We start from the raw sequence: 72,089 nt of genomic DNA, 5'->3' as shown, positions 1-72,089 counted from the left end.
CTATCACTCCAGAATAGATGGAAGCCCTAATCATGACCAGATTGTACAAGATATTTAAATGCAAGGAGCTGATTGGGTATGAGATCCTCAGGGGAAACCCAAGTTCATCAAGAGAGGGGACCTCACCCCTGAAGCAAAGGGGTGGTTTGAAATTGTAAGGAGATCCATCCTTCCTGCCGGGAATAACTCAGAGGTGAATCTTAAGAGAGCAACAATGGTGCAATGTATATTTAAAGAAGGAGAGATCAAGGTCCATGAACTTATAGCCCAAGGTATTAGGAAGATAGCTGAAAAGAGCGATTCTGGAGGAAGGTTAGGCTACTCCAGCACTCTTTTTCGTCTGTGTGACAGGACTGGGGTGGTGTTCGAGGATGAGGACCCCGAGTGGATAAAAGTGGGCATCCCAATTACTGTTCGACGGATGCATGCGGTTGCATCTCCCCTACCTCAATGAAAGCCAAGAAAGAGGCCAGCCCATCAAGTAGTAGAAGGACAAAAATTAGAGGAGCAAGACCCTTTAGACATGCACCAGTTACAGGAAGTCATTGATGGCTTATCTAGACAATACTTGGAAAATCAAGGGGCACAGAAAGAGTTGCAACTACAGTTGGTAAGCCGTCAAGAAGAATTACTCTCTGGATGGATGAATCAACAGGGGGAATGGCAAAAGCAATTGATGGAGCAGCAACTGGAACAAGGGAAACATTGGGGTGAATCCTTCCACAGGATAGAGCAAAGGCAAGATCAACAACAAGAAGCCATCCAAAAGCTAATCAACATCCAAGCACATCAAGGTGCACACATACATGAAATGCATCGGAAACAACTAGAACAGGCAGAACTCTTTGACGAATACAGAGCGTTCGCAGAAGGAGTTTACATGAATGAGACTGGACATCATGTAAACACTCAAGCCAGGCTCGGGTACTTAGTTAGACAACTGCCTGTACTGCACCCGGGAATCACAAAATATGAAGAAGTAAAGGATGAATTAGCGTGAGAAGAAAGAGAAAGGGTAGAAAAGAGTCATGAATCAGTAAGGAAGGCACTTGAGGAGTGGAAAAAAGCCAGACTAGCACGAATATGAGGAAACACAAGTGGACACAAAGAGGACAAACAAGAGGGAGAGCATCAGCAACCCCATGAGTAAAAGGTGGTGGAGTTCCCCCTTTGTTCCATCTTTTTCAAGTTTTAAATAAGGAAAATCATGTATGAAATAGAACATGCTTCCATGGTAATTTAGGATTTTAAATTCTGCCTTTAAGTTTTTACTGCTTAGGTCTATGCTAGCTGTGCCAAATGATTTACTGCATTTTCACCTTGCTTACTTGTATGCTTGTCCTTTTGAATCAAATAAAAAGAGAATGTATGCTATGAAAGACCAGAGTGAGGTTCATATTATGGAGTAAGTTCCTAAGTTTGTGGTGTGGTAATAGATTAGCTAAGTTGGTTCACCAACAAGGTAGGAAGGCAACTATCTGTCCTGAATCATATGCTTGAAACATACCCCATGAGACTAGCTACATAACAAGATCCTAATGAGAAAAGGGGAAAGAAAAATGAAAGTTGAGAAATAAAGAAAAAGGGTAAGAAATAAGGCTAGGCACCGAGGGTTGAATCTTAAGGCATGTGTTTGTGGTGCTCCTGTGCAAGGGATATACTTGGATGAATAAGCTCTCAGAAGTGCCTTATCACTTGGTAACTTGTGTTAACTAACCCGGAATTATCAGCTGAAAGTCCACTATCAAGAGTAACCCTTGCTACGGAGCACTTAGTAACCCAAAGAGGTGCTAGACACCAAGGTCTCAAGAATAAAAATAACAAATCATGTGCCTGTGTTGTGAATGTACGGGGGAAAGAGACTTGAGGGAGTAAGTCCTTAGGGGTGTCTTAACACCCAGCACCTTGGACCAACTGGTTTGGGAGTGCTGGCTGAAAGCTTATCTTAAAGAGTCGCCCCCTTACAAAGCACCTAGTCTAAAGAACACAATCAAACCCTGAAAAGAAAAAAAAAGGGATCAATAAATAAAAGTCTCATAGGGTGCAATCAAGTGAGTATTCCAGGGCATGGTAAAGGTCTGAAAGCCATTAAAGGAATGAACCTAAGTTGCTATGCATGAAACCCCATAAAACCAAGGACATGACTTCCACAATAATGATTCATTTCTCTTGTCATTTCATTCATCATTCCCTTGTTCCAGTACTTGCTTAGGGACAAGCAAGCTTTAAGTTTGGTGTTGTGATGCCAGGGCATTTTGGCCAGTTTCATTGACCTTTTCTTTATTGTTTTAGGGTAGTTTCATGCACATTCTTAGGAAATAAGCAAGTTTTGGGTAAATAATCACTTACATTTTGATTCAAGCAAACATTGTGAATTTTATATGATTTTATGAGAATTATGCATGAATTGAATGATAAAATGAATGATGCATGATCTCATGGGTTAGAACCTAGCTTTGATGCACTTTATTTGCTTGATTTCAGGACAAAGGAAGCAAGGAAGAACCACGTTAGTAGTCACGTTAGTCTAACCCTAACGTGGAATGGGAGCTAGCTTGCAACGTTAATGAGAAAAGTGATCGCCAATAACGCCTTCGTGAGCCATCATAGCCCACATTAGTTGCCACGTTAACTACGTTAACATGGAAGCTAACGTGGAAGAGAAGTAAAGCTCCAACGTTAGTGGTAAAAGTGAATACCACTAACGTTGGAAAAAGGGGCACACCTAGCCACGTTAAGAGTCACGTTAAGTACATTAACGTGAGCTCTAACGTGGAAGGAACAAAGAAGTGCCAACGTTAGTGACACTCACCTTTGTCACTAACGTTGGACTAAGCCACTATTAGCCACGTTAGTTGCCACGTTAATTGCATTAACGTGGAAGCTAACGTGGAGGAAAGGAATGATGAGCCAACGTTAGTGACACTCACCTTTGACACTAACGTTGGAGATGACTATCACTACCACGTTAGAAGTCACGTTAACCTAAGTAACGTGAACTCTAATGGGGGAAGAAGGGGTGTTTGGAGCGTTAGTGACAAAGGTAAGTGTCACTAACGCTCTCGAGGCTAAGGCATGCCCACATTAAGAGCCACGTTAGTTATACTAACGTGGACTCTAACGTGAGAAATGGGGGCTGAGAGCAACGTTATTGAAAAAGGTAAACCCCAATAACATTCACGAAGGATCAAGGGGCAACGTTAGTGGTCACGTTAGTGCCACTAACGTTGAAGTTAACGTGAACCATCTTGGGCTAGAAACGTTAGTGAAAAAGGTGATTGTCACTAATGTTCTCGAACCCACATTTTCACTTAAACGTTAACACCACTAACGTCCTGGCTAAAATCCATGCCTACTTCACACTTTCTCTGCAAGTAAAGCTGAGCCCACTGAAGACTCCAAACTGCTTCAACTCAAGATCCAAAGGCCCATATCCAAGACTTAAAGTGCCAACTAGAAGAGCAGAAGAGTAGTATATATAGGAGTAGTTTTGAACTAGAGGGAGCTTTTGGGGGGATTGGGAGAACCACTCTTTGTATAATTTTACTTTCTCTGCAACTTCTAGTTTTACTTTCAGAATGCATTCTCCATCTTTGTTTTCCATTCCCAGAGCTATGAACAACTAAACCCCTTTCATTGGGTTAGGGAGCTCTGTTGTAATTTGATGGATCAATAATAGTTTTCATTATTCTTCTTCTTTCTTTTCTCTTGATTTTACTAGAAAGCTTTCAATCTTCATCCAATTGGGTAGTTGTCTTGGAAAAGAAGCTATTCATACTTGGATCTCTTCGGAACCTTAGAAGGGGAATGAAGAGATCATGCTTGAAATGCTTTTTCATGTTGGACCAAATTGGGGTTTGGATGGATATAGTGACATATTATCCTACCAACACTTTGATTTGGAAATACATGTAGTATAATCAGTGACCATACTTCATCTCTTCTCATGAGCAATTGGACCAAGGAATTGGCTATTGATCAAGATTTGAGAGATTGAATTACCAAGGAATTGGAATTCAATCACTTAAGATTGCCAAGGAGATTAATGAATGCATTGATTGAGGAAGAGATGAAAATGAACGTGATCCGAAGAATGTAACATCTCCTAAACCCAATGACTTCCCCATTTCTGATCTCACCCATTCTCTTTAATTTTTGCAATTTACTTTTATGATCATCTTTCCAAATCCCTATTTAAAATTTTGCAATTTACTTTCCGCCATTTACATTCAGCTCTTTATTTCCAGTATTTACATTTTCTGCTATTTACTTTCCTGCCATTTAATTTCCTGCAACTCTCACATCAAATTATGCTTAGCTCAACTAGAACATTCCTCTAATTAAAGTTGATTGACCAATCAATCCCTGTGGGATTCGACCTCACTCTATTGTGAGTTTTTACTTGACAACAATTCGGTATACTTGCTGAGGGAAATTGTTGAGAGACAAGTTTCTGTGCATCAACTATTCTGAGAGCATGTCAGGAAAACACCTCTTCATCAGTTGCTTGTATCTTTCCCAAGCTTCATAGAGGGATTCACCCTCTTTTTGTCTAAAGGTTTGTACTTTCACCCTAAGCTTGCTCATTTTCTGAGGTGGAAAGAACTTGGCTTTCCTTAGGTTGGGAGTCTACCCATATCCTAGCTCTGTCTCTAATAGAAAAAGTGAAAAGCATAAGTCTGTAGACGTCAGGATCCACTCCATTGGTCATAACAGTGTCAAAGATTTACAAGAATTTAGATAAGAACTGATGTGGGTCTTCCAGTTGAAGTCCATGGTACTTGCAATTCTGTTGCATTAGAGAGACTAACTGAGGCTTAAGCTCAATGTTATTAGCTCTAATGGCGGGTATAGAGATACTTCTGCCATAGAGGTCAAAAGTTGGTGCAGTGAAGTAATTGAAAGGAAAATTTTTTGTTTGGTATAGAATTTTACAAAGGAAATCTTGTTGCAAGTATAGTTCTAAACCAACAAACAATCCTCAATTCCCGTTTAAAAAGGTTTACACCAGTGGAAAGCACCAATTTATTACAAATGTAAGAACCTTAATCAAAATAGGATATGTTTAATTCAAATGGTAAATAGTGGACATAGCTTCATTGGTTAAATAAGGTAAAAATTGAATTTGAACCAAGAAGCTGTAAAGATTTTGATTTAAACCTGAAATACTGAAAACACAAAGGAGATTCATATTGACATTGATAATCAAGGTTCTATTTGACACAGAAATCTGTCAAACATTTCCTTGATTCCGTCAATCACAAATACACATAAAAGGGAACCAAAATGAACATGGAAATGCTGACCAGTCAACTTATGAATTGAGTTTGGTGTAAGTCAAAAAGAGTTTTAGGTTAAAGAGTGCCAAGTTCAATTTATAAGTTGCAAGATAACAATAGGGTAATTTCCAAAAATTTTGGCAACATTTCGGCAGTAATTTGGACGTTCCCAGATAACAAACAGCAGCCAAAACAACTCATTTGAATCCAATATATGTCAACAATATGAAGAGTAAGAGAATCATATGAATCGGGCATCATTAAGCAAAATAAAACAACTCAACTTAGCATGGCAGCAGTCACACAGCATACCAACAAGCAAGAAGTGTCTAATACACAGGCAGGTTAAATTCTAACACTCAAGTACAGAAATAAAAGATCAATTCAGCAACCATCAATCTTGAAACAACAACAAAATGGAGATTGAAATGGAGCAATTGATAGTTTATTTTAAATTCCAGAAGAAACAGCAACAAGAACTATTCAATATCTAGCAATTTCAACTCAAACATGTTAAACCAAACTGATTAAAACAGCAACATATGCATTAGAAATAATATGTGCATATTAGCAAAAGCAAACACCATCATCCTAATAAACCTAGAGCAGTGCACCAATTCAAACAGCAACAAACAGCAAAAATCAAACCTAAATCCACTAACCAAACATTGAAACTATCTAACCATATGCAATCTAAGCTAACTTAACTAAAAAGCAATTAAACTAAGCTACTGTATTAACAAAATTGAAGAAAAAGAACAGGGGGGAACCTAGGAGAGGTTCAGTAAGCGGACCTAGAAATTGGAAATAGAAACTGGAGAAGTGAAAAAGGACAGTGACTAGGAGGGATGCGCTAGCTCACTAGCGGTGCTACCACGGTGGTCAGTAGCGACAGAGAAGAACGCTGAATGGAGAGAGCATGGGAGATGGTGCAGAGCAGGGCACCAGACACTGTTCTGGCAAGGAGATGGGAGAAAGAAGTGAAATAGAGGAAGAAAAGAGTTGGTAGTGGTGGTTGGTGGCGGGAAGAAGAAACAACCGAACAGAGAAAGAAAAGAGGGGTAAAGAGGAAGGAGAGAAGGGAGAAGAGAGAGGACAATCGGCAGTGGCTTGGTGTCACCGGGATGGTAGTCGGCAGTGGCGGTTGCAGAAGCTTGAGTGGTGGTTATGGTGTTTAGAGGGAGACGAAGAGAAAGAGTCGTTGGAAAGAAGGGGTGAGCGACGCGATTGGCTAGGGCTCACGCGTCTGGGGTATTGGTGAGTTTGAATCCACGCGTACACGTCTATGACGCGTGCGCGTGGGTGAAGAGAAATGGAATTGACGCGGAGGCGTAAATCACGCTTGAGCGTGGAAGGGTCAAAAGAAGTATCGACGCGTATGTGGCCTCGACGCTTACGCGTGAAGGGAGAGTGCAAGGTGACGCATACGCGGGAGGTACGCGTATGCGTGGGCTGAAGTTATGCTAAACGCACAGTCCCAGCGCCAGTTTCGCATAACTCTTTGGAAAATGTATGGGGCTTGCACTGACGCATCGACGCGTACGCGTCGGTCACGCATACGCGTGACTGCCTTTTTTTTTTTTTTTGAAAATAGGGCTTAAAAATTGAAATTCTCCCTACACTATATACAACTCTAAACCAACTAAAATAAAAATTAACAAAATTTTTGAGTTTTTGAGGACTTTTCACAAAATTTGAGAAAACTTGCAACTCAAGCAAAAACTCAAATTCCAAGAATCATCCGTATTCCAAGTATAAAACCAACAAACAACCTAGAAACCAAAACAAAACTTACAAAAGAGTAAAAGAAAAAGAATATAAGCAGTTTGAAGTAACTAAAATTTAAATATAACACAAATTTTTTGGTTTTTGAAAAATTTTCAACACAAAACAAAAACAACTTACACTCCAAGCAAAACACAATTCAACAACAAGTAACGTACAACTAAAGGCACAAATTTAATCAAACAAACTAACAACTGAAACACTAAAACAAGAATATGCAAGGAAGAAAAAACTACCTAACAATGGCAACCCAATTCATTCATTGATTATATATACAAGAGAATGGAAAGAGTTTACCATGGTGGGGTGTCTCCCACCTAGCACTTTTAGTTTAAGTCCTTAAGTTGGACTATTGGGAGGCTCCTTGTCAAGGTAACTTGTGCTTGAATTCTTCTTGGAACTCCCACCAATGCTTGGTCCTCCATTATGCTCTAAGATTTCCAATGAGTTGTACCAAGTCTTGATAGAGTCCTTCACAAGCTTGGAGCTCCCAAAGTTGATCCTCATTGTGCGATTCGGGATCCCAAACCTTATTTTCACACCCATCTTCTAATTGATCATCATGATTCCACTTAGGTGGTTCAGCCTTGAAATTCTTAAAGAAGCCTCCAAACAACTTCCTAGACCTATACAATTTAGCTCCACACCAAACCTTGCAATCAAACTTTGAACATACCATAATGAACTTAGGATGATGTTTCCAACCATTAGCCAGCTCTTAAAGCCACAAAGAGCTCTAGTTGCCCATCCGTCTCAAGCAAACCATATTCAAGTGGGATAATAAAGCATAGAGATGAAAGATTTACCCATTTGAATGAAAGAATGGATGGTGACTTAGTAAGGGGGACTTCCCCACACTTTAACAATGCAAGGTCTTCTCCCCTGTGCTCTTCTTTAAATTCCTCCACCTCTTGACAAGCATCTTCAGTTTCAATTCCTTGTTTACCAACCTCTCTTTCACATTCCTCATTGCTTAAGTCACATGTTGGAGGTCGTGCATTAGTCCCCTTAACATCAAATTCACAACACAATGAGGATAATTCAACAATCTTCAATAACACGTCGGTTGGTGCGGAATTATCTTCAATAACAAGACTTGTCACTTACTCCATTTCTTCAAATCCTTCATTACTTAACATTTGCCTTGGAGGTTGCACATCCTCCTTAACATCGCTTTCTAGTCTAATGGAAGAAAGCCCAACAAGATCATCAAGGGGATTGATCAATGTGGACAAAAAATCACTAATAATGGAATCCACTTCTTGATCAATTTTTCTCAACTCTTCATCCACTTCCTTAACATCAATAATTTCAACTTCCTCCTCTTGACGCAAATTATGCTTTAGTTCCTCTTCTTTCCCTTGAAGCACTAAGCTCACTCCCTCTCTATGCTCCTTGGTTGCTTCTCCACATTCAACAATGGGAGTGCCTTGATTGTTTAAGCTTAGGCAGGAGGAGACCATGTTGCTAACGGTTTCTACTATGGTAGCAATCACGGCTTCTATCTTCTTAAACTCCTTTTGTGTCTCTTCTTGCCGTTGGAGGTAAGAGCTAATATCTCCTTGTTGTGCTAGCTTGAAGGTATAGAGAGATTCATCTATTGGAGATGATGTAGAAAGAGAGGGTTCATTGTCTGGGAGAAAGGGTTCATAGTTGGAAGGTGGTTATCCTTGGTAAGGGTATGGAGGTGGTGTATATTGAGGTGGTTCTTGGGAGTATCGGTGTTGGAATTGTGATGGTTCCATGTATGGTTCATATGGATGATAAGGTGGTTGGTATGGTGGATAAGAATTAGGGTCATATGAAGGTGTTTGGTGATAGAGGGCTTGTGAGTATGGTGGTTCAAAACTAGGATGAAGGGTGGTTCATAGGCATGTGTCGGTGGTTGTTGACAACCACAATGAGGGTCACAACATCCATTAGGTTGGTATGCATTAAGATTGGAATTATACCTATAAGGAACTGATAAACCCCAATTTTAGGGTTTATCATGTGTTGAATTTAGAGCATTCTATCAACCTTTTCTCACATTTACTCAATAAAATAGCGTGGTTTCGTGATTCTCCCTTGAATTGTGCTTAAATATGAAAACATGCTTTTAGACCTTTAATTTGATGATTTTTATTCACCTTTGATTCCACTAGATGCCTTGATGTGTTTGCTAGTGATTTTAGGATTGAAAAGGCTAGGAATGGATCAAAGGAGTGAAGAGAAAAGCATGCAAAGTGGAGAACACATGAAAAAGCCAAAGATTTGGATATATTCATCCACGCGCACGTGCACTGCACGTGCACGCGTGGATCGCAAAACCTCAAGGGACACGCACGCGTGCTGTACGCGTACGCGTCGGTGGCCACACGTGATTTTTAAATAGAAAATGTGCCCAGCGAATTCTGAGGAGCTGTGGGGCCCAGTTTGCAACCAACTTTGGCGCCAAAGTGCTTTAAAGGACCAAGGATGGAAGGGAATTAACATCTTTTGCTCATTCATACACATTAGGATTAGTTTAGGGTTAGTTTTAGAGAGAGAAGCTCTCACTTCTCTCTAGGATTAGGATTAGGTTTAGGTCAATAATCTTAGATCTAGGTTTCCATTAATGCTTTCATCTACTTCTACCTTTCAATTCTTTGTTGTTACATTCATCATTTTTCTATTCTTTTGTTGTAATTTCTTCTACTTTGTTTCCATACTTTGTTGTAGATCTACTCCTGTCCCTTCTATTCTCTTTCAATTCAATTTGAGGTAATTTATAATAATTGTGTTCTTTTTGATTGTTGTTGTTAATTCTTTGTAATAATTGTTGTTAGATTCTATTCTTGTTGTCAATTTACTATGTTTCCCTCTTATGCCTTCTAAGTGTTTGATGAAATGATTAGTTGGATTTTAGTATAGATTTTATTTCTCTTGGCCTAGGTGGAGTAATTAGTGACTCTTGAATTATCTAACCCCTTTATTGATTGATAATTAGAAGTTGCTAATTGATTTGAATGCCACTAAAGCTAGTCTTTCATCTAGTTTTGGCTAGGACTTGAGGACTTAAGTTAATCCATCCACTTGACTTTCCTCCATGGTTAGAGGTTAACTAAGTGGGAGCAATGGACAATTTGTTGTCACAATTGAGGAGGATAACTAGGATAGGACTTCTAGTTCTCATATCTTGCCAAGAGCTTTGTTAGTTGTTAGTTTATTTCCTTTGCCATTTATATTTCTTTCCTATTATCCCCAAAACCCCAAAATATACCTCATAACCAATAACAAGAATACTTTATTGTAATTCCTAGGGAGAACGACCCGGGATTTAAATACTTTGGTTTATAATTTTAGGGGTATGTATTTGTGACAAACAATCTTTTGTATGAAAGGATTATTTGTTGGTTTAGAAACTATACTTGCAACGAGAATTCATTTGTGAAATTCTATACCATCAAAAAAATTCATTCATCAAAATGGCGCCATTGTTGGGGAGTTGCAATGGTGTTATGTTATTGGTTATTGTATATATGTGAATATTGTGAATAGCTTGAACTTTGGATTGCTTGTTATTTTTTGCTAATTTTAGGACTTTGTTTCATTATTTCATATTAGCTTTTGTTTCTTATTTTCTCTTTTCATTATGAATTCTCACTTTGGCTATGAGTTTGGTTCTAACTATGTTGTAGGAAATGAGGGCTACAATGAGGATGTGTATCAAGGATGGGACAATCAAAGGTGGGAGGAGCCATATGCATATGATCAATCTTCATGGCAACAACCTCCACCAATACACTATGAACAAGAGCCATTCTATGATGCATATCAATCCAATGGTTATGGTGAATCCCCTTGTGACTTTCATGAACCACCACCAGATACCTATGATCCATACCCTCAACAAAACCCTCAACTATACTCACAAGCCCCTTTTCAGCAACCATCTTCATATGACTGATGAGCGGATATTTTATACGCTTTTTGGGGTTAATTTCATATAGTTTTTAGTATGTTTTAGTTAGTTTTTAGTTTATTTTCATTAGTTTCTAGGAAAAATTCATATTTCTGGACTTTACTATGAGTTTGTGTGTTTTTCTATAATTTTAGGTATTTTCTGGCTGAAATTGAGGGAGCTGAGCAAAAATCTGATTCAGGCTGAAAAAGGACTGCTGATGCTGTTGGATCCTGACCTCTCTGCACTCGGAATAGAATTTCTGGAGCTACAGAAGTCCAATTGATGCGCTTCCAATTTCGTTAGAAAGTAGACATCCAGGGCTTTCCAGCAATATATAATAGTCCATACTTTGCTTAAGGATAGACGACGTAAACTGGCGTTCAACGTCAGTTCCATGTTGCAGTCTGGCGTCCAGCGCCAGAAACACGTTACAAGTTGGAGTTCAACGCCGGAAACAGGTTACAGCCTGGTGTTGAACGCCCAAAACAGCCTAGGCACGTGAGAAGCTTTAGTCTCAGCCCCAGCACACACCAAGTGGGCCCCAGAAGTGGATTTCTGTACTATCTATCATAGTTTACTCATTTTCTGTAAACCTAGGTTACTAGTTTAGTATTTAAACAACTTTTAGAGATTTATTTTGCATCTCATGACATTTTAGATCTGAACTTTGTACTCTTTGACAGCATGAGTTTCTAAAGTCCATTGTTGGGGGTGATGAGCTCTACTGTGTCTCGATGAATTAATGCAAGTATTTCTGTTTTCCATTCAAACATGCGTGTTCCTATCTAAGATATCCATTCGCACTTCAACATGAATGTGATGAACGTGACAATCATCATCATTCCCCCACAAACGCGTGCCTGACAACCACTTCCTTTCCACCGTAGAATGAATGAATATCTCTTGGATCTCTTAATCAGAATCTTTGTGATATAAGCTAGATTGATGGCAGCATTCAAGAGAATCCAGAAAGTCTAAACCTTGTCTGTGGTATTCCGAGTAGGATTCAGGGATTGAATGACTGTGACGAGCTTCAAACTCGCGAGTGCTGGGCGTAGTGACAGACGCAAAAGGATAGTAAATCCTATTCCAGTACGATTGAGAACCTGCAGATGATTAGCCGTGCGGTGACAGCGCACCTGGACCCTTTTCACTGGAAGCATGGATGGTAGCCATTGACAACGGTGATCCACCAACACACAGCTTGCCATAGGAGGACTTGCGTGCATGAATCAGAAAACAGAGGAAAGCAGAATTTCAGAAGACAAAGCATCTCCAAAACTCCAACATATTCTCCATCATTGCACAATAAGTATTTATATTTATGCCCTCTCACTTTTTACAATTGAACTTAAAAAACACTGTTGTTGGCATCCTGACTAAGAATAATAAGATAACCATAGCTTGCTTCAAACCAACAATCTCCGTGGGATTCGACCCTTACTCACGTAAGGTATTACTTGGACGACCCAGTGCACTTGCTGGTTAGTTGTGCGAAGTTGTAAGAGAGTAATGTGAACATTGACATTACAATTTCGTGCTCCAAGTTTTTGGCGCCGTTGCTAGGAATTGTTTGAGTTTGAACAACTGACGGTGAATCCTGTTGCTTAGATTAGGAAAATTTTGTCTTTTGGGTCAGAGTCTTTTATATTCTTTTCAAAAAAATTTTTCAAAAAAATATTTTTTCTTAGTTATTAAAAATACTTCTTCAAAACAAGTGTTACATTTACAGCTCAATTGGCTAGAGCATTGGTCTATGTTCTTGATGATTGGGCACCAATTTCATTAAAAATCTTTTTCAAAAATAATTTTTCTTGATCTTGTGCCAAACTTTAAGTTTGGTGTTTTCTTGTTAATCTTTCTATAATTTTCAAAAATTTTAATTTGGTTTTCTAAAAATTTGAAGTTTGGTGTTCCTTCTTCATGTTCTTGTTGTTCTTGTTAGTCTTCAAGGCGTTCTTGAGTTTTCCTTGTGTCTTGATCTTAAAATTTTTATGTTTGGTGTTCCTTGGTGTTTTCCCTCCAAAACTTTCAAAAACAAGGAGCATTAGATCTAAAAAATTTTAGATCTTGTGTTATTTTATTGTTTTTCTCTTTTCTCATTAAATTCAAAAATATCTTTTCCCTCTATTTTAAAGTAATTTTTTGAAAATCAATTTTAAAAATTCAGATTTTTTCTATTTCAAAATTTAAAACCTTTTTCAAAAAAAAAATATTCATATCTTTTTCAAAACTTCCTAACTACTTTCTCTCTCCTCATTTTTTTTGAAAATCTTCACCCATTTTTATTTATTTTATTTTAATTTATTTTATTTTCGAAATAAATAAATAATTAAATAAATAAAAATATTTCTTCTCTATTTTACATCATCTCCCTTTCTCCATCATGGATCTAAGCGGAAATGAACAGTCCATAAGGACTCTGGGGTCATATGCTAACCCCTCTACTGCTTCATATGGGAGTAGTATCTGCATACCCTCCATTGGAGTCAGTAGCTTTGAGTTGAATCCTCAGCTCATTATCATGGTGCAGCAATGCTGCCAGTATTCCGGTCTTCCACAGAAAGAACCTACAGAGTTTCTGGCATAGTTTTTACAAATTGCTGACACAGTACATGATAAGGAAGTAGATCAGGATGTCTACAGATTATTACTGTTTCCATTTGCTGTAAAAGACCAAGCCAAGAGGTGGTTAAATAACCAACCTAAGGCTAGCATAAGGACATGAAAACAGCTGACAGAAAAATTCCTGAATCAATACTTTCCTCCAAAACGGATGACACAGCTAAGGCTGGACATCCAAGGCTTTAAACAAGGAGATAATGAATCTCTTTATGATGCCTGGGAGAGATACAGAGAGATGCTACGAAAATGCCCCTCTGAAATGTTTTCAGAGTGGGTTCAGTTAGACATCTTCTATTATGGGCTTACAGAAAGGGCTCAGATTTCTCTAGATCACTCAGCTGGTGGATCTATCCACATGAGAAAGACAATTGAAGAAGCTCAAGAGCTCATTGATACAGTTGCCAAAAATCAGTATCTGTACTTAAGCAGTGACCCTTCCATGAAAGAAGAGGCTAAAACAGTAACTGCTGAACTCAGTCCTGTAGAACAAGCTGCTGAATTCAATCAGCAATTGGACTTTCTAACACAGCAGTTAGCCGAATTCAAAGATAGACTACAAGAGACAAGGATGGCTAATATAAATATGGAAGAACAATTGAAGCAAACAAAACAGCAGCTGTAAAAACAAATAACAGAAGAATGCCAAGCAGTTCAATTAAGAAGTGGGAAAACATTAAATACCCCACCTCAAGGCAGCAGGAAGCCAAGAAATGAGAAAACCACCCAAAATCCATCTGAGGACAGTAAGAGCCCAGGAAAAAATAATTCTGGCGTTAAAACGCCAAAAATTGGGTGGAAGGCTGGCGCTGAACGCCCAGACCATGCTCAGGACTGGCGTTAAACGCCAGAAACAAGCAAGGAACTGGCGTTGAATGCCCAAAAGAAGCACAGTTCTGGCGTTCAGACACCAGGAACAGATGAGGAATTGGCGTCTAACGTCACTCCAGCTTCTAACTCTGGCACTCAAATGCCAGAGAGGGATCAGACACACACAAGTGCTGATGACAACCCCTCTAAAAAAGCTTCTTCAACTATTTCTGTAGGAAATAAACCTGCAGCAACCAAGGTTGAGGAATATAAAGCCAAGATACCTTATCCTCAAAAACTCCGCCAAGAGGAGCAGGATAAGCAATTTGCTCTCTTTGCAGATTATCTCAGGACTCTTGAAATTAAGATTTTGTTTGCAGAGGCACTTGAGCAAATACCTTCTTATGCCAAGTTCATGAAAGAGATCTTGAGTCATAAGAAGGATTGGAGAGAAACTGAAAGAGTTCTCCTCACTGAAGAATACAGTGCAGTCATTCTGAAAAGCTTTCCTGAAAAGCTTAAAGATCCCGAAAGCTTTCTGATACCATGCACAGTAGAGGGAAATTACACCAGGACAGCTTTATGCGATCTTGGGGCAAGCATCAACCTAATACCTGCATCTACTATCAGAAAGCTTGGTTTAACTGAAGAAGTTAAACCAACCCGGATATGTCTCCAACTTGCTGATGGCTCCATTAAATACCCATCAGGCGTGATTGAGGACATGATTGTCAGGGTTGGGCCATTCGCCTTTCCCACTGACTTTGTAGTGCTGGAGATGGAGGAGCACAAGAGTGCTACTCTTATTCTAGGAAGACCTTTCCTAGCAACTGGACGAACTCTCATTGACGTCCAACAGGGGGAAATAACCCTGAGAGTCAATGAGGATGAGTTTAAGTTGAATGCTGTCAATGCCATGCAGCATCCAGACACACCAAAAAACTGCATGAAAGTTGATCTCATTGACTCTCTGGTGGAGGAGATCAACATGGCTGAGAGTCTCGAATCAGAGCTGGAAAACATCTTTAAAGATGTTTTACCTGACCTAGAGGATTTAGAGGAATTGAAAGAGCCTCTGAAATTTCCACAGGGAGAGGAAAAACCTCCTAAACCTGAGCTCAAACCATTACCACCATCCTTGAAATATGCATTTCTGGGAGAAGGTGATACTTTTCCAGTGATCATAAGCTCCGCTTTAAATCTACAGGAAGAGGAAGCACTAATTCAAGTGCTAAGGACACACAAGACAGCTCTTGGGTGGTCCATAAGTGACCTTAAGGGCATAAGCCCAGCTAGATGCATGCACAATATCTTATTGGAGGACAATGCTAAGCCAGTGGTTCAACCACAGAGGCGGCTAAATCCTACAATGAAGGAAGTGGTGCAGAAAGAGGTCACCAAATTACTGGAGGTTGGGATTATTTATCCTATTTCTGATAGCCCCTGGGTGAGTCCTGTTCAAGTTGTCCATAAAAAGGGAGGCATGACAGTGGTTCATAATGAAAAAAATGAACTGGTTCCTACAAGAACAGTTACAGGGTTGCGCATGTGTATTGATTACAGAAGGCTCAATACAGCCACCAGAAAGGATCATTTTCCTTTACTATTCATAGACCAGATGCTAGAATGACTAGCAGGTCATAATTATTACTGCTTTTTGGATGGCTATTCAGGCTACAACCAAATTGTAGTAGATCCCCAGGATCAAGAGAAAACAGCATTCACATGTCCATCGGGAGTATTTGCTTACAGAAGGATGCCTTTTGGGCTGTGTAATGCGCCTGTAACCTTTCAGAGATGCATGCTCTCTATTTTCTCTGATATGGTGGAAAAATTTCTGGAAGTCTTCATGGATGACTTCTCAGTATATGGAGACTCATTCAGCTCCTGTCTTGATCACCTGACACTGGTTTTGAAAAGATGCCAAGAGACCAACCTGGTTTTAAACTGGGAAAAATGTCACTTTATGGTGACTGAAGGGATTGTCTTTGGGCATAAAATTTCAAACAAGGGAGTAGAGGTGGATCAGGCTAAAATAGAGGTAATTGAAAAATTACCACCACCTGCCAATGTTAAGGCAATCAGAAGCTTTCTGGGGCATGTAGGGTTCTATAGGAGGTTTATAAAGGATTTTTCAAAAATTGCAAAACCTCTAAGCAACCTGCTAGCTGCTGACACGCCATTTGTGTTTGACACAGAGTGCCTGCAAGCGTTTGAAACTCTAAAAGCTAAACTGGTCACAGCACCAGTTATCTCTGCACCAGATTGGACATTACCATTCGAATTAATCTGTGATGCCAGTGATCACGCCATTGGTGCAGTACTGGGGCAGAGGCATGACAAGCTTCTACATGTCATTTATTATGCTAGCCATGTTTTGAATGATGCCCAAAAAAATTACACAACCACAGAAAAAGAATTGGTTGCAGTGGTTTATGCCATTGACAAGTTTAGATCATACTTAGTAGGATCAAAGGTGATTGTGTACACAGATCAAGCTGCTCTTAAATATCTACTCACAAAGCAGGATTCAAAACCCAGACTCATAAGATGGGTGTTGCTTCTGCAAGAGTTTGATATAGAAATAAGAGACAGAAAAGGGACAGAAAACCAAGTGGCCGACCATCTGTCCCGGATAGAACTAGTGGAAGGGGCATCCTCCCCCTCTATTGAGATCTCTGAAACCTTTCCGGATGAGCATTTGTTCGCCATTCAGGAATTACCATGGTTTGTAGACATTGCAAACTACAAAGCTGCAAGGTTCATTCCCAAGGAGTACAGCAGGCAACAAAAGAAAAAATTAATTACTGATGCAAAGTACTACTTGTGGGATGAACCCTATCTCTTTAAGAGATATGCAGACGGCATAATCCGTAGGTGTGTGCCTAAGGAAGAAGCACAAAGGATCTTATGGCATTGCCATGGGTCACAATATGGAGGTCATTTCGGAGGTGAGCGAACAGCCACCAAGGTCCTCCAATGTGGTTTCTACTGGCCTACACTTTACAGAGATTCTCGAGAGTTTGTATGTAACTGTGACAGTTGCCAGAGAGCTGGTAATTTACCTCACAGTTACGCCATGCCTCAACAAGGAATCTTGGAGATTGAGTTGTTTGATGTATGGGGTATTGATTTCATGGACCCTTTTCCACCATCATACTCAAACACTTATATTCTGGTGGCAGTTGACTATGTATCAAAATGGGTAGAGGCCATTGCCACACCCACCAATGATACTAAAACAGAACTAAAGTTCCTCCAGAAACATATATTCAGCAGATTTGGTGTCCCTAGGGTACTAATCAGTGACGGGGCACTCACTTCTGCAACAAACAACTTTACTCTGCCATGGTCCGGTATGGGATTCGCCATAAGGTGGCAACTCCATATCATCCGCAGACAAATGGACAAGCTGAAGTTTCTAACAGAGAACTAAAAAGAATCCTGGAATGGACTGTAAGTACCCGTAGAAAGGATTGGGCACGAAGCTTGGATGATGCTCTGTGGGCTTACAGAACAGCATTCAAGACTCCTATAGGGACCTCTCTGTACCAACTTGTGTATGGTAAGGCATGCCACCTGCCCGTGGAACTGGAACATAAAGCCTACTGGGCAACCAGATTCCTAAACTTTGATGCCAAATTAGCTGGAGAAAAAAGATTGCTCCAGCTGAATGAGCTCGAGGAATTCAGATTCACTGCTTTTGAAAATCCCAAGCTTTATAAAGAAAAATAAAAAATGTGGCATGACAGAAAGCTGTCATCTAGAATCTTTGAACCAGGACAAAAGGTTCTGTTGTTTAACTCTAGGCTTAGGCTATTCCCCGGGAAACTGAAGTCTCAGTGGAAGGGACCATATGTGATTACAAGTGTATCACCATATGGTTATGTGGAGCTTCAAGATATTGATTCTGATAAGAAGTTCATTATTAATGGACAGAGAATCAAGCACTATCTTGAAGGCAATGTTGAGCAAGAGTGCTCAAGGCTGAGGCTAGATTAAAAACTCAGCAAGGTCCAGCTAAAGACAATAAAGAAGCGCTTGCTAGGAGGCAACCCAGCCATGGGGCATCACTTCCTCTAAGCATTTTGCCCTATTCTTGATTTTAGTTGTTTATATAAAGTTCATTGATACTAAGGTAAAGAGTCAATTGTATAAGTTTACAAGGTTACAGAAGGGTTCTGCACACAAAACAGAGAAAAAAGAGCTCACTGGCAAGAAAACGCCAGTAAAAGTCTGTTTTGGGCGTTCAACGCCCAAAAGAAGCATCCACTGGGCGTTAAACGCCAGTAAGGATAGCCATCTGGGCGTTAAACGCCAGAAAGAAGCATCTTCTGGGCGTTGAACGCCAGAAAGAAGCTCCTTCTGGGCGTTTAACGCCAGATTTACAGCGTCCTGGGCGTTCAGAAAAAACGCCCAGTGACGAAGGAGTTCTTGGCGTTCAACACCAGAAAGAAGCAACAGCTGGGCGTTGAACGCCCAGGAGAAGCAGCAGTTGGGCGTTGAACGCCCAAAACATGCAGCGTTTGGGCGTTCAAACGCCAGGATGGTGGGGAGGAGGTAAATTCGTTTTTTTTTCTTCATATTTTTCTTTTTAATCTTAATTTTCATGTTTCAATTCATGATTTCTTGCATAAACATGTTACAAACCCTGATTTCTAAAATCCCTAATTTCTAAAAACCCTACTTTAAAAATATCAAATGTATCTTAATCCATAAGCACAAATCCTTTTTTTCAATCCAATTCAACTCTTTTTCAAATTTTCAAAACAAATCTATCTCTTTTCATTCTAAAATCTTTTCAACTAATCAATATCTTTTTTTTAAAATCTCCATATTATCTTTTTCAAAAATCCAAATTTATCTTTTTCAAATATCTTTCATATCTCTTCAATTTTAAATTATATATTTTCTTATCATACTTATTTCTTTTTAAATCATATCTTCTATCTTATCTTTCTCCCTATTTTCGAAAACCCACCCCCTCCCTTTTAAAAACACATTCGGCCTCCTTCCTCTCATCCACCATTCAACAATAGCTCTCCTTCTATCCCTCTCCTTTCTTTTCTTTTGCTTGAGGACAAGCAATCCTCTAAGTTTGGTGTGTTTATCCGTGATCACTAAACCATACCCACTAAGATCATGGCTCCTAAAGGAAAACAACCCACTCCAAGAGGCAAGAAAGAGAGCGTTCCAAAACCACTTTGGAATCAAGGAAGGTTCTTAACCAAAGAACATTCAGACCATTACTACAAAATAATGGGTCTAAGATCTGTGATCCCGGAAGTCAAGTTCGATCTGAAAGAAGATGAATATCCAGAGATCCAAGAGCAGATTCGAAACAGGAACTGGGAAGTCCTAGCTAATCCTGAAACGAAAGTGGGAAGGAATATGGTTCAGGAATTCTACGCTAATCTGTGGCAAACAAACAGGCAGAGAATATCTGGAGCTGCCCTCTATGACTATAGGACTGTGGTCAGAGGAAAGATTGTTCACATCCAACCTGACAAAATCAAGGAGATCTTTAAGCTACCTCAGCTGAAAGATGACCCAGACTCCTTCAATAGGAGAATGATGAGAACAAACAAGGACCTGGATAAGATTCTAGAGGATATATGCATCCTTGGAGCCAGGTGGACCACCAGCATGAGGGGTGTCCCAAATCAACTCAAGAGAGAAGATCTCAAACCAGTCGCCAGAGGATGGCTGGACTTCATTGGGCGTTCTATATTGCCCACCAGCAACCGTTCTGAAGTCAATATTAGAAGAGCAGTGATGCTCCATTGCATTATGTTGGGAAAAGAAGTAGAAGTTCATCAACTGATCCCATCTGAATTCTACATACTTGCCAACAAGAACTCCAAGGATGCCAGGTTGGCTTATCCAAGCCTAATCTCTATGCTCTGCAAAGATGCTGGAGTAAAGATGGGAATAACAGAGTATATCTCAGTGGAGCAACCAATCACTAAAATCACAATGGAAAAACAACAAATGCAGGATGACCACATCAAGAGGAGGGCGCAAGAATTCCTACCAGAACTCCCTCAATTTGAATACTGGGAGCATCTTGAGGCATCTGTCACTAAGTTGCAAGAAACCATGGACCAAATGAAGGAAGAACAGCAAAATCAAAACAGCATGCTTTGCAAACTGCTCAGAGAACAAGAAGTGCAAGGGCGTGAATTAAGAGAACTAAAGCGTCAGAAACTATCTCTTGAAGGGCCAAGCACTCCACAGACTAAAGAGGCATCCACTTCCCAAAGTCAAGGTTGTTGAGTTCTGATCTTAACCTTAACCCTGTGATAATTTTTTTTATTTGAGTTTTACCTTAGGAGTCATATAGTAGTAATTAGTATCTATATTTTGATTTTATCTCCAATTAAGCTATAATTTATTTTTCTCATCATCATTAAACATGAATAAAATAGAAGATTTTCTTTAGGATAAGGAGGCAATATTTCTCGAGTTTTTAATACAAGAAATTCTGATTAATTACATGTGGTGGCAATGCTTTCTGCCTTTTGAATGAATGCTTGAACAGTACATATGTCTTTGGAATTTGATGTTCTTGAATGTTAAATATGTTGGCTCTTGAAAGAATGATAAACATGAGACATGTTATTGGTAATCTGAAAAATCATAAAAATGATTCTTGAAGCAAGAAAAAGCAGTGAATACAAAGCTTGCAAAAAAAAAAAAAAAGCAAGCAGAAAAAGCCAATAACCCTTAAAACCAAAAGGCAAGGGTAATAAAAAGGATCCAAGGCTTTGAGCATCAGTGGATAGGAGGGCCTAAGGAAATCAAATCCTGGTCTAAGCGGCTAAACCAAGCTGTCCTTAACCATGTGCTTGTGGCGTGAAGGTGTCAAGTGAAAACTTGAGACTTAGCGGTTAAAGTCAAGGTCCAAAGCAAAGAGAAGAGTGTGCTTAAGAACCCTGGACACCTCTAATTGGGGGCTTTAGCAAAGATGAGTCACAATCTGAAAAGGTTCACCCAATTATGTATCTGTGGCATTTATGTATCCGGTGGTAATACTGGAAAACAAAGTGCTTAGGGCCACGGCCAAGACTCATAAAAGTAGCTCTGTTCAAGGATCAACATACTGAACTAGGAGAATCAATAACACTATCTGAATTTTAAGTTCCTATAGATGCCAATCATTCTGAGCTTCAATGGATAAAGTGAGATGCCAAAACTGTTCGGAAGCAAAAAGCTACTAGCCCCGCTCATTTAATTAGAATCTGAGCTTCACTCAAAAACTCTGAGATATTATTGTTTCTTGACTCATTTGTATTCTATTTTATTTATCTAGTTGCTTGAGGACAAGCAACAGTTTAAGTTTGGTGTTGTGATGAGCGGATATTTTATACGCTTTTTGGGGTTAATTTCATATAGTTTTTAGTATGTTTTAGTTAGTTTTTAGTTTATTTTCATTAGTTTCTAGGAAAAATTTATATTTCTGGACTTTACTATGAGTTTGTGTGTTTTTCTGTAATTTTAGGTATTTTCTGGCTGAAATTGAGGGAGCTGAGCAAAAATCTGATTCAGGCTGAAAAAGGACTGCTGATGCTGTTGGATCCTGACCTCTCTGCACTCGGAATGGAATTTCTGGAGCTACATGAGTCCAATTGACACGCTTCGAATTTCGTTAGAAAGTAGACATCCAGGGCTTTCCAGCAATATATAATAGTCCATACTTTGCTCAAGGATAGACGACGTAAACTGGCGTTCAACGCCAGTTCCATGTTGTAGTCTGGCGTCCAGCGCCAGAAACACGTTACAAGTTGGAGTTCAACGCCAGAAACAGGTTACAGCCTGGTGTTGAACGCCCAAAACAGCCCAGGTACGTGAGAAGCTTTAGTCTCAGCCCCAGCACACACCATGTGGGCCCCAGAAGTGGATTTCTGCACTATCTATCATAGTTTACTCATTTTCTGTAAACCTAGGTTTCTAGTTTAGTATTTAAACAATTTTAGAGATTTATTTTGCATCTCATGACATTTTAGATATGAAATTTGTACTCTTTTACAGCATGAGTTTCTAAACTCCATTGTTGGGGGTGAGGAGCTCTGCTGTGTCTCGATGAATTAATGCAAGTATTTCTGTTTTCCATTCAAACATGCGTGTTTCTATCTAAGATATCCATTCGCACTTTATCATGAATGTGATGAACGTGACAATCATCATCATTCCCCCACGAACGTGTGCCTGACAACCACTTCCGTTCCACCGTAGAATGAATGAATATCTCTTGGATCTCTTAATCAGAATCTTCGTGGTATAAGCTAGATTGATGGCAGCATTAAAGAGAATCCGGAAAGTCTAAACCTTGTCTGTGGTATTCTGAGTAGGATTCAGGGATTGAATGACTGTGATGAGCTTCAAACTCGCGAGTGCTAGGCGTAGTGACAGACGCAAAACGACAGTAAATCCTATTCCGGTACGATTGAGAACCTGCAGATGATTAGCCGTGCGGTGACAGCGCACCTGGACCCTTTTCACTGGAAGGATGGATGGTAGCCATTGACAACGGTGATCCACCAACACACAGCTTGCCATAGGAGGACTTGCGTGCGTGAATCAGAAAACAGAGGAAAGCAGAATTTCAGAAGACAAATCATCTACAAAACTCCAACATATTCTCCATCATTGCACAATAAGTATTTATATTTATGCCCTCTCACTTTTTACAATTGAACTTAAAAAACACTGTTGTTGGCATCCTGACTAAGAATAATAAGATAACCATAGCTTGCTTCAAACCAACAATCTCCGTGGGATTCGACCCTTACTCACGTAAGGTATTACTTGGACGACCTAATGTACTTGTTGGTTAGTTATGCGAAGTTGTAAGAGAGTAATGAGAACATTGACATTACAATTTCGTGCACCAATGACCCTACTCCTTACACACCATGCCAACCACCTTTTGAGCCATATGAGCTACATATAGAACCACTACCATTCCAACCTCAATACTTCCAAGAACTACCTCCTCCATACTATGACCAAGATGAGTCACCTCCAATGTACACAAATTTTCGACCTCAAGATGAATTCTATCTCCCACCACAACCCTCCATGGAAGAATATCTATGTCCATCTCTCAAGGAAACCATGGATCGGCTTCAAACAACTATCCGTCAAAAGTTAGATGCATGGGATTCATACCACATGTCCACAGATGATTGTGGAAAAGCAACCGAAGAGGGGAGTATGAAAGGGATTGTAGAATCTCAAATTGAGAACAATGGATTGGAGTGTGTTGGGGAACAAGTAGAATAAATGGAGAACATAGAACCACCACATCCTTAATATGAGGAACCACCTTCCTACTATGAACCCTTCCCCCAAGATAATGAACCCTTCCATCCACCCCAACCTCCAATGGATGACATCCTTGGTGTTCTTTTTCAAAGGCAAGAGGAGATGAAAAGGGATGTACAACAATTCACGGCTGCCTTGGATGAGGTGGTAAACCGGTTAGCATCCCAATCCTTGAATACTCAAAGTACTCCCATGGCTACATGTGAAGAATCCAAGGAAGAGCATAGCATGAAAGAGAGATTGGATGATGAGAAATATTGCTTTGTGTTAGAACAATTGGATGAAGCTATAATTGTTGAAGAAAAGGAAGAAGTGGTTGAAGACTTAGGAGATGTGGAGCCTCCATGGGAACATAGAGTTAAAGAAAACCCCTCCAAGACAATTGAATTTGATGCTAAGGAGAAAAGTGCACATCCACTATGGCATATTCCATATGAAGACTTGGATAGGATAGAGCAAGAATTGATTTCCCTTGGTGATGAAGATCAAGCATCAAGTCTTAGTGGTGACGAATCCTTTGAGCATGAAGAACCTTCTCCCGGTGGATTTGAAAGCGTTGTGGAGGTAAATTTTTCTCACCCTCCTATTTATGATTTGAGTAAGGGAAAAGGTTTAAATAAAATTGTTGAACAAAGGATTACATTTGAGAAAACTTGTGAAGAGGTGGAAGTCCTAAGAAAGAGAAGGACGGGAGTTGGATACGCTTTGTCAAGACCCTTGGAATCGTCTTTGCCTAGGTTGCCATCTACTCCCTCATGTAAATTTCGGTATGAATAGTTAGTCTGTCCCAAGTATAGGTTCATTAAGTCTATACTGAAACAGTTTAACTTTTCATATAATACTTAACCCTATTCACAATTCCAGGACTAACTATGTTGCCCTAGTTCGTTCACTAGTCTCTGTCTATTTTTCTGTCATTAAAACTTTACAGACTTTTTCTTCGATTTTTATCTTTTCTTCAACTTTTTATCTTTTATTTATCTTTGCCTCACTAATATTTTTTTACCACTCCCTAAGTGTTTTATGAAAGTAATTATGAGATTCTGTGCTTAAAGTTGTCTTTCTAAAACTTTTACAGAAAACTGCCTTTTTCGTATTATTTTATTATTTTTATTAAAATATTATTTTTAATTAAATATTATTATTTAATATTTTATTATTATTTATTATTTTATCATTAAATTTTCGAAAATTACCCCACTTTAACTTTTAACCTTTAAAATTCACTTTTTACCACCCGTTACTTTTAATATTTCTACTTTAACCACCCTAACTTTCAGAAATTACAAAATAACCCCTCAAACACCAAAATAATTACAACCTTGCCCTTTTTAAGATCTAAAAGGTGTTCTTCATTGTTCTTCACCACACTCAAAGTGTTCTTCATGTTCTTCGTAAATTCTTCAGATTCCTTCTCTGTTTTTACCCGTTTTTCAGTCTTTTCAGCAACCGATTTTTACTATAATTCATAATAAATTAGCAGCCACTAAAACCCCATCTTTTCTACATGATTTTAACACAAATTGATCCCCAATTTAGGGCCTAGGGTTTCTTTTTCCAGCTGCCCAAGAACATGAACTTTAAAGCTTGAATTTCATCAAATTTCATCAAAATTTCACCAAATTTTCACCAAGAATCAATCATATATGCAACCAATTTTTAGCACAGCCAATTTATACAACATTCACACAACTCAAACACAAATAATCAAGATTAATTTTGTGACACCCTACCTGGTTTTGCTGCTCCTAATTCGGTTAGACTTTCAGGTGGTCCTTAAGCACTTTTTCCTCCTAAATCACATCAAGAACAACTTTAAATCCAAAAACCCTCAAATAACCAAATCTCACTCAGCATGTTAGGAAGTGATTTCTAACCTTAGACTTTCTGGAAATCCACGTTTCTTGGCTCTCAAGTCAAGTTAAGCATGATTCCTAAGGAAAAACATCAAGAAAACACATATTTTGCATGGTTTTCCTTGAAAACCGAATTGAGAGGGAGGGAGACAGCCATCTCACCTTATTTCTAGCCTTGATAAGTCACATGGTTATGTAGAGGAAGAAGAGAGGATCATTTTGGTGAAATCGGAGTTTTGATTTGAGTTTTAGTTCAGAAGAAATCAAGCTTTGAAGATTAAGTGTTCATGAAAGTTTCTCTCTTTTCTCTCTTGTTATTTTCGTCCAAAATGATGAAATGAGACAGCCTTGGAGGTCTTGGGGGTGTAGGGTGAGTTGTGATTGGTTGGCTTGGAGGTGGTTTAAAATAATATTAAAATATCTCACGTGTATAACTACTAAAACTAGATGTATCGGAACACTCGTAAAAACATCTCTAAAAATTATTTTCTGAGCTACTAGTGTAACAACCCCGATTTTCGAGTACGTGAGATCGTTTCTGAATACACGGATTTCTCCGAAAGATCAGTAAAGGGAATACCTCTTCTGTATCATCAAGCATCTCAATCCTCATTGTCATTATATTATCTTTAACTCAGGACCTTAGTTGAGACAAGCTCGATAATGCGGTCACGAAGAACCTAGTTTTTGAACCGTATCGGTTAGGGGTTTTGATTCGGTTTTTCGTAAATAGTCTCAGTTTGACAAACCAGACTCGATTTATAAGAGGAGAGAGATAATAGTATAATATTATCATTATATTAGTATTAGAAAATGCTTGAATGATATTATAAGGTTACCTAGTCTGTTTTATTTAAAAACAGAAAATCGGTTTAACCGGGTTTACGGTTTACTGGTGCAGCTTAGCACCAGCACTCTCTGGTGACTTTAGCAATGCTAAGGCCTCATTATTCATGTTTTATTCTCATAATAAATATGTTACTAGTGTCATTTATGCTAGTAGCTCAGAAAATAATTTTTAGAGATGTTTTTACAAGTGTTCTGATACATCTAGTTTTAGTAGTTGTACACCTGAGATATTTTAATATTATTTTAACCCACCTCCAAGCCAACCAATCACAACTCACCTTACACCCCCAAGACCTCCAAGGCTGTCTCATTTCATCATTTTGGCCGAAATTGAAAGGAGAGAAAAGAGAGAAAACTTCATGAACACTTAATCTTCAAATCTTGATTTCTTCTGAACCAAAACTCAAATCAAAACTCCGACTTCACCAAAATGATCCTCTCTTCTTCCTCTACATAACCATGTAACTTATCAAGGCTGGAAATAAGGTTAGATGGCTGTACCTTTCCCATTTAAATTCGGTTTTCAAGGAAAACCATGCCAAACATGTGTTTTCTTGATGTTCTTCCTTAGGAATCATGCTTAACTTGACTTGAGGGCCAAGAAACATTAATTTTCAGCAAGTCTAAGGTGAGATATCTCTTCCTAACGTGCTGAGGGAGATTTGGTCAGTTGAGAGTTTGTGGATTTAAAGTTATTCTTGATGTGTTTTTGGAGGAAAAAGTGCTTAAGGACCACCTGAAAGTCTAACCGAATTTGGAGCAGCAAATCAAGGTAGGGTGTGACGAATATAATCTTGATTGATTGTGTTTGAGATGTGTGATTATGATATGGTTTGGTTATGCTTGAAATTGATTGCTTATATGAGTTATTCTTGATGAAAGTTTGTTGAAATTTTGATGAAATTTGATGATATTCAAGCTATGAATGTTGTTCTTGAGGGCTGCTGGAAAAACGAACCCTAGGCCTTAAATTGGGGTTCAATTTGTGTTAAAATCATGTAGAAAAGATGGGGTTTTAGTGGCTGGGAATTTATTATGAATTATAGTAAAAATCGGTTGCTGAAAAGACTGAAAAACAGGTAAAAACAGAGAAAGAATCTGAGGAATATACGAAGAACATGAAGAACACTTTGAGTGTGGTGAAGAACATTGAAGAACACCTTTTAGATCTTAAAAAGGGCAAGGAAGTAAAATTTTTGGTGTTTAAGGGGTTATATGGTAATTTCTGAAAGTTCGGGTGGTAAAAGTAGAAATATTAAAAGTTACGGGTGGTAAAAAGTGAATTTTAAAGGTTAAAAGTTAAAAAGGGTTAATTTTCGAAAATATATTAATAAAATAATAAATAATAATAAAATATTAAATAATAATAATTAATTAAAAATAATATTTTAATAAAAATAATAAAATAATTCGGAAAAGGTAGTTTTCTGTAAAAGCTTTAGAAAGACAACTTTAAGTGCAGAATCTCATAATTACCTTCATAAAACACTTAGGGAGTGGTAAGAACATATTAGTGAGGTAAAGATAAAGAAAGATAAAAAGTTGAAGAAAAGATAAAAAAATCGAAGAAAAAGTCTGTAAAGTTTTAATGACAGAAAAACAGACAGAGACTAGTAAACGAACTAGGGCAACTTAGTTAGTACTTGAGTTGCGACTAGGGTTAGGTATTATATGAAAAGTTAAACTGTTTCAGTATAGACTTAATGAACCTATACTTGGGACAGACTAACTATTCATACCGAAATTTACATAAGCTTTAAATACATACGTTAAACAGAGAAATCAGAGCAGAGTAAAGAAAACACAGAGAACAGAGTAACCAGAAAAAAGTAAAGAGATACAGAGAAAAGAGTAATCAAAGCAGAGTAAAAAGACAAAGTGAAAAGAGTAATATGATAAAGAGAAATGGTTTGAGGCAAGATATTGTGAAATTGAAAGATGTAAAGTTTGTATAGTATGATTGAACAGAGAAAGAAAGAAGTACTGCATAAGAATGTGAAAGTAATGATGAACAATGAGAATGATATTGAATGATGATAATGAGAAAAGAGTAATATAACAAAGAGAATAGAGGAGAAGAGTATAAAGATAAAGAGTTAAGCCTTGTGGCATGATATTCTATTATATGTTCATCTGATGCTTTTCTATTGGCCCTAGAGGTCCTGTAGGCCCAAGTTCACCTACAGTAAGTTGTTATTCCTGTAGGCCGAAGTTCATCTGCAGTGAATATCAATTGTGTATCTCAGGGTGTTGCTCCTGTAGGCCGAAGTTCACCTACAGAGAGTTGTGATACCTGTAAGCCGAAGTTCACTTACAGGGGCGCTATTTCTGTAAGCCGAAGTTCACTTACAGAGGTGCTATTTCTGTAGGCCAAAGTTCACCTACAGAAAGTTGTTGTGATTAAACCATTTCTGTAAGCCGAAGTTCACTTACAGAGGTGTTATTTCTATAGGCCGAAGTTCACCTATAGAAAGTTGTTGTGTTGTGTTTAGACTATTCCTGTAAGCCGAAGTTCACTTACGGGAGTGCTATTTCTGTAGGCCGAAGTTCACCTACAGAAAATAAGCCATATCTAGGACTAGTTCCTAGGTAATGTCGGGCTGCAGGGTGTAAACCGACACGTGAGCTCATGGCCTGCATAGGACAGACATGCATCATACTTGGTTGCGCATTTCCTCTGTTATGATTGTTATTTGAATGTATGCTTTCTTTGTTTTCATTCTATTCTCTGTGTCTGTGTTTTGTTTTCTTGTATTCTTTTGTTTGTGTTTTGCTTTCTATTTTCTCTATTTATCTGTTTCTTCTGTCTACTGCTTCTCGATATTCTGCTATTTATCTGCTAAACAACACGGAATTAATGAACTTAACTAATAATCCCGACCCTACTAAGAACTCCCCAGTTCTTACCCCTTCTCTCTCCCTTCCCCCTTCAGATGGAAGTAAGAGTACCTTACCATAGTTCGCTGATGACCGTTCGCAAGAAGAGGATTCTGCTCTAGATAGTCTTATGAGTCTAGGGTGAATATCGTTCTCTGATTATATGTAAATACTGTGAGACCAGCCAACGTTTGCACCCCTTCGTATGCGCACTTTAACCTAAATCCTGTGTACGAGATTTCTATTTTGTGGATACTTCATGAGGTACCAGAGAGACGTCCTGTGGAAAAGTCTGATCGTGCAGAGGAGTAGCAGATGATGTTCTATCTTTTGATGACGTTCCACCTGACTTGAGTTGTGAAGACTTAGAACGTACTTTCCCTCGCTTTAGTAGTTTAGAGGGACTAGGTGAGTATAGAGTCTAGGCTAGCCTGGGCGCCAGCTTAGGGACTTCTTGAACAGGTCAGGACCTGGGATGTTGTATGTTTATATATGTATATAGATATTATTTAGCTATATCTAGGGGTGTTCTAACTAAAAGGCTATACTCTAATAAAGGCTGGATCACGGAATGATATCAACTGCTTGTGATATATTTATGTATGGTTGTTTATAACTGTTTTATCTGTTATCAGTTGTGAATTGCTTATGAATGATTTCGTCTATTAATCCAAATGTTTTCAAAAAAAGAAGTACCTCGCAAATTAACTACGTTTTTAACAACGAATCAGGCTCATATGATAAATAATAGATAATAATTAGGAAGACAAGTTGGTAGCGCTCAGTTTCTAGTATGATCATGACGTACCAGAAATTGGGTCGTTACAATTTGGTATCAGAGCAGTTCGTTCCCAATAGAGCCTGGGGAGTGGACTGACTATGCTTCATTGCATACTCTGCTTGTGTGTCCCATGCTGTTAGGGTATCTCCAAGATACATTTGGCATGAATGTCTATGAGTGCTCATTTTGGGAATGTTCGTGCCTAACTTAAGATATTAAGACTGATCACCTTAATATTGATTGTTTGGTGCGGATAAGACCTCAATGACTATGAATAGGCATGGTTTAATCGAGTTCCGAACGACAAATTCGTGAGAGGCACAACTATTCTTATAGCTGTTATGATCTCCAAGGCCATGGCTATGTGATATTTAGATGCTGTAAGGAACGGACCGATCTCTTCATCAGGATGGCTTGAAGGAAATAGACCGCTTGAAGAAGGATTCTTGCACATGGCTGAAATTTTGAGGGCAAAATTTCTTTTAGGAGGGTAGAATGTAACAACCCCGATTTTCGAGTACGCGAGATCGTTTCTGAATACACGGATTTCTCCGAAAGATCAGTAAAGGGAATACCTCTTCTGTATCATCAAGCATCTCAATCCTCATTGTCATTATATTATCTTTAACTCAGGACCTTAGTTGAGACAAGCTCGATAACGCGGTCACGAAGAACCTAGTTTTTGAACCGTATCGGTTAGGGGTTTTGATTCGGTTTTTCGTAAATAGTCTCAGTTTGACAAACCAGACTCGATTTATAAGAGGAGAGAGATAATAGTATAATATTATAATTATATTAGTATTAGAAAATGCTTGAATGATATTATAAGGTTACCTAGTCTGTTTTATTTAAAAACAGAAAATCGGTTTAACCGGGTTTACGGTTTACTGGTGCAGCTTAGCACCAGCACTCTCTGGTGACTTTAGCAATGCTAAGGCCTCATTATTCATGTTTTATTCTCATAATAAATATGTTACTAGTGTCATTTATGCTAGTAGCTCAGAAAATAATTTTTAGAGATGTTTTTACAAGTGTTCTGATACATCTAGTTTTAGTAGTTGTACACCTGAGATATTTTAATATTATTTTAACCCACCTCCAAGCCAACCAATCACAACTCACCTTACACCCCCAAGACCTCCAAGGCTGTCTCATTTCATCATTTTGGCCGAAATTGAAAGGAGAGAAAAGAGAGAAAACTTCATGAACACTTAATCTTCAAATCTTGATTTCTTCTGAACCAAAACTCAAATCAAAACTCCGACTTCACCAAAATGATCCTCTCTTCTTCCTCTACATAACCATGTAACTTATCAAGGCTGGAAATAAGGTTAGATGGCTGTACCTTTCCCATTTAAATTCGGTTTTCAAGGAAAACCATGCCAAACATGTGTTTTCTTGATGTTCTTCCTTAGGAATCATGCTTAACTTGACTTGAGGGCCAAGAAACATTAATTTTCAGCAAGTCTAAGGTGAGATATCTCTTCCTAACGTGCTGAGGGAGATTTGGTCAGTTGAGAGTTTGTGGATTTAAAGTTATTCTTGATGTGTTTTTGGAGGAAAAAGTGCTTAAGGACCACCTGAAAGTCTAACCGAATTTGGAGCAGCAAATCAAGGTAGGGTGTGACGAATATAATCTTGATTGATTGTGTTTGAGATGTGTGATTATGATATGGTTTGGTTATGCTTGAAATTGATTGCTTATATGAGTTATTCTTGATGAAAGTTTGTTGAAATTTTGATGAAATTTGATGATATTCAAGCTATGAATGTTGTTCTTGAGGGCTGCTGGAAAAACGAACCCTAGGCCTTAAATTGGGGTTCAATTTGTGTTAAAATCATGTAGAAAAGATGGGGTTTTAGTGGCTGGGAATTTATTATGAATTATAGTAAAAATCGGTTGCTGAAAAGACTGAAAAACAGGTAAAAACAGAGAAAGAATCTGAGGAATATACGAAGAACATGAAGAACACTTTGAGTGTGGTGAAGAACATTGAAGAACACCTTTTAGATCTTAAAAAGGGCAAGGAAGTAAAATTTTTGGTGTTTAAGGGGTTATATGGTAATTTCTGGAAGTTAGGGTGGTAAAAGTAGAAATATTAAAAGTTACGGGTGGTAAAAAGTGAATTTTAAAGGTTAAAAGTTAAAAAGGGTTAATTTTCGAAAATATATTAATAAAATAATAAATAATAGTAAAATATTAAATAATAATATTTAATTAAAAATAATATTTTAATAAAAATAATAAAATAATGCGGAAAAGGCAGTTTTCTGTAAAAGCTATAGAAAGACAACTTTAAGCGCAGAATCTCATAATTACCTTCATAAAACACTTAGGGAGTGGTAAGAACATATTAGTGAGGTAAAGATAAAAGAAAGATAAAAAGTTGAAGAAAAGATAAAAAAATCGAAGAAAAAGTCTGTAAAGTTTTAATGACAGAAAAACAGACAGAGACTAGTAAACGAACTAGGGCAACTTAGTTAGTACTTGAGTTGCGACTAGGGTTAGGTATTATATGAAAAGTTAAACTGTTTCAGTATAGACTTAATGAACCTATACTTGGGACAGACTAACTATTCATACCGAAATTTACATAAGCTTTAAATACATACGTTAAACAGAGAAATCAGAGCAGAGTAAAGAAAACACAGAGAACAGAGTAACCAGAAAAAAGTAAAGAGATACAGAGAAAAGAGTAATCAAAGCAGAGTAAAAAGACAAAGTGAAAAGAGTAATATGATAAAGAGAAATGGTTTGAGGCAAGATATTGTGAAATTGAAAGATGTAAAGTTTGTATAGTATGATTGAACAGAGAAAGAAAGAAGTACTGCATAAGAATGTGAAAGTAATGATGAACAATGAGAATGATATTGAATGATGATAATGAGAAAAGAGTAATATAACAAAGAGAATAGAGGAGAAGAGTATAAAGATAAAGAGTTAAGCCTTGTGGCATGATATTCTATTATATGTTCATCTGATGCTTTTCTATTGGCCCTAGAGGTCCTGTAGGCCCAAGTTCACCTACAGTAAGTTGTTATTCCTGTAGGCCGAAGTTCATCTGCAGTGAATATCAATTGTGTATCTCAGGGTGTTGCTCCTGTAGGCCGAAGTTCACCTACAGAGAGTTGTGATACCTGTAAGCCGAAGTTCACTTACAGGGGCGCTATTTCTGTAAGCCGAAGTTCACTTACAGAGGTGCTATTTCTGTAGGCCAAAGTTCACCTACAGAAAGTTGTTGTGATTAAACCATTTCTGTAAGCCGAAGTTCACTTACAGAGGTGTTATTTCTATAGGCCGAAGTTCACCTATAGAAAGTTGTTGTGTTGTGTTTAGACTATTCCTGTAAGCCGAAGTTCACTTACGGGAGTGCTATTTCTGTAGGCCGAAGTTCACCTACAGAAAATAAGCCATATCTAGGACTAGTTCCTAGGTAATGTCGGGCTGCAGGGTGTAAACCGACACGTGAGCTCATGGCCTGCATAGGACAGACATGCATCATACTTGGTTGCGCATTTCCTCTGTTATGATTGTTATTTGAATGTATGCTTTCTTTGTTTTCATTCTATTCTCTGTGTCTGTGTTTTGTTTTCTTGTATTCTTTTGTTTGTGTTTTGCTTTCTATTTTCTCTATTTATCTGTTTCTTCTGTCTACTGCTTCTCGATATTCTGCTATTTATCTGCTAAACAACACGGAATTAATGAACTTAACTAATAATCCCGACCCTACTAAGAACTCCCCAGTTCTTACCCCTTCTCTCTCCCTTCCCCCTTCAGATGGAAGTAAGAGTACCTTACCATAGTTCGCTGATGACCGTTCGCAAGAAGAGGATTCTGCTCTAGATAGTCTTATGAGTCTAGGGTGAATATCGTTCTCTGATTATATGTAAATACTGTGAGACCAGCCAACGTTTGCACCCCTTCGTATGCGCACTTTAACCTAAATCCTGTGTACGAGATTTCTATTTTGTGGATACTTCATGAGGTACCAGAGAGACGTCCTGTGGAAAAGTCTGATCGTGCAGAGGAGTAGCAGATGATGTTCTATCTTTTGATGACGTTCCACCTGACTTGAGTTGTGAAGACTTAGAACGTACTTTCCCTCGCTTTAGTAGTTTAGAGGGACTAGGTGAGTATAGAGTCTAGGCTAGCCTGGGCGCCAGCTTAGGGACTTCTTGAACAGGTCAGGACCTGGGATGTTGTATGTTTATATATGTATATAGATATTATTTAGCTATATCTAGGGGTGTTCTAACTAAAAGGCTATACTCTAATAAAGGCTGGATCACGGAATGATATCAACTGCTTGTGATATATTTATGTATGGTTGTTTATAACTGTTTTATCTGTTATCAGTTGTGAATTGCTTATGAATGATTTCGTCTATTAATCCAAATGTTTTCAAAAAAAGAAGTACCTCGCAAATTAACTACGTTTTTAACAACGAATCAGGCTCATATGATAAATAATAGATAATAATTAGGAAGACAAGTTGGTAGCGCTCAGTTTCTAGTATGATCATGACGTACCAGAAATTGGGTCGTTACAATTTGGTATCAGAGCAGTTCGTTCCCAATAGAGCCTGGGGAGTGGACTGACTATGCTTCATTGCATACTCTGCTTGTGTGTCCCATGCTGTTAGGGTATCTCCAAGATACATTTGGCATGAATGTCTATGAGTGCTCATTTTGGGAATGTTCGTGCCTAACTTAAGATATTAAGACTGATCACCTTAATATTGATTGTTTGGTGCGGATAAGACCTCAATGACTATGAATAGGCATGGTTTAATCGAGTTCCGAACGACAAATTCGTGAGAGGCACAACTATTCTTATAGCTGTTATGATCTCCAAGGCCATGGCTATGTGATATTTAGATGCTGTAAGGAACGGACCGATCTCTTCATCAGGATGGCTTGAAGGAAATAGACCGCTTGAAGAAGGATTCTTGCACATGGCTGAAATTTTGAGGGCAAAATTTCTTTTAGGAGGGTAGAATGTAACAACCCCGATTTTCGAGTACGCGAGATCGTTTCTGAATACACGGATTTCTCCGAAAGATCAGTAAAGGGAATACCTCTTCTGTATCATCAAGCATCTCAATCCTCATTGTCATTATATTATCTTTAACTCAGGACCTTAGTTGAGACAAGCTCGATAACGCGGTCACGAAGAACCTAGTTTTTGAACCGTATCGGTTAGGGGTTTTGATTCGGTTTTTCGTAAATAGTCTCAGTTTGACAAACCAGACTCGATTTATAAGAGGAGAGAGATAATAGTATAATATTATAATTATATTAGTATTAGAAAATGCTTGAATGATATTATAAGGTTACCTAGTCTGTTTTATTTAAAAACAGAAAATCGGTTTAACCGGGTTTACGGTTTACTGGTGCAGCTTAGCACCAGCACTCTCTGGTGACTTTAGCAATGCTAAGGCCTCATTATTCATGTTTTATTCTCATAATAAATATGTTACTAGTGTCATTTATGCTAGTAGCTCAGAAAATAATTTTTAGAGATGTTTTTACAAGTGTTCTGATACATCTAGTTTTAGTAGTTGTACACCTGAGATATTTTAATATTATTTTAACCCACCTCCAAGCCAACCAATCACAACTCACCTTACACCCCCAAGACCTCCAAGGCTGTCTCATTTCATCATTTTGGCCGAAATTGAAAGGAGAGAAAAGAGAGAAAACTTCATGAACACTTAATCTTCAAATCTTGATTTCTTCTGAACCAAAACTCAAATCAAAACTCCGACTTCACCAAAATGATCCTCTCTTCTTCCTCTACATAACCATGTAACTTATCAAGGCTGGAAATAAGGTTAGATGGCTGTACCTTTCCCATTTAAATTCGGTTTTCAAGGAAAACCATGCCAAACATGTGTTTTCTTGATGTTCTTCCTTAGGAATCATGCTTAACTTGACTTGAGGGCCAAGAAACATTAATTTTCAGCAAGTCTAAGGTGAGATATCTCTTCCTAACGTGCTGAGGGAGATTTGGTCAGTTGAGAGTTTGTGGATTTAAAGTTATTCTTGATGTGTTTTTGGAGGAAAAAGTGCTTAAGGACCACCTGAAAGTCTAACCGAATTTGGAGCAGCAAATCAAGGTAGGGTGTGACGAATATAATCTTGATTGATTGTGTTTGAGATGTGTGATTATGATATGGTTTGGTTATGCTTGAAATTGATTGCTTATATGAGTTATTCTTGATGAAAGTTTGTTGAAATTTTGATGAAATTTGATGATATTCAAGCTATGAATGTTGTTCTTGAGGGCTGCTGGAAAAACGAACCCTAGGCCTTAAATTGGGGTTCAATTTGTGTTAAAATCATGTAGAAAAGATGGGGTTTTAGTGGCTGGGAATTTATTATGAATTATAGTAAAAATCGGTTGCTGAAAAGACTGAAAAACAGGTAAAAACAGAGAAAGAATCTGAGGAATATACGAAGAACATGAAGAACACTTTGAGTGTGGTGAAGAACATTGAAGAACACCTTTTAGATCTTAAAAAGGGCAAGGAAGTAAAATTTTTGGTGTTTAAGGGGTTATATGGTAATTTCTGGAAGTTAGGGTGGTAAAAGTAGAAATATTAAAAGTTACGGGTGGTAAAAAGTGAATTTTAAAGGTTAAAAGTTAAAAAGGGTTAATTTTCGAAAATATATTAATAAAATAATAAATAATAGTAAAATATTAAATAATAATATTTAATTAAAAATAATATTTTAATAAAAATAATAAAATAATGCGGAAAAGGCAGTTTTCTGTAAAAGCTATAGAAAGACAACTTTAAGCGCAGAATCTAATAATTACCTTCATAAAACACTTAGGGAGTGGTAAGAACATATTAGTGAGGTAAAGATAAAAGAAAGATAAAAAGTTGAAGAAAAGATAAAAAAATCGAAGAAAAAGTCTGTAAAGTTTTAATGACAGAAAAACAGACAGAGACTAGTAAACGAACTAGGGCAACTTAGTTAGTACTTGAGTCGCGACTAGGGTTAGGTATTATATGAAAAGTTAAACTGTTTCAGTATAGACTTAATGAACCTATACTTGGGACAGACTAACTATTCATACCGAAATTTACATAAGCTTTAAATACATACGTTAAACAGAGAAATCAGAGCAGAGTAAAGAAAACACAGAGAACAGAGTAACCAGAGAAAAGTAAAGAGATACAGAGAAAAGAGTAATCAAAGCAGAGTAAAAAGAGAAAGTGAAAAGAGTAATATGATAAAGAGAAATGGTTTGAGGCAAGATATTGTGAAATTGAAAGATGTAAAGTTTGTATAGTATGATTGAACAGAGAAAGAAAGAAGTACTGCATAAGAATGTGAAAGTAATGATGAACAATGAGAATGATATTGAATGATGATAATGAGAAAAGAGTAATATAACAAAGAGAATAGAGGAGAAGAGTATAAAGATAAAGAGTTAAGCCTTGTGTCATGATATTCTATTATATGTTCATCTGATGCTTTTCTATTTGCCCTAGAGGTCCTGTAGGCCCAAGTTCACCTACAGTAAGTTGTTATTCCTGTAGGCCGAAGTTCACCTGCAGTGAATATCAATTGTGTATCTCAGGGTGTTGCTCCTGTAGGCCGAAGTTCACCTACAGAGAGTTGTGATACCTGTAAGCCGAAGTTCACTTACAGGGGCGCTATTTCTGTAAGCCGAAGTTCACTTACAGAGGTGCTATTTCTGTAGGCCGAAGTTTACCTACAGAAAGTTGTTGTGATTAAACCATTTCTGTAAGCCGAAGTTCACTTACAGAGGTGTTATTTCTATAGGCCGAAGTTCACCTATAGAAAGTTGTTGTGTTGTGTTTAGACTATTCCTGTAAGCCGAAGTTCACTTACGGGAGTGCTATTTCTGTAGGCCGAAGTTCACCTACAGAAAATAAGCCATATCTAGGACTAGTTCCTAGGTAATGTCGGGCTGCAGGGTGTAAACCGACACGTGAGCTCATGGCCTGCATAGGACAGACATGCATCATACTTGGTTGCGCATTTCCTCTGTTATGATTGTTATTTGAATGTATGCTTTCTTTGTTTTCATTCTATTCTCTGTGTCTGTGTTTTGTTTTCTTGTATTCTTTTGTTTGTATTTTGCTTTCTATTTTCTCTATTTATCTGTTTCTTCTGTCTACTGCTTCTCGATATTCTGCTATTTATCTGCTAAACAACACGGAATTAATGAACTTAACTAATAATCCCGACCCTACTAAGAACTCCCCAGTTCTTACCCCTTCTCTCTCCCTTCCCCCTTCAGATGGAAGTAAGAGTACCTTACCATAGTTCGCTGATGACCGTTCGCAAGAAGAGAATTCTGCTCTAGATAGTCTTATGAGTCTAGGGTGAATATCGTTCTCTGATTATATGTAAATACTGTGAGACCAGCCAACGTTTGCACCCCTTCGTATGCGCACTTTAACCTAAATCCTGTGTACGAGATTTCTATTTTGTGGATACTTCATGAGGTACCAGAGAGACGTCCTGTGGAAAAGTCTGATCGTGCAGAGGAGTAGCAGATGATGTTCTATCTTTTGATGACGTTCCACCTGACTTGAGTTGTGAAGACTTAGAACGTACTTTCCCTCGCTTTAGTAGTTTAGAGGGACTAGGTGAGTATAGAGTCTAGGCTAGCCTGGGCGCCAGCTTAGGGACTTCTTGAACAGGTCAGGACCTGGGATGTTGTATGTTTATATATGTATATAGATATTATTTAGCTATATCTAGGGGTGTTCTAACTAAAAGGCTATACTCTAATAAAGGCTGGATCACGGAATGATATCAACTGCTTGTGATATATTTATGTATGGTTGTTTATAACTGTTTTATCTGTTATCAGTTGTGAATTGCTTATGAATGATTTCGTCTATTAATCCAAATGTTTTCAAAAAAAAAAGTACCTCGCAAATTAACTACGTTTTTAACAACGAATCAGGCTCATATGATAAATAATAGATAATAATTAGGAAGACAAGTTGGTAGCGCTCAGTTTCTAGTATGATCATGACGTACCAGAAATTGGGTCGTTACAACTAGCATAAATGACACTAGTAACATATTTATTATGAGAATAAAACATGTATAATGAGGCCTTAGCATTGCTAAATTCATCAGAGAGTGCTGGTGCTAAGCTGCACCAGTAAACCGTAAACTCGGTTAAACCAATTTTCCTGTTTTTAACTAAAACAGACCAGGTAACCTTATAATATCATTCAAGCATTTTCTTATACTAATATAATGATAATATTATACTATTATCTCTCTCCTCTCATGAATCAAGTCCGGTTCGTCAAACAGAGACTATTTACGAAAATCAGAATCAAAACTGCCAACCGATACGGTTCAAAGACTAGGTTCTTCGTGACTGCGTTATCGAGCTTGCCTCGGAAAAGGTTCTAGCTTAAGGATGACATAATGACAATGAGGATTGAGATACTTGATAATATAGAAGAGGTGTTCCCTTTACTGATCTTTTGGCGAAATCCGTGCCTTCGGAAAAGATCTCGCATACTCGAAAATCAGGGTTGTTACATTCTACCCTCCTAAAAGAAAATTTTGCCCTTAAAATTTCAGCCACGTGCAAGAATCCTTCTTCAAGCATTCTATTTCCTTCAAGCCATCCTGACGAAGAGATCAGTCCGTTGCTGATAGCATCCAAATCTCACACATCCATAGCCATTAAGATCATAACAGCTATGAAGATAGCTGTGGCTCACGTCGATTCATCGTTCGGAGCTCGATTAAACCATGCCTATTCACAGTCATTGAGGTCTTATTCGCACCAAACAATCAACATTAAGGTGATCAGTCTTAATATCTCAAGCTAAGCACGAACATTCCCAAAATGAGTACTCATAGACATTCATGCCAAATGTATCTTGAAGATACCCTAACAGCATGAGACACACAAGAAGAGTATGCAATGAAGCATAGTCAGTCCACTCCCTAAGCTCTACTGGGAACGAACTGCTCTTATACCGAATTGTAACGACCCAATTTTTAATATGTCTAGATCATACCGGAAACTGAGCGCTACCAATTTGTCTTCCTAATTATTATCTATTATTTATCATATGAGCCTGATTCGTTGTTAAAAGCGTAGTTAATTTGCGAGGTGTATTTTTTTTAAAAAAACGTTTGGATTAGCAAACAGTATCATTCATAATCAATTCACAAATAATAACAGATAAAACAGTTATAAACAACCACACATAAATACATCACAAGTACTTGACAACATTCAGTGATTCAGCCTTTATTAGAATATAGACTGTTAGTTAGAACACCCCTAGATATAGCTAAATAATATCTATATACATGTATATACATACAACATCCCAGGTCCTGACCTGTTCAAGAGGTCCCTAAGCTGGCACCTAGGCTAGCCTAGACTATATACTCACCTAGTCCCTCTAAACTACTAAAGCGAGGGAAAGTACGTTTTAAGTCTTCACAACTCAAGTCAGGTGGAACGTCATCCAAAGATAGAACATCATCTGCTACTTCCCTGCATGATCAGACTTTTCCACAGGATGTCTCTCTGGTACCTCATGAAGTAGCCACACAACAGGAGTCTCGTATACAGGATTTAAGTTGAAGTTCAAGAACAAACGGGGTGTAGACATTGGCTGGTCTCACAGTATATACATATAAATAGAGAACGATATTCACCCTAGACTCAGAAGACTACCTAGAGAGGAATCCTCTTTGCAGAACAGTCATCAGCAAACTACGGAAGGGTACTCATGCTTCCATCTGAAGGGGGAAGGGAGAGAGAAGGGGTAAGAACTTGGGAGTTCTTAGTAGGGTCGGGGTTATTAATTTAAGTTCATTAATTCCGTGTTGTTTAGCAGACAAATAGCAGAATACAAGAAACAGTAAATAGAAGATACATATAAATAAAGGAAATAGAGAAAATAGAAAAACAGAACACAAACAGAAAAATACAAGAAAATACAACACAGACACAGAGAATAGAATACAAACAAGGAAAGCATACATTCATACAACAATCATAATAAAGGAAAATGCACAGCCAAGTATGATGCATGTCTAGCCCTAGCGCAGGTAATGAGCTCATCTGTCGGTTACATACCCGCTCCCGATGTTACCCAGCAACCTCTGTCTGGATAAGGCTTTCCTGTTGGCAATATCCACTGCAAGCAACCTTTGTCTTGCAGGGCGGCACTTATTAGCCGATATACGCCCAACAGACTCACTGTAAGCAACCTCTGTCTTACAGGAGCAACAACATACTCACTGTAAGCAACCTCTATCTTACAGGAGCAACAACACACTCACTGTAAGCAACCTCTGTCTTACAGGAGCAACAACACACTCACTCTAAGCAACCTCTGTCTTACAGGAGCACACTCATCTCGATACCTCTGTAAGCAACCTGTGTCTTACAGCAAAGCATTATAGCAAGGTATCCCAGGAAAGCGTTCTCAGTGGTCCTACCACCATCTATCTGACTGCCTCTCTGCAGCAGATTCTTACATAATCATTCTCATTATCATCATTCATTAACATTCTCATTATTCATCATCACTTTCACATTCTTATGTAGTACTTCTTTCTTTCTCTGTTCAATCATGCTATACAAACTCTACAGCTTTTACTTTTACAACATCTTAATTCAAACCATTTCTCTTTATCACATTACTCTTTTCTCTTTGTCTTTTTACTTTGCTCTGATTACTCTTTTCTCTGTATCCCTTTATTCTGCTTTAGTTACTCTGTTCTCTGTGTTTCTTTACTCTGGTCTGATTTCTCTGTTTAACGTATGTATTTAAAGCTTATGTAAATTTTGGTATGAATAGTTAGTCTGTCCCAAGTATAGGTTCATTAAGTCTATACTGAAACAGTTTAACTTTTCATATAATACTTAACCCTATTCGCAATTCCAGGACTAACTATGTTTCCCTAGTTCGTTCACTAGTCTCTGTCTATTTTTCTGTCATTAAAACTTTACAGACTTTTTCTTCGATTTTTATCTTTTCTTCAACTTTTTATCTTTTATTTATCTTTGCCTCACTAATATGTTTTTACCACTCCCTAAGTGTTTTATGAAAGTAATTATGAGATTCTGTGCTTAAAGTTGTCTTTCTAAAGCTTTTACAGAAAACTGCCTTTTCCGCATTATTTTATTATTTTTATTAAAATATTATTTTTAATTAAATATTATTATTTAATATTTTATTATTATTTATTATTTTATCATTAAATTTTCGAAAATTACCTCACTTTAACTTTTAACCTTTAAAATTCACTTTTTACCACCCGTAACTTTTAATATTTCTACTTTAACCACCCTAACTTTCAGAAATTACAAAATAACCCCTCAAACACCAAAATAATTACAACCTTGCCCTTTTTAAGATCTAAAAGGTGTTCTTCATTGTTCTTCACCACACTCAAAGTGTTCTTCATGTTCTCCGTAAATTCTTCAGATTCCTTCTCTGTTTTTACCAGTTTTTCAGTCTTTTCAGCAACCGATTTTTACTATAATTCATAATAAATTAGCAGCCACTAAAACCCCATCTTTTTTACATGATTTTAACACAAATTGATCCCCAATTTAGGGCCTAGGGTTTCATTTTCCAGCTGCCCAAGAACATGAACTTTAAAGCTTGAATTTCATCAAATTTCATCAAAATTTCACCAAATTTTCACCAAGAATCAATCATATATGCAACCAATTTTTAGCACAGCCAATTTATACAACATTCACACAACTCAAACACAAATAATCAAGATTAATTTTGTGACACCCTACCTGGTTTTGCTGCTCCTAATTCGGTTAGACTTTCAGGTGGTCCTTAAGCACTTTTTCCTCCTAAATCACATCAAGAACAACTTTAAATCCAAAAACCATCAACTAACCAAATCTCACTCAGCATGTTAGGAAGTGATTTATAACCTTAGACTTTCTGGAAATCCACGTTTCTTGGCTCTCAAGTCAAGTTAAGCATGATTCCTAAGGAAAAACATCAAGAAAACACATGTTTTGCATGGTTTTCCTTGAAAACCGAATTGAGAGGGAGGGAGACAGCCATCTCACCTTATTTCCAGCCTTGATAAGTCACATGGTTATGTAGAGGAAGAAGAGAGGATCATTTTGGTGAAATCGGAGTTTTGATTTAAGTTTTAGTTCAGAAGAAATCAAGCTTTGAAGATTAAGTGTTCATAAAAGTTTCTCTCTTTTCTCTCTTGTTATTTTCGGCCAAAATGATGAAATGAGACAGCCTTGGAGGTCTTGGGGGTGTAGGGTGAGTTTTGATTGGTTGGCTTGGAGGTGGGTTAAAATAATATTAAAATATCTCAGGTGTATAACTACTAAAACTAGATGTATCGGAACACTCGTAAAAACATCTCTAAAAATTATTTTCTGAGCTACTAGCATAAATGACACTAGTAACATATTTATTATGAGAATAAAACATGTATAATGAGGCCTTAGCATTGCTAAATTCATCAGAGAGTGCTGGTGCTAAGCTGCACCAGTAAATCGTAAACCCGGTTAAACCGATTTTCCTGTTTTTAACTAAAACAGACCAGCAACTCCTTTTCAGTAGTGGTATAATTTCTTTGAGTGTCATCGAAGACTTTGCTGGCATAGTATATCACATGGACCAAGTTATCTTTCCTCTGTCCTAACACTGTCCCAACTGCAAAATCAGATGCATCGCACATCAGTTCAAATGGTAAGTTCCAATCAGGTGGGGAAATAATAGGGGCAGAGGAAAGCCTCTTTTTCAAGTTTTTGAATGCTAGCATGCACTTTTCATCAAAGACAAATGGTGTATCAGATACAAAGAGATTGCTTAAGGGCTTGGCTGTCTTTGAAAAATCTTTAATAAACCTTCTGTAAAAGCCAGCATGCCCTAAAAAGCTTCTAATTGCCTTGACATCACTTGGTGGGGGTAATTTTTCAATGAGTTCCACCTTAGCTCTGTCTACCTCAATGCCTTGGTTGGAAACCTTATGGCCAAGGACTATTCCTTCCGTCACCATAAAGTGACATTTCTCCCAATTCAAGACCAGATTAGTTTCTTGACATCTTTTTAACACCAGGGCAAGGTGATTTAGGCAATTAGGGAAGGAATCCCCCAATACTGAAAAGTCATCTATAAAGACTTCAATGAATTTTTCTATCATATCTGAGAAGATAGAAAGCATGCAGTGTTGAAACGTTGCAGGAGCATTACATAGCCTAAATGGCATGTGCCTGTATGCAAACACTCCATATGGGCAAGTAAATGACGTTTTCTCCTGGTGTCTCGGATCAACCACTATTTGATTATATCCTGAGTAACCATCTAGAAAACAGTAATAGGCGTGTCCTACAAGTCTTTCCAACATCTGATCCATGAAGGGGAGCGGGAAGTGATATTTTCTTGTAGCCTCATTGAGTTTTCTGTGGTCAATGCACATTCTCCATCCTATGACCGTTCTTGTAGGGATGAGTTCGTTCCTCTCATTGGGTACTATAGTGATTTCTCCTTTCTTGGGGACCACTTGGACCGGGCTGACCCATGGACTATCCGAAATTGGGTAGATTACCCCTCCTTGCCATAGCTTCATGACTTCCTTCTGCACTACTTCCTTCATGACTGGATTTAGCCTCCTTTGGGGTTGGATGGATGGTTTGGCATCATCTTCCAGTAGTATCTTATGCATGCATATGGCCGAACTGATTCCCTTCAAGTCAGCGAGGGTCCATCCAATGGCATCCTTATGCTTTTGTAATTCTTGGAGTAGTTCATCTTCTTGTTCTTAGCTGAGGGCTGAGTTTATGATCACTGGGTAACTTTCATTCTCTCCTAAATATGTATATTTGAGAGTGGATGGCAATACTTTGAGTTCAAGTTTGGGTGCTTATTTTCTTTCCTTCTCCTCCTCTGGTGTGCCCTGAACATGAACCTCTGCTGTTGCAGCCTCTTCGCTTGATGCTGATTCCTCTTCTGTTAACCCCTCAAGTCCTTCTTCTTCAAAAATCTCTTGTACTGCATCTTCCAGTGAATCCAACCTCATACATTCTCCCAATGGTTCTTGTGGGTAGCTCATGGCTTTGAACACATTAAATGTTATCTTCTTATTGTGTAATCTCAGGATAAGTTCACCTTTTTGGACATCAATGATAGCTCCAGCAATGGCCAAGAATGGTCTTCCCAGGATGATGGAGGCCTTGGCTTCCTTCTTCATGTCGAACACTACAAAGTCTATTGGGAAGATAAAATCTCCTACCTTCACCAGCAAGTCTTCTACTATGCCATGAGGAAACTTGAATGATCGGTCTGCCAGTTGTAGGGAAATTTTTGTTAGCTTGGCCTCCTCAATCCTTATTTTTCTCATCATAGTTACACATCAGATTTATGCTGGCTCCTAAATCACATAGGACCTTTTCCACTGTGATTTCCCCTATAATACAAGGAATCTAGAAGCTTCTAGGATCCTTCAATTTCTGGGGTAGTTTGTGCTGAATGATGGCACTACATTCTTCGGTTAGTATCACAGTTTCGTTGCTCTTCCAACTTCTCTTCTTGGTCATTAATTCCTTCAAGAACTTGGCATAGAGCGGCATTTGCTCTATTGCTTCAGCAAAGGGTATGTTAATCTGTAGTTTCTTGAAGATTTCCAAAAATCTTAAGAATTGGTTGTCATCCCCCTTTCTTTTTCAATTGCTGAGGGTATGGAGTTCTTGGAACGTCTGGCTTCACCATTTCTACTTTTTGCTATGAATTGGGAGTGGGAACTTGGACCTTATCTCGCTCCTCTTCCCCTTCATTTGAGTTCTTCTCTTGTGGTTTCTTGGAAGTTTCCTTCAATTCCTTCCCGCTTCTGAGGGTGATAGCCTGACATTCCTCCCTTGGGTTTGACTCAGCGTTGCTGCACAGGTTATGGCTGGGAACTTGCTTAAATAGGTAGCCAATTTGTATCTCAAGTTTCTTGATGGCAGCATTTTAATTTTGCATATTGGACCGCACTTCCTCTCGGAACATTTTACTGTCTTGAACTTCTTTGCATATACGTTCAAGTAGAGTTTCAATCCTTGAGAGTCTATCTTCGAATGATGGTGAGTTGAGATTGGAGGGATGAGAAGGGCCATTTTGGTTTTGATATGGATGTTGAGAGGTGTTGTTAGGTGGGTGCTGATATGATCTCTGTGTGGAATATTGGTGAACTGCATTTTTGTTGGGGTTGTGACGTCTCTGATCTTGGCCTTGATCTTGTTGATTTCCCCACCCAAAGTTTGGGTGGTTCCTCCAACCAGGATTATAAGTTTTGGAGTATGGATCATGGGTCTGCCTAGGTGAGTTTCCAATGTAGTTGGCTTGTCCCTGATCACCCTCTGCCTCTGCATTCACTCCTTCTTGAGCTGCTGATGAGGTGGTGATTGCTGCTACTTGGTTCCTTTCCATTTTCTTGGTAAGGTCAGCCAGCTGCTTGGTGATCATCTTATTTTGAGCTAGCAGTGCATCCACATTGCTTAGCTCCATCACTCCTCTAGTGTTGCCTCTTTCAGAAGCATAGAAGTAGTCATTCTCAACTACAGTCTCAATGACATCTATGGCTTCTTCAATGGCCTTCTTCTTGTTCAGAGATCCCCCGGATGAGTGGTCTACTGCTCTTTTGACAGTGACCTCAGAGCGGTTGCTAGTGGGTAATATAGAACGCCCAATGAAGTCCAACCAGCCTCTTGCAACTGGTTTGAGATCTCCCCTCTTGAGTTGGTTTGGGACACCTTTTGAATTGGTTATTGTTCATACCCTGGGTCAAACTGTCCAACCCGGGATGATTGGTGGCAAAATGACTAACCTCTTCAGGTCTGACCATCCGACCTCTTCTTAAAGAGATCGGCCAAATCAACAGAAGAGCCCAGTAAAGGGCCCAAATAGGAGGAACACGACCCAAATCCAAAGGCAGTTCAAAGCCTACAGAGATAAAGGCGGTTCCCTTAAAGATAAGCTGACTTCACTCAAGATAAAGATAAGATAAGATAAGATAACTAACTTATCTTATCAGAAAGGTCAGCCCACACTACTATAAATACACTGGAGCACCCAGGTATAACTCATACTCTGATTCTACATAAAACCTGTTTAATACCCATGCTAACTTAAGCATCGGAGTCTCTTGTAGGTACCCCCCACCCTCCGGTGACCAAGGATCAGCAGTACAGCAAGTCCAACAAGTCGGACACGACAGCTCCGGCCGCCACCCACCAGCCAGACACGTCATCTCCGACCAGCACAAAAGATCTCGTCCGAGATCGACCTCCAGTTTCAGGTAACCCTCGGAACATTGGCGCCGTTGCCAGGGAACCTGAAAGTCATCCCAAAACCATGGCGGACGGCCATGACAACGACCACGACTCGGATCTGGAGAACAGAACACCACACAAGAACGCGGACACTACGCTAAAGGATACTCTGGAATCCAACGGGGACAAAAACTCACCAAATCCGGGAGCCATGGAAGCACTTCAAGATCGCTTAAAGCAACTTGAGAAAGAAACCCAGCAACAACGGGAGATCGGAAAGGATCTATAAAGAGAGGTACGGCGACGTCGAGAACTAGAAGAAAAACTACAGCAATTAGAGGCCGACCTCAAATCAAAAGCTCCTCAGACCACTCCTGAGGAAAATTCACGCAAAGAACAGGATCCATTCACCAGGGAAATCATGAAGACCAAAATCCCAAAGGATTTCAAGCTCCCAGATATGGTTTTGTATGATGGCACTACAGATCCCAACCATCTTCTCAGCAATTTTAGAAGCAGAATGTACCTTACCGATGCCTCAGATGCCATTCGCTGCAAAGCTTTTCCAACAACTCTCACGAAAACGGCGATCAGATGGTTCGACAACTTACCTCTGAAGTCCATCTCAAACTTCGACGACCTGGCCAAAAAGTTCCTGGCCAGATTCTCCATCCAGAAAGATAAGGCCAAGCACGCACCCAGCTTACTAGGGATCAAGCAAGGAGATCGGGAGAGCCTCCGCAACTACATGGAAAGATTCAACAAAACATGCATGGACATACAAAGTTTACCAATAGAGGCCGCCATCATGGGGCTTATCAATGGCTTACGAGAAGGACCTTTCAGCCAATCTATATCAAAAAAGTATCCTACCTCCTTAGACGAAGTCCAGGAGCGAGCAGAAAAATACATCAACATGGAAGAGAACGCTCGGCTGGGAGAAATCTCAAAATCTGGGGCCCTCTACCGAGACAAAGACAAGGACTCCAAAAGGAAAGAAGATCGACAGGGTGAGAAAATCAAAAAATACCACAACTACACTCCTCTCAAAGCATCCCTGGTCGACGTGTACAAAGAAGTCTGCCATACAGAAAAAATCCCCCCAGCGCTGCCACTCAAAGGCAAAAGGGGAGGAGGAAACCGGAAGGAATATTGTGAATACCATCGAATTCGAGGGCACTCTACCAACGAGTGCTTCGAATTGAAAAATATCATAGAAAAATTAGTAAGAGAAGGAAAATTAGATCAATTTCTGGCCACCCGGGATGATGACCAAAGAAAAAGACGGAGAGACGAAGATGATGGACGAGCTGAACGGTCACCTCGGAAACCAAAAAGACACGTCCACATGATACACGGCGGATTCGCAGGAGGTGGGATCTCCAAATCATCCCGAAAGAGATATCTCAAAGAAGTATATCATGTTGAGGGAAAGGAGGAAGCACCCGACATCCCGGCGATAACATTTACTAAAGAGGACGCATCCGGCATCATCTCGGGACACGACGATCCCATGGTCATCACTATTATACTGGAAAATGCCAATCTACACTGCTCACTAGTAGACCAAGGGAGTTCTGTCGACATCTTATTCAAAACAGCCTTTGACAAGCTCGGTTTAGACGAAAAGGAACTTAGAGCATACCCAAACAATCTGTTTGGACTAGGAGACACTCCGATACAACCGCTGGGATACGTATCGCTACACACTACTTTTGGAAAAGGGAACCAATCTAGGACCCTCAAAATAGACTACATTGTGGTCGACATAAGTTTGGCCTACAATGCTCTCACAGGTTGGACAACACTCAATCAACTCGGCGCAATAGTCTCGACTCCACATCTATGCATGAAATTCCCAACTGCAGAGGGGATAGCCACGATAAAAGCAGATCAAAAGATGGCACGTCGCTGTTATAACGAGAGCTTAAACCTCAAAGGAAGAGGAGAAGAGTTTCATATAATTGAGCTTGGCGGAGCTCAGCGTCGAGAAGAACTCCGTCCGCACCCAGAAGGTGAGGTAGAGAAGGTTCAGATTGGAGACACCTCGGACAAAACGACTAATATCGGCACGGTCCTAAGAAGAGATTCAAAGGAATTACTGATACAATTCTTACGAGATAATGTCGACCTCTTCGCATGGAAAGCCGCAGACACGCCAGGCATAGACCCTAAGCTAATGTGCCACAAGTTGGCGGTCTATCCAGGATCTCAGCCGGTGCAGCAGAAGCGAAGAAAACTCGGACCAGAACGATCCCAAGCTGTGGAAGAACAAGTACAAACGTTACTGGAGGCAGGATTCATAAGAGAAGTCAAGTACCCACTATGGCTAGCCAACATCGTCTTGGTGAAAAAATCAAACGGGAAGTGGCGCATGTGTACCGATTACACCGATCTCAACGAAGCCTACCCAAAAGATCCATACCCACTCCCAAGTATTGACGCTCTGGTAGATGCTTCCTCCGGATATATATACCTCTCGTTTATGGACGCCTATTTGGGATACAACCAAATCCCCATGTATCCACCAGATCAAGAAAAGACCTCGTTCTTAACACCAAAGGCGAACTACTGCTACATCGTGATGCCTTTCGGTCTCAAGAACGCGGGAGCTACTTATCAAAGGCTAATGAATAAAGTCTTCTCAGATCACATCGGAAAAATCATGGAAGTCTATGTGGACGACATGTTGATAAAAACACAAAGCGAAGATACATTATTGTCCGACCTGGCTCAAGTGTTTGACACTATAAGGAAGCATAACATGCGACTCAACCCCGCAAAATGCACCTTCGCAGTCGAAGCAGGAAAATTCTTGGGTTTCATGCTCACGCAAAGGGGAATTGAAGCAAATCCAGACAAATGTTAAGCTATACTCAACATGAAGAGCCCAACCTGTGTCAAAGAAGTACAACAACTCAACGGGAGATTGGCCGCCCTATCCCGATTCTTAGCAGGAGCTGCGATAAGATCTCTCCCCTTTTATGCTACTTTAAGAAAGGGAAAACAGTTCAAATGGACGACAGAATGTGAGCAAACTTTCCGAGACTTCAAGGAGTTCTTAGGACGGCCACCTATCCTATCTCGACCACGAGAAGGAGAACCACTCATATTATATCTCGCAGTAGGAAGCCAAGCGATAGCCTCAGCACTAGTCAGAGAAGATGAAAATGGGCAAAAACCCGTCTACTTCATTAGCAAAGCACTACAGGGATCCGAGTTGAACAACCAGAAAATAGAAAAATTCGCCTATACTCTCATCCTAACATCTCGACAACTCCGCCCATACTTCCAGGCTCACACCATTAAGGTTAGAACTAACCAGCCCATAAAAGGAATATTGCAGAAAACAGATTTAGCAGGCAGAATTCTACAATGGGCAGTCGAGTTGTCAGAATTCGACCTCCAATATGAAGCTCGGACGGCCATCAAATCACAGTATCTGGCCGACTTCATCGCAGAATTCACAAATACCTTGGAAACTCCCACAGAATAGAATCTCTACGTGGACGGTTCCTCAAATAAAACTGGAAGCGGCACAGGCGTGATAATAGAAAGCAACCAAGGAACCCAAGTTGAGCTCTCCCTCAAGTTCGGGTTCCCGGCCTCCGATAAACAAGCGGAATATGAAGCATTATTAGCTGGTTTGAAGCTGGCTAAAGAGGTCGGAGCTCAAAAACTCAACATTTACAGCGATTCACAAGTGGTCACATCACAAATAACAGGGAGCTACCAAGCCAAAGACCCCACCATGAAAAAATATTTGGATAAAACCAAGGAACTACTCGTACAAATCGGAGAATATAAGATCTGCCACATACCCCGCGAACAAAATGCCCTAGCTGATGCACTCTCAGAACTAGCCAGTACCAAACCAGGGGGCAACAATAGAAGCCTCATCCAGGAAATGTTGCAAAACCCGTCAATCTCAGAAGAGGAAAAAGTCCTGGTCATAACAAGTCAGGACCAAGGATGGATGACCCCCATAATCAACTACCTCAAAGAAGGAACACTCCCCGCAGAAGAAAAGGAGGCAAAGAAGTTAAAAAGGGAGGCACAGTACTACACCATCATAAACAACATCATGTATAAAAGAGGAATCTCAATACCTTTACTAAAATGCGTGCCGACCTCCAACACAAGGGAAGTGCTAGAAGAAATACACGGCGGCATTTGTGGCAATCATCTCGGAGCACGAGCTCTCGCCAAAAAAGTACTCCGGGCGGGATTTTATTGGCCAACTCTACAGAAAGAAGCCACAGAATTTGTAAAGACATGTCCACCATGTCAAAAACATGCCAACTTTCACATCGCCCCGCTAGAAGAGCTCATCAACGTGACTTCGCCTTGGCCGTTTGCAAAATGGGGACTCGATCTTCTCGGCCCCTTCCCACAGGGATCAGGACAAGTTAAATTTTTCATAGTGGGAGTAGATTACTTTACAAAGTGGATCGAGGCAGAGCCCCTAGCCAATGCCACCGCTCAAAGAAGCCGAAAATTCTTATATCGAAACATTGTCACAAGATTCGGGGTTCGATATTCAATAACCACAGACAATGGCACCCAATTCACAGATGCAGGCTTCAGAAAACTAGTAGCCGACTTGAATATAAAGCACCAGTACACCTCCGTCAAACATCCACAAGCCAATAGGCAGGCCGAAGCTGCTAACAAAGTCATATTGGCCAGATTAAAGCGAAGATTACAAGATGCAAAGGGAGCCTGGGCAGAAGAGCTCCCACAGGTCCTGTGGGCATATCGAACAATGCCACATTCCACCATGAAGGAATCCCCCTTCCGATTAGCATACGGAACAGAGGCGATGATTCCAATAGAGATTGAGGAAGGGTCGCCCAGAATAGTTCACTACAATGAGGAAGCAAACTTCCAACTTCAGAGAGAAGAGCTCGACTTGTTACCCGAAATCCAAGAAAGAGCTCGGATCAGGGAAGAAGCTCTAAAACGCCGAATGGCCTCCAGATATAATCAAAAGGTAGTGCCGAGAAGTTTCATAGAAAATGATCTCATCCTAATCCGAAATGATGTCGGAACAACTCGACCAGGAGAGGGAAAGCTGGCAGCAAACTGGAAAGGACCCTACTGAGTTGTAGAAGTACTTGGAAAGGGCTACTACAGACTGTCTAAACTCGATGGACGAGAGCTTCCCAGGTCATGGCACGCCTGCAACCTCAGAAGGTACTACAGTTAGAAAAGATAAATGATCTCATCATTGGATGCACTCTTTTTCCTGAAAAGGTTTTTTAACGAGGCACCAAGTTGAGACTCAGACAATCCCATATGTATATATTTGTACTTTTCCTTTAAATAAAATATATTTTAGATACTTTACAAAGATTTCAAGACACATTAATCTGAAGCATTCATCGTCCGATTATAAAGCAACAGATCGGCAGAAAGTGAAAAACAATTTCACTGCACGATCACGATAAAGACAACCGTCCGATAAAGGTGAAAACGCGATTCACCCAAAGAACGATCTAGAGATGACAACCACTTTCTACAAATCAGCAAAGATGAACACAGAATAATGTAAGAAGTTATCGAAAGTGATCTAAAAAAGAACCTAACGAGGTCTTACGGATTGCTAAAATAATAACTTAAAGACTGGCCGACGTTGAGAAGTCGGACCAAGTCAACCCAAGTTATAAGTAAACCCTGGAAAGAGGTCTGGCCAGCCCTATTAAAGAGGATTACTTTAACTTAGAAGGGCTTGACATGACAAAGTCAGCCCAAAATGGAAAGTTATTAAAGTAGTCCCTGAAAGAGATCTGACAAGGATCCAAGAAAGAGGACTACAAATAACTTAAAGGAGACCGATATAATGAAGTCGGACTCCTACTACTAAAAAGTTATAAAAGTAATCCCTGAAAGAGATCTGACAAAGATCCAAGAAAGTGGATTACAAAAATAACTTAAAGGAGACCAATATAATGAAGTCGGACTCCTACTACTAAAAAGTTATAAAAGTAATCCCTGAGATCTGACAAAGATCCAAGAAAGAGGATCACAAAAATAACTTAAAGGAGACCGATATAATGAAGTCGGACTCCTACTACTAAAAAGTTATAAAAGTAATCCCTGAAAGAGATCTGACAAAGATCCAAGAAAGAGGATTAGAAAAATAACTTAAAGGAGACCGATATAATGAAGTCAGACTCCTACTACTAAAAAGTTATAAAAGTAATCCCTGAAATAGATCTGACAAAGATCCAAGAAAGAGGATTACAAAAATAACTTAAAGGAGACCGATATAACCAAGTCAGACTCCTACTACTGAAAGTAATCCCTGAAAGAGACCTAACAAAGGTCCAAGAAAGTGGATTACGAAAATAACCTTGAAAAGGTCGACCTAACGAAGTCGATCTCCTACAAATGAGAAGATCGTAAAAATTAATCCCCGAAAGAGACCTGACAAAGGTCCAAGAGTTTAGCAGGGGACTAACGCAAAGAAATCGGTTACAGAGCGCTAAAGAACACACACAAAGCGCAAAAACCAAACAAGTCGGACCCCTACAACTACGGAGATTCAAGCTACAAAACAAAAACCCAAGGAGGTTGGGCTGCAAGATGTCAGCATTGGCAGAAGGAAGCCTAGCCAAAAAACCTGTTCTTTACAGAGTCATAAGGCCTCGAAAGGCAACCAACACTTACTATCCAAAAGACGGCAAGCTAATTGTTTGTTTTTCAAAAATAAAAAGTTGCTAGAAAAGCAACTAAGAAATGTCAGCAATCAAATAAAAAGTTTCCAAACGCCCACAAGCCGGGCCAACTACTTTAAAGAAAAAGATCAACAAGAATCAAAAGCCTTCTCGGCAGCATCAGGAGCCTTCTTGACTGCTTCAGAACAAGGAGAGGGGGGGCGAGTCTGAATCGGCACCACATCTACAGTACCATCCTCCCGGTTCAGGATCTGGCAATCCAACTTGGGCCCAACTGGAGGAGCGGAAGAAGTCGGCACCTTGGTAGAAAACACAGGGGAAGGAACCACCTCATCGTCATCACCCTCAACATCAGGGACAATCTTGCCATCCCTGACAACATTATCCAAGCTAAAGAGGGTAAGATCGGCCTCGGGAGCAATGATTCGAACTTGTTCTCTCAAGTTCTCATAAGCAGCAGTCACGCTGTCAACGAGATGACCTTGGAGCTCAGCATAGTCTTCCCGGGCATTGTCAAGCTCCTCTCTCAGGCGCCTCCCCTCCCTATAGGATGTAACATAGCTATCCTTATGCATCAAGGCTACGTCTTTAGCCAACCTCAAAGAAGCAGCCAGTGCTTCAGAACTCGCCTTCTCGTTCTCCAGCTTAGCCACCTTCACCTCAAGCTCCTCCTTCAATCCCTTCATCCGGTCGAAGTCTTGTTTCGCCTCTTCCATAAATGCCTTGGTAGCATGGAGAGGGAGATTCTGAGCAGTCCGATTTATGGCAGCCGACATGTACGCCATCTTAACATGATTTCGAGCCATAAAATCCAACTGATGAAGGATGGACACATCGTCCAAGGAAAGAGCACCGTAGGGGCCGATTTGTTGATCCACAAATTCTGTGGCATTAAAATCAGGAGCATCGAGGTCAAAAGGCTCAGCAGTCTTTTGTTTTTTATTGGGAGGAGCAACAGAAGGGGCAGCAGAGGTGACGTGAGGATCTGCCAAACGAACTCGGGGAGTAGGGATCACCTTCTTCACCCCGGCAGAACTCTCCACCGATGGCTTCCCGCGCACTTGGGAAGATCCCTCCCCAGCTGCCTGGGCAGCAGCATTTCTGGCAGCAGTCGCCCTCTGCGCCCTCTTATAAGCTTTCTTGGATTCATTATTCTTCATTGCCTCTGCAAAACAAAATAGAAAACTCAGCTACAAGTCGGAAAAGACAGCTACAAGCCACATAAACAAAATCATAAAAGAAACACAAGATAACCCAGTTCAGATTGAAGAAGAGAAGGATTGGTTAGGAATTTCTTTGTGTCAAGATGGGGAGGTTGACCCCAGCGTTCTTCCAACATCTCCCACGAATACCGGGAGACCCTCACGTCTTTTTTCCATTCCAAGGGAAAGGCAGGTTCGTCGTTTTCATCCAGAAAAAAGGGTCGAGCTCCTTCAACAGCTCGGACCTTGAAAAAGTAGTTCTTAAAGTCACGGAATGACTCGTCAAACATGGAAAAAACTTTCTTTCCATGGGTAGAACGAAAGGAGACCCAAGCTGACTTCTTTTTTACCACACCGGGCTTAGTCAAAACAAACAAATAGAAAAAGAGAGATTGGGAAGCAGGAATACTAAAACCGTCGCACAGCAACTGGAAAATTTTTATAAAACCCCAGGAGTTGGGGTGAAGTTGAGAAGGGGCAACATTACAAGACCATAACAAGTCGGTTTCAAATGGAGTAAAAGGAAGAGTAATACCCAATTGACCAAAGAAAAAATCATAAGCATAAAAGAAGGGGTGATTGTCAACAACTCGAGTCGAAAAATAGACTCTCTCGTCAGAAGAAGGAGGGACAAGTTCATAATTCTTCTCATCACCAGAATTACTACAAACACTGTGAAACTGCCTAAGCTGAGTACAAAATTCGGAATCAACCAGCGAGACACACATAAGAACCATGGAGTCCACCCAATCAGCCATACCCGCGGGAACCTGGGAAGGCATTTCTGTTACGTTATTTTGGGAAGACATGAGGTCAACTAAATCCTACAAAAAGAAAGGAAGAATAGATTACACAAAAACATCTCGAACAGAGTGCAAAACATCTCGACGGGCGGATAAACAAAAAGGGAAAACCCCAAGACTCAAGACAAAGGTCTTGGGGCATCCCTTGGAGGCAGTAAACAAGCATGGTTTTCAAGTTATTTCTACGGCTTACATCCCAGCACTCGTCAAAACAAAATCCAGAAAGAAAACAAAGGAAGCAAAAATGCAAAGGACCACACTTCTATAGTTTACCAGCAAAAAAACACTACTTCTACAGTATATCAGAAATGTCAAAAAAGACCAAGCAGCAAAGGTGCAAACTTTCTTTTGAAATCAAGCAAAAAATCATCAGCCAAGGCACAAACAGAAACGGCGGCAACATGCAAAAGAAAAAGATTCGCACCAAAAAACAAAGAAATTCCAGAGCATGCAACAAGTCAAGCATGATGAAAAACGGAAAGATCCAAACTTTCTCCAAAAAGAATATCAAAAGGAAAACCCCATCGCAAAGACAAAAACAAACGAGGAAAATACGAAATGGGACTAACCTGGAGACGGAAGAAGCTGCGAGGAAGAGTGGAAGCGCAGAGACAAAGGCTGCCCAGAAAAAATGCCAAGCGATGAAAGCAGAAGCGCAAGCGAAAGACAGAAAGCGAGAGAGTTAAAGAAAAAATGTGAAGAAGTTACGAAAAGGGCGAAGGAGAGAAACCGTTTTCCTGAGTGCAAAATTCAAAAAAATAGAGAAGTTAGGGAAAACGGGGCAATTAAATGCCAATTAAATGCGGATATTAAAACCGCTTGCATTCCCAAAACAGCGCCGATATAAAAGCGTGCGCTTTTAGAGGAAAAACGTTCTACATTCAAAAGCTTCTACAAAGGAAATCGACAAAATGCTTGAGTTCGGCTTCATTAAAGAAGGACCGAAGTCAAGAACTCTACCTCAAAAAGAAGACCGAGCTCAAGCAGGGGCACTGTTCATACCCTGGGTCGAACTGTCCGACCCGGGATGATTGGTGGCAAAACGACTAACCTCTTCAGGTCCGACTATCCGACCTCTTCTTAAAGAGATCTGCCAAATCGACAGGAGAGCCCAGTAAAGGGCCCAAATAGGAGGAACACGACCCAAATCCAAAGGCAGTTCAAAGCCTACAGAGATAAAGGCGGTTCTCTTAAAGATAAGCTGACTTCACTCAAGATAAAGATAAGATAAGATAAGATAACTAACATATCTTATCAGAAAGGTCAGCCCACACTACTATAAATACACTGGAGCACCTAGGTATAACTCATACTCTAATTCTACATAAAACCTGTTTAATACCCATGCTAACTTAAGCATCGGAGTCTCTTGCAGGTACCCCCCACCCTCCGGTGACCAAGGATCAGCAGTACAGCAAGTCCAACAAGTCGGACACGACAGCTCCGGCCGCCACCCACCAGCCGGACACGTCATCTCCGACCAGCACAAAAGATCTCGTCCGAGATCGACCTCCAGTTTCAGGTAATCCTCGGAACAGTTATCCACTTAGTTCCAGGGAGGCATATGTCCTCTAGAACTTGATCCAACCCCTTATCTACTCTCACCATTCTTCTATTAAAGGATTCTGGATCATCTTGTAGTTGAGGCAGTTTGAAGACCTCTCTTATTTTTTCCAGATGGAAGTAAATAAGCCTCCCTCTGACCATAGTTCGGTAGGTGTGAAAGGCAGTTCCAGTTATTCTCTGCTTATCTGTTAGCCACAAATTTGAGTAGAATTTCTGAACCATGTTTCTTCTAACCTTTGTCTCAGGATTGGCTAGAATTTCCATCCTCTATTTCGAATTTGCTCTTGGATCTCCGGATATTCATCTTCTTTCAAATTGAATTTAACTTCCGGGATCACTGACCTCAGACCCATTATTTTGTGGTAATGGTCTGCATGCTCTTTGGTTAAGAACCTCTCTTGATTCCAAAGACTCTTTGGAGTATTCTCTTTCTTGCCTCTTGAATTGGTTTGTTTTCCCTTAGGTGCCATGATCTTGATGAGTCTTAGCTCAGTGATCACGGAAAAACACACCAAACTTAGAGGTTTGCTTGCCCTCAAGCAAAAGAAAGGAAAGGGGAGAGAGAGGAGAAGAGCCAAATTCGAATGGTGGAGAGGAGGGGATGGCCGAATGTATATTTATAGGAGGAGGGGAGGGATTTCAAAAAATTTGAAAGAGATATGATATAGAGATATGATTGATGGAAGAAAATAAAATCATGATATGAAAAAGATGAGATTTGTAATTGAAAAAGATATAAAGATGTTAAATCTGAAAATTTGGTTATGCATCTAAGAAATAAGAGATGATATGATGAGTTGAAAAAGATTTGGAAAGAAATTAAGAGGATAATTGAGTTTTTTGAAAAGATTTGGGAAGGATTTGAGAGAAAATTGAAAAGAGATTTAGAAAATTGTCGAATTTTGGAAAATTGAGGGTGAATGATGAAAGTTTGAAACATGTTTATGCAGAAAATTATGAGTCAAAACATGAAAATTTGAAAAAAATTTGAAGTTGGAAACAAAATCTCCTCCCCTTGCCTTTCTGGCGTTAAATGCCCAGAATGGTATCCATTCTGGCGTTTAACGCCCAATTGTTGGCCATTATGGGCGTTTAACGCCCAGCCAGGTACCCTGGCTGGCGTTAAATGCAGAAACCTCTTTATCACTGGGCATTTTTCTGAACGCCCAGGATGCTGCAATTCTGGCGTTAAACGCCCAGAATGGTACCCATTCTGGCGTTTAACGCCCAAAATGCCCTTTACTGGCATTTTCTTGCCAGCAAGCTCCTTTTCTCTGCTTTTTGCACTGAATCCCTTTGTAACTCTGTGAATTCCTTCAATTTTGATGACTAACCTTTGAAGAAAAATGTATATCAAACTTCTACAAGTATTAATTAAAACAAATAACTTGCTAATGGCTGGGTTGCCTCCCAACAAGCGCTTCTTTATTGTCTTTAGCTGGACCTTTACTAAGCTTCATTCAAGCCTCTGTTTTGAGCATTCCTACTCAAAATTGCTTTCAAGATAATGTTTGATTCTCTGTCCATTAACAATGAACTTTTTGTCAGAATCAATATCTTGAAGCTCAACATATCCATATGGTGACACTCCTGTAATCACATATGGTCCCCTCCACCGGGATTTTAATTTCCCGGGGAATAATTTGAGCCTAGAGTTGAAGAGCAGAACTTTTTGTCCTGGCTCAAAGACTCTGGATGACAATTTCTTGTCATGCCACTTTTTTGCTTTTTCCTTATAAATTTTTGCATTTTCAAAAGCATTGAGTCTGAACTCCTCTAGCTCATTTAGCTGGAGCAATCTTTTCTCACCAGCTAACTTAGCATCCAGGTTTAGGAATCTGGTTGCCCAGTAGGCTTTATGTTCCAGTTCCATGGGCAGATGACAGGCCTTGCCATACACAAGCTGGTATGAAGAGGTTCCTATAGGAGTCTTGAATGCTGTTCTGTATGCCCATAGAGCATCATCCAAGCTCTTTGCCCAATCCTTTCTACGGGCAATTACAGTCCGTTCCAGGTTTCTCTTTAGTTCTCTATTAGAGACTTTAGCCTGCCCATTTGTCTATGGATGATACGGAGTTGCTACTTTGTGGCTAATTCCATATCAAACCATAGCAGAGTAAAGCTGTTTATTGCAGAAATGGGTGCCCCCATCACTGATTAGTACTCTGGAAACACCAAATCTGCTGAAAATATGTTTCTGGAGGAACTTCAGCACAGTCTTGGCATCATTAGTGGGTGTGGCAATTACCTCCACCCTTTTAGATACATAGTCTACTGCCACCAGAATGTAAGTGTTTGAGTATGATGGTGGGAAAGGACCCATGAAGTCAATACCCCATACATCAAACAACTCAATCTCTAAGATCCCTTGTTGAGGTATGGCATAACCATGAGGCAAGTTGCCAGCTCTTTGGAAACTGTCACAGTTACGCACAAACTCTCGGGCATCTCTATAGAGAGTAGGCCAATAGAAGCCACATTGGAGGACTTTAGTGGCTGTTCGCTCACTTTCAAAATGTCCTCCATACTGTGATCCATGGCAATGCCACAGGATCTTCTGTGCCTCCTCTCTAGGGACGCATCTGCGGATCATTCCGTCTGCGCATCTCTTAAAGAGATATGGTTCATCCCATAAGTAGTATTTTGCATCAGAAATTAGTTTTTTCTTTTGCAACCTACTGTACTCCTGGGGTATGAACCTCACAGCTTTATAATTTGTAATGTCTGCAAACCATGGTGCTTCATGAATGGCAAAAAGTTGCTCATCCGGAAAGGTCTCAGAGATCTCAGTAGGAGGGAGGGACGCCCCTGCTACTAGTTCTATCCAGGACAGGTGATCAGCTACCTGGTTCTCTGTCCCTTTCCTGTCTCTTATTTCTATATCAAACTCTTGCAGAAGCAACACCCATCTTATGAGCCTGGGTTTTGAATCCTGCTTTGTGAGTAGATATTTAAGAGCAGCATGGTCAGTATACACAATCACTTTTGAACCTACTAAATAGGATCTAAACTTGTCAATGGCATAAATCACTGCAAGTAACTCCTTTTCTGTGGTTGTGTAATTCTTCTATGCGTCATTTAGAACACGACTGGCATAGTAAATGACGTGCAGAAGCTTATTATGCCTTTGTCCAAACACTGCACCAATGGCATGGTCACTAGCATCACACATTAATTCGAATGGTAATGTCCAGTCAGGTGTAAAGATGACTGGTGCTGTGACCAGTGATAAACCCATATTTTATCATATATTTTGTGCCTAATTTAAGTGATTTATTCAATCCTTCACTCACTTATTCAGATAAATTGCATGGTTTTACTTTCCCTTCCTTATAATGTGATGTATGTGAAAAACATGTTTCCTATGCTTTAAAAGTAATTATTTTAATTACCCTTTATTTCCATTCGATGCTGTGATTCGTGTGTTGAGTAGTTTCAGATCTTCTAAGGCAGGAATAATTTAAAGGATGAAAAGGAGACATACAAAAATGGAAGGAAAGTACAAAACGGAGTTTTTGAAGAAACTGGCAATGACGCGATCGCATGGATGACGCGGCTGCATGCCAGCGCAAAATGGTAGTGACACGACCACGTCATTGATGCGGACGCATGACCAAAGCGACCGCGTGACAAGAAAAATTTCAATTGACGCGACCGCGTGACCCACGCAGACGCGTGACAGAGGCTACGCACCAGAAATTACAGAAAACGCTCCCAGCGATTTCTGAAGCACTTTTTGGCCCAAATCCAAGTCCAGAAGGCAGAGAACAGAGGTTATGAAGTAGGGGAATGCATCCATTCAGGAGGAGAGTCTCCAATTAGTTACTTTTCATGATTTAGATGTAGTTTTGAGAGAGAGGTTCTCTCCTCTCTCTTTAGGATTAGGATTTAGATTTAGGATTTTATTCGCTTTCAGGATTATCTTTTTATCAGGTTCAACATTCCTTTTTATTTATTTTCTTAATTTAATTTATGAATTCTTCTATGTTACAGATTATACTTTGAATTAATGTTATTTGAGGTATTTCAGTTTATTATTGCTTTCTTTTATCTATGTTACTGTTACTTCCAATCTGAAGACATTTTTATTCCAGTAGATTTACTTTTCCCCTTTTGGTCTTGGTTAAGAAATCAGTAACTCAGGAGTTATCAAACTCAACATGATTGATAATTGTTATCTTTGCTAATTGAATTGAACTTTAATAATCCCAATCTTTCCTTAGGGATTAACTAGGATTCGAAGATCAAACTAATTAGTCACTTGACCTTTCTTTGCTTTAAGTAAAGACTAACTAAGTGGAATTAAGATTCAATCTTCATCATCATTGATAAGGATAACTAGGATAGGACTTCTAATTTCTCATACCTTGCCAAAAGTTTATTTTACAATTATTTATTTATTTTACAGTCTTTTACTTATTTTAACTGCAATTCAAATCACTCGTTCCTCATCTTCAAAACCCCGATTTACAATCTCCATAACCAATAATAAGAACATACTTCCCTGCAGTTCCTTGAGAAGACGACCCGAGGTTTAAATACTTCGGTTATCAATTTTTAAGGGGTTTGTTACTTGTGACAACCAAAATGTTTGTAAGAAAGGTTGATTGCTTGGTTTAGTAACTATACTCGCAACGAGAATTTACTATAACTTCTAAACCATCAATCTTCAATTCTTCAAAATGGCGCCGTTGCCGGGGAACTGCAATTGTGTGCCTTATTATTGGTTATTGTAAATACTTTTCTTTTACTTGTTTATTTGTCTTTATTTTCCCTTTTTATTTTTATTAGCTACTATGAATTCTCACCCCTCTCGCTTTGAGTTTGGTTCTAATATTGTTGAAAGGAGTAAAAGTTATAACAGGAACATGCATCAAGGTCAGAGCAATCAACGATGGATGGAGCCAAGAGGATCTGATCAACCCTTTAGGCAACAACACCCTCCAAGATATCATGGACAAAGACCATTCTACAATGCATACCAAGCCAGTAGACATGGTGGATAACCTTGTAGTTACCAACAAGCCCCACCCTGTGCTTATAGGCCATCCTCTCAACATAACTTCGCACCACCACACTCACAAGCTCCTTTTCACCATTCACTACCATATGATCCTCATCTACCCAAATTCCAATCCAATTACTCCCAAATACCACCACTTCCTCATATACCACGTCCAAATCTATCACCCCAAGAATCAGAGGTTCGCCTCAAGGAAACAGTAGATCAACTTCAAACAACCCTTCATCAACTGGAGCAAGCTGTAAATCAATTATCTTCTAGACGTTCGAACATTCAAGGACTACCCATAGCCCCATGTGGACAATCTAAGGAAGAGTGTAGTATGAAGGAGATACTAGAAACTCCAGTGGACAGAACAGGGCATGACTTCGTACTGGAATAAGTAGAGGAAGCTGTCATTGTAAACGAAGAAGAGTTGATTGAAGACTTAGGAGACGCTGAACTTCCATGGGAATCTAGAGTTATGGAGAATTCAGTCGAAAATGTTACAATTGATGCTAAGGAGGATGGTGCACAACTCCCAAAGCAAGTCTTTTATGAAGAACTAGACGGAATAATCCAAGAAGCAAGTTTCCTTGATAATGATAATCTCAAGTGAAGTTCTCCCAGTAGTGAATTTGCATCATCAAGTGAATTCTCTAAGATCGAAGAATCTTCCCCAAGTGAATACGAAGATGATACGGAGGTAGATTTCTCTCAACCTCCCGTTTATGACTTAAGTGACGAGGAAGACATAGAAAGCTTTGATCAGGACATGGATGCATTTAAAGAAGTCTGCGAGGAAGTGAAGAAATTCACCACAGAGCACAAGGGAGTAAAACTCACAGAACCACTGGAAACACCTATCCCAGGGCCATTACCACCCAATACAAGCTTCAAATGGGTACAATCCTTAACCTTTAGCCTTATCTTCCCACTTGAATATGGTTTGCTTGAAATAGATGGCCAGCTTAGAGCTCTCTGCGGCTTTAAGAGTAAGAGGAAAATGACTCACACTCAGAGCTGGTGCACAAGGTTCAATAAGGTTCCACGCTTCAACTCGAAGTGCACGGATTGGCATCATGATCAATCGAATGGATCTTGGAAAATGTTTGGTCATCTTGGTAAAAATCCACTTTCTAAACCGCCCGGATGGAAAAATATAGATCAAGACGGAGGCGGATTTAAAAGCAAAGTTTGGGATCCTGGAATCTATTATGACATTTGCCACCCCGGGAGCCTGAGAATCTATTTGAAGCTGCTCAGAAGCTTTACGTGCCTAGTTTGGGACCCCGGAGGCTGTTGGCATTCCAAACATTGGTGGAAATTTCTGGACGAATTTAAGCGCAAGCCGCCATAATAAGAAGCTCATCCAATGTCCAACTTAAGGACTTTAACTAAAAGTGCTAGGTGGGAGACAACCCACCATGGTATGGTCGTTTCTTTTTCAGTTTTATTTCGTGCTATTTATTTTTGTTTTCCTTTTCAATTGAACCTGAATATTATTCATTCGCATTGCATACTGCATAATTGCATACATGCATATAAAAAAAAAAGAAGAAGGGGCGTGCGACGCGACCGCATCACTCATGCGATCGCGTCAGTTGCGAAAAACACTTCCCACGCGTCCGCGTCATTCACGCAGCCGCGTGACCCGGAAATCGGCATAAGGATCCAACGCCCAGAAAGTTGGGCTGGAATTGTGCGGCTGTTGTGCGTTTCGCACAAAATGACCCACGCAGTCGCGTCTCTGACGCGATCGCGTCACTTGCACAACACCAATCCCACGCGACAACGTGAGCGACGCGATCGCGTCGCGTGGATTGCACAACACCCCAAAGGAGATAGAGAGTTACGCTGAAACGACGCTGGAATTGCGTGTTTAGCACAATTTCCAGCGACGCGGTCGCATGCCTCACGCGACCGCGTCATTCACCCTTTTCCCCATTCTATGCGATCGCATCAGTCACGCGATCGCGTCAACTCTCATTCCACCCCAGCCACGTGACCGTGTGCCCCACGCGATCGCGTGGATTCAAATTCCATAACCTCCCTGTCACGCGAACCCTACCCATTCGCGCCCCCTCAGCCCCTTCTCCTTCCTCTCTTCTCTTCAACCACCCACCTCCAACTTCCAGCCACAACCACCGACCACCGCCACCCCCGTCGACCACCCAGAAACCATTGCCACGCTAACCCCCTTCCCCCTTCCCCCTCTTTCTTCTTCTTCTTTCCTCTTCTTCCCTCCACCACCACTGCCCCCCTTTGCGACCGCCACACCCACCGCGCCGCCGTCACTGCCGCGCCACCAACCGCCCCAAGCCCCCTTCCCTTCCGTCCCCCTACCCACATTACCTCCCCAAACCCCTGCCTCCGAACAACCCTCACCGCCGCATAACCACCATCAACCACCACGTCAGTCGCCACAACCACCATCCCCTAGCCACCTCTCTGCCCTACCTTCTTTCATACGCCTTCCAGGTTCTGCCAAATGCCACCTTTCTTTCAATTCCTAGTTAATTACATATTTTTCTGTTTATGTTCATAATTAGGCTAGTTAGATATGCATGTTGTAGTGGATTCTAGGTGGTTAGGTAGCCTAGGATATGGTTAGTGGATTTAGGCCTGATTAATTGCGCTGTTCTTGCTACCTGTTTTATTAATTTCGCAATTCAGTTGTTACTGTTAGTATTGTTCATATGCTGTAATTTCTTATTTCCTGCTGCTCTTTACACTGCTTTTCCATGATCATATTCCTTATATGTAATTGCAGCTATATTTTTGTTTCATATGAACTGTCCTACTTACTGTTTATTTTCCGGGAACATCCACTTTTAGCCGGCATGCTGCCCAATTTTCTGTAAACTGTTTTGTTTCCATTCATGTCTTGGTTTTGGCACTTTGAACTTTGCTTTACTCTGCTTTTACCAAAACCAATTCCTGAATACTAGGGCAAGCTTTCTTATTCTTTTTGATTTCCTGGTTTATAATCTACATTTTTTATGTTTAGCTTCCACTTTTTGATTCATCATCAACCTGATTCCCTTATTTGGATATGAGTTAACTGTAGCTTCTAATTGAGAATGCTTGTTACTTAGAAATTGCTCATCATGCCACTTACTCTAACCCATTTTTTACTAATTCACTAATTTTAACTTCCTAAACTCTTTTTTTTCATTCCTAACCAACCTAACCTTTCAAAACATCTTTATTGGTTTTTCACTATTCCCTTTAACCTTCTAACCAAGGCATAATGATACATTTTCCTAATTAACATGATTTCTAATACATTTTGGATTGTGAATTTTTCTTCTCAGTTTTCTAATTCCTATACAATCCTTAATGCACATTTACTTAACTCATTTTCATTATTCCACTGCTCCTTTGCCATTATATGCTTATTTTGTGATTTGCCTACTTATTTTCCTATTTTTATTATATCCTGGTTTTCTGTTTTTCAGGATGTCTGACACCCAAAAGAAAGAAAAAGGAAAGGCCACAACTGGCAAATGAAAAAGAGGAGAATCCTCCATGTCCATCCTGGACATCATGCATGATGACTCCTAGCGGGAGAAACACTTTACCCCGCAGAAGAAGGCTAACCAGCTACTCCCTGCTACTGATCCCATTAAGTTTGCAAACCGATACTGTGAGCTGAAATATCCAGTGTTTGCAACCTCCAGGAACTTGTACCTGGAGAGGACTCTGAAGATCCCAGAAGAACTCCAGCAATACACCTCTGATCAGATCAAACAAAGAGGCTGGTTCTTTTTGGAGAGAAACCTGATTGAGGTCAATGCATCTTGGGTAAGGGAATTTTACTGCAATTACTTCAAAACCTCCCTAGATGCAGTAAACCTAAGAGGGAAGCAGATACTGGTCACTAAAGAGGCCATAGAGGATGTTTTGAAGCTCCTGCCTAAATCCGATCAGTCAGATGGTTATCAACAGGCTGAGGAGGACATGCGCTTCATGAAATTTGACTAGGATGCCGTCAAGGCAAGGATAGCCCTTGACCCGACTGTTCCATGGGTCATGGGTCAGAACACCACCATGCCTAAGGGAATCAAGCGGGCATACTTGAACGATGAGGCTCGGCTATGGCATCAGATCCTAAGCAACTTTATTATGCCGAGTACTCACGAGACGGAGCTACCTGCCGCTATGATCACCCTCCTATGGTGTATGATGGAGGGTAAGGACCTGTACCTGCCATACTTCATTCGGTACTAGATGGCCATGGTCCACGTCCGAGGCACTCTCCCCTTTCCATATCTGATTACACAGCTTGGCCGTCGAGCTGACGTGCCTTGGGAGGATGCTGATGAGAAGCCACCTGCTGCAGAATGCAAGAAAATCATCCTTCACAGCAGGAACTTTCTTGCTTTGGGCTACAGACCCCCATTCTTCACTCCTATTGATGAGACAACCACACCATCTACCGGCCCCTCTTCCTCTCCATCTACCCCTGCTACCACTACTGCACCTCCACCTGCCTCAGAGCCAATTTATCACTTAGTGCACCGCCTGTTTCGGCAGCTAGACCAGATGGAGCGCCGCAACCGGCGGCGATACGAGAGATCTGAGCGTCGTAGCAAGCGACGCTATGAACACCTGAAGCTGATGATTCGTTCTAGCAGCGACATCCCCTCCGAGCCTGACACCCCATCAAAGCCATCTGAGGAGGAGGCGGATGATCACGAGGCAGAGACCCATCCACAGGGAGAGGCTGCGCAGGTAGGCACAGAGCAGGCTGTATCACAGCAGGAGGCCCCACATCAGATTCAGGCTGCAGACCCAGAGGTTCCTATTCAGTCAGCACCTCCTCTACAGCAGGCAGATCCTCAGAGACCCCAGCTACCCATCCTTCTAGTGATGACACCCCTTCACACCCTGCTTGAGTGAGCATCAGGGACGATGCTTCATATTAAGTGTGGGGAGGTCGCCATCTCTGGTGTATATTTTTTGGTGAACCACTACAGACCCTTTTTATTTTATTTTGTTCTTTTTCTGTATTTTGATCTTTATTTTTATTTCTCAGCACTTATACATTGCTATTTTCATATATCTTTACTATATTTCTGCATGTTGGACTTTAGTTCATGTTTTAGCCATTTAGTTTAGTTGCAATTCTAACTTATTAGTTATAGAAAATGTGGCTTAATTAGTATAGTTTACCCTTTTAGCATAAGATAACTTAGTTTAAATTAAAAATATAAAAAGGAAGTAAACTAGAGACTTTAACAGAATAAAAACAAACCACACCTTGTATATATAGCATTACATGTTAGTTAGTTAACAACATTTCATCAAGGAGAAACACTAGAACTTTAAAGCCACCTTAAGATTTACATTGAGAATAATGGGAACTCTTAATTTTTACTTGCTTGACATATACAACTGATATATGATTTTTGAGGTAGAGAACACACAGCCTGTAAGTTTTGAGCTTAATTGCATGGTTACATTTAAACCATCATAGTTTATTCTTGTGTGTTCCGCCCTTCTTATTTATTCTGGTGTTCTTTACTTTGTTTTAATCTATATGTCCAATTGTAGAATATAGATACATACCAAGAAAGTGATTGAGGCCATTGTTTGATTCTAGCTCACTATTCCCAAATTAGCCTACCTTTTACATCACCCTTGTTAGTCCCCTTGAGCCTTTAAAACCCCTCTTGTTTTATAACCACATTACTAGCCTTAAGCAGAAAAATAAAATAAAATCCCAAGTTGAATCCTTGGTTAGCTTAAGATAGAAATTGTGTATTGTGTAAGTGTGGGAACCTTATGGGAACATGGATGATAGAAACAAAAGGGTAGAAAGTTAAAAAGAATAAAAATTTTGGGAAGCATGCTCATGTGAAATCAAAATAATTTAATTACCATGTGCATTTAAAAAAAAAATATTTTTCAGTATTTGAATAAAGGAGATGCAAAAGAATTCCCCAAATACAAAAAGCAATGCACATGGGATAAAAATAACTAAAATAAAAATTAAATATGAGCATGTAACATAAAAAGTGGGAAAAATATGGGAAAATAGGTAAAGAAGCTTTGCTTTACAAAATATGTATGTTAGGTGAGATCTTAGACTAATCAAGGATTCACTTAATTAGCTCACTTAGCCTTATACATATACCCTTACCTTTACCTTGGCCCCATTACAACCTTAATTAAAGACCTCATGATTTTTGTATGCCTATATTCTATAATTGTTGATTGGTTAGATGAAGAACAAAGTTATAGAAAGTAAGGATAAAAAGAAGAATAGAGTGATTAACCTAATAAACACTGAGTGACTAGAGAGTAAACACAAAATCCAGTGAGGGTTCAATAGCTCATCAACATATATCTCTGCTTAAATTTCTAATTGTCTTGCAAGTTTGTAAAATATTCTTCTTTCCCATCTCAATTGTAAAAGTGATTTATCATTATCTAAGGTTTGGCTATGCATATAAGATTCCTTGAGAATATGAATTAATTTGACTACATGTAAGTTTTATATACAAGTGAATAAAAATTAGAATTGCATGATTCATTTAGGTAGTTGCATTTAGAATAGATTGCATTGCATGAGATTCCACCACTTCAACCTTACCTTACTCTTTATCTTGGATTTAGCATGAGGACATGCTATTGTTTAAGTGTGAGGAGGTTGATAAACCCATATTTTATGAAATATTTTGTGCCTAATTTAAGTGATTTATTCTTCACTCACTTATTCATATAAATTGCATGGTTTTACTTTCCCTTCCTTATTATGTGATGTACGTGAAAAACATGTTTCCTATGCTTTAAAAGTAATTATTTTAATTACCCTTTATTTCCATTCGATGCCGTGATTCGTGTGTTGAGTAGTTTCAGATCTTCTAAGGCAGGAATGATTTAAAGGATGAAAACGAGACATACAAAAATGGAAGAAAAGCACAAAACCGAGTTTTTGAAGAAACTGGCAGTGACGCGATCGCATGGACGACGCGGCCGCATGCCAGCGCGAAATGGTAGTGACACGACCGCATCATTGACGCGGACGCATGACCAAAGCGACCGCGTGACAAGGAGAATTCCAATTGATGCGACCGCGTAACCCATGGGGACGCGTGACAGAGGCTACGCACCAGAAATTACAAAAAAAGCTTCCAGCGATTTCTGAAGACCTTTTTAACCCAAATCCAAGTCCAGAAGGTAGAGATCAGAGGTTATGAAGTGAGGGAATGCATCCATTCAGGAGGAGAGTCTCCAATTAGTTACTTTTCATGATTTAGATGTAGTTTTGAGAGAGAGGTTCTCTCCTCTCTCTTTAGGATTAGGATTTAGATTTAGGATTTTATTCGCTTTCAGGATTATCTTTTTATCAGGTTCAACATTCTTTTTTATTTATTTTCTTAATTTAATTTATGAATTCTTCTATGTTACAGATTATACTTTGAATTAATGTTATTTGAGGTATTTCAGTTTATTATTGCTTTCTTTTATCTATGTTACTGTTACTTCCAATCTGAAGACATTTTTATTCCAGTAGATTTACTTTTCCCCTTTTGGTCTTGGTTAAGAAATCAGTAACTCAGGAGTTATCAAACTCAACATGATTGATAATTGTTATCTTTGCTAATTGAATTGAACTTCAATAATCCCAATCTTTCCTTAGGGATTAACTAGGATTCGAAGATCAAACTAATTAGTCACTTGACCTTTCTTTGCTTTAAGTAAAGACTAACTAAGTGGAATTAAGATTCAATCTTCATTATCATTGATAAGGATAACTAGGATAGGACTTCTAATTTCTCATACCTTGCCAAAAATTTATTTTACAGTTATTTATTTATTTTACAGTCTTTTACTTATTTTAACTGCAATTCAAATCACTTGTTCCTCATCTTCAAAACCCCGATTTACAATCTCCATAACCAATAATAAGAACATACTTCCCTGCAGTTCCTTGAGAAGACGACCCGAGATTTAAATACTTCGGTTATCAATTTTTAAGGGGTTTGTTACTTGTGACAACCAAAATATTTGTAAGAAAGGTTGATTGCTTGGTTTAGTAACTATACTTGCAACGAGAGTTTACTATAACCTCTAAACCATCAATCTTCAGTTCTTCAACCAGCTTGGCTTTCAGGGTCTCAAATGCCTGCAGACACTCTGTGTCAAACACAAATGGCATGTCAGCAGCTAGCAGGTTGCTTAGAGGTTTTGCAATTTTTGAAAAATCCTTTATGAACCTCCTATAGAATCCTGCATGCCCCAGAAAGCTTCTAATTGCCTTAACATTGGCAGGTGGTGGTAATTTCTCAATTACCTCTACCTTAGCTTGATCCACCTTTATCCCCTTGCTTGAAATTTTGTGCCCAAGGACAATTTCTTCAGTCACCATAAAGTGACATTTTTCCCAGTTTAAGACCAGGTTAGTCTCTTGGCACCTTTTCAGGACATGTGCTAGATGATCAAGACAGGAGCTGAATGAGTCTCCAAATACTGAGAAGTCATCCATAAAGACTTCCAGGAACTTCTCTACCATATCAGAGAAGATAGAGAGCATGCACCTCTGAAAGGTTGCAGGTGCATTGCACAGACCAAAAGGCATTCTTCTGTAAGCAAATACTCCAGATGGACATGTGAATACTGTTTTCTCTTGGTCTTGAGGATCCATTACAATTTGGTTGTAGCCTGAATAGCCATCCAAAAAGTAGTAGTATTCATGGCCTGCTAGTCTCTCTAGCATCTGGTCTATGAATGGTAAAGGAAAATGATCCTTTCTGGTGGCTGTATTGAGCCTTCTGTAGTCAATACACATACGCTATCCTGTAATTGTTCTTGTGGGAACCAGTTCATTCTTTTCATTATGAACCACTGTCATGCCTCCCTTCTTAGGGGCAACTTGGACAGGGCTCACCCAGGGGCTATCAAAAATAGGATAAATAATCCCAGCCTCTAGTAACTTAGTGACCTCTTTCTGCACCACTTCCTTCATGGCTGGATTTAGCCACCTCTGTGGTTGAACCACTGGCTTAGCATCATCCTCGAGGAGGATCTTGTGCATGCATCTTGCTGGGCTAATGCCCTTAAGATCACTTATGGACCACCCAAGAGCTGTCTTGTGTGTCCTTAGCACTTGAATTAGTGCTTTCTCTTCCTGTGAATTTAAAGCGGAGCTTATGATCACTGGAAAAGTGTCACCCTCTCCCAGAAATACATATTTCAGGGATGGTGGTAGTGGTTTGAGCTCTGGTTTAGGAGGTTTCTCCTCTTTCTGAGGGATTTTTAGAGGTCCTTTTATTTCCTCTGGTTCCTCCAAATCAGGCTGAACATCTTTAAAGATGTCCTCTAGCTCTGATTCAAGGCTCTTAGTCATATTGATATCTTCCACCAAAGAGTCAATAATATCAGTGCTCATGCAGTCATTTGATGTGTCTGGATGCTGCATAACTTTGA

The sequence above is a fragment of the Arachis ipaensis genome, chromosome B5 (genome assembly GCF_059453495.1).
Source record: "Arachis ipaensis isolate K30076 ecotype BB chromosome B5, ASM5945349v1, whole genome shotgun sequence".
Lineage (NCBI taxonomy): Eukaryota > Viridiplantae > Streptophyta > Magnoliopsida > Fabales > Fabaceae > Arachis > Arachis ipaensis.
This window is presented reverse-complemented; position numbering follows the sequence as displayed.